The sequence below is a fragment of the Malaclemys terrapin genome, chromosome 5 (genome assembly GCF_027887155.1).
Source record: "Malaclemys terrapin pileata isolate rMalTer1 chromosome 5, rMalTer1.hap1, whole genome shotgun sequence".
NCBI lineage: Eukaryota > Metazoa > Chordata > Testudines > Emydidae > Malaclemys > Malaclemys terrapin.
In genome coordinates, this window is record NC_071509.1 from 130,201,160 (window position 1) to 130,256,360 (window position 55,201).

Genomic DNA, 55,201 nt, shown 5'->3' on the forward strand with positions numbered 1-55,201 from the left:
CCACAACATCATCTTATCCTTTCCTTTGTCCAACCTCTTTCCCTTCCCCTCCCCGTGTTCACTCCTGCTCCTTACTTACATTTGGGTAGGGAATCTGACTCTGTGCCTACCTGCCTTTGGACTTAATGTTTCTTTTGGCCTTTTCTACAGAGTGGCTTCCCCTCAATGTCACGCTGCCGTTGTTCCAGGGCTGCCACGGGATAGAGGGATCCACCTGTTAAGGTCGCTGCAGCTGTGCTTAAAAATAGGAAATTGACAGGTGAGTGAAAAGTCATCCCAGAACCAAGATCGGCTTTGTCAACTCCTGTTTCCTCTTGTCACACAAATGAGCTAGAACCCCGCCAGTCAGCATGCTAAAGGGAGAGATTAAGGTGACCTTAAACACTCCCTTGTTGCACTTCCCTGATCCAGGATGCTCCTCCACACAAGCTAAAGCAAATTCAAGGCTGTTTTAACTTGTGGCAATAGTCCCAAGGGGTTGATATGCCCATAGGGGATCTCTCCCTTTTCCCCCAGGCCAAGTACCCTGCGCCAGCTGCAAGGAGGACGAGGGTGACATTGGGCACTGCTGTGCCACAACAGGATCCCCCTATGCTGGCGTGAGGGCTGCTTTGCGCTGGTGGCACGGCACACAGAGTCTGCATCACAAAACCTGGGACGTTGTGACTAAGCCAGGTAGGCTGTGAGAAATCGGCACGCTGGTGCTCCTGTCACTGCCTTTGGGATTGAGTGGGCCCATGTGCAATAAGGAGCCAGGCACAGCGCTGCTCTCTGCTTGGAGTCTATTCTGTATTCAGCACAGGAAACTGGAGAACCCTGGAGGAAATTACACAGCGCGCAATGCTAACTGCACAGGTGGGGTTGAGTCTGGGTCAACTCATCGTCGTGGAATGATTTGGTTTGGAGAAAAGCAGTGAGGATGTTTCAGGGTACAATAGGGTTGACCGATGCCCAGAGACAGTGTGGCATGGGAGGGGGTTCGTTAGAGGAGCCTGGACTGAAGGATAAGATGATGTAGGGTTTGGTGAAAAATGATCAGTCTGTCCTTTGAACGTGTTCCACAATATTAGAACTGGGGCAGACTGTATGAAATTAATGGCAGGCACACTTGGGACAGGGTGAAAGCCAGGCTTGCTGCAGCACATGGCTGGTTGGTGGAGTTCAGGAGGCAGATCTATCGTAGAGAGAGATGGGAAATAAAGGTGTGTGGTGGGCTCTCCCCCCCACCCACACACGCCTGTCTTCCTGCAGCCTCCTCAGTGAGCAAGTATAGAGGTACCTGCAAGGCAAAGCCCCACCTCACTCAGACTCCATCTATCTGACTTGAGGTAGAAGCCCTGCTAGCTCATGGCGTTTGGGCCAACGGTGACATGGATAATTCTACATGAGAACATAAGAATGGCCCTATCGTGTCAGACCAGTGGTCCATCTAGCCCAGTTCCCTGTCTTCTGACAGTGGCCGATGCCAGATACTTCAAAGGGAATAAACAGAACAGGGCCATTATCAAGTGATACATCCCCTGTTGTCCAGTCCTGGCATCTGGCAGTCAGAGGCATTGGGATACCCAGAGCACGGAGTTGTGTCCCTGATCATCTTGGCCATTGATGGGCCTATCCTCCATGAACTTTGAACCTAGCTATACTTCAGGCCTTCACAACATCCCCTGTCAATGAGTTCCACAGGTTCACTGTGTGTTGTGTGACGTACTTTCTTATGTTTGTTTTAAACCTGCTGCCTACTAATTTCATTGGGTGATCCCTGGTTCTTGTGTTCTGTGAAAGGGTAAATAACACTTCCTTTTTCACTTTCTCCACATCATTCATGATTTTATAGATCTCTATCATATCTCTCCCCCCCCACCCATCAACTCTTTTCCAAGCTAAACAGTCCCAGTCTGTTTAATCTTTCCTCATGCAGAAGTTGTTCCATATGTTTATCATTTTGGTTGCCCTTCTCTGTTCCTTTTCTATTTCTAATATATCTTTTTTCAGATGGGGCGACCAGAACTGCATGCAGTATTCAAGGTGTGGGTGTACCATGGATTATTGTATGGTGGCATTCTGCTATTTACTGTCTTATTATTTGCCCCTTTCCTAATGGTTCCTAACATTCTGTTAGAGTTTTTGACTGCTGCTGTACACTGAGCAGATATTTTCAGAGAACAATCCATGATGACTCCAAGATGTTTGGGTGATAACAGCTAATTTAGACCCCATCCTTTTCTGTGTGTAGTTGGGATTATGTTTTCCAATATGCATCACTTCGCATTTATCAGCATTGATTTTCATCTGCCATTTTGTTTCCCAGTCAGCCAGTTTAGTGAGCCTTGTAACTTAGTTAAGACCAAAGCTGACTGCAATCTTGAGTAATTTTGTTTCATCTGCAAACTTTGCCAGCTCACTGTTTACCCCTTTTTCCAGATCATTCATGAATATATTGAACAGAACTGGTCCCTTGAACTACAGATCCTTGAGGATGCTCTGGTTTGTCTCTCCATTCTGAAAACTGACCATTTATTCCTACCTTTTGTTTCCTGTCATTTAATCAGTTACTGATCCATGAGAGGACTTCCCTCTTATCCCATGACTTCTTAGTTTACTTAAGAGCATTGGTGAAGGCCCTTGTCAAAGGCTTTCTGAAAGTCCAAGTACACTAGATCCCCGGATCATCCTTCTCCAAATGCTTTTTGAGCTCCCCTCAGAGAATTATAATAGATTGGTGAGGCATGATTTCCCTTTACAAAAGCTGTGTTGACTCTTCCCTAACATACCATGTTCATCTATGTGTTTGATAATTCTGTTCTTTACTATAGTTTCAACCAATTTGCCTGCTACTGAAGTTATGCTTACCGGCCTGTATTTGCGAGGATCACCTCTGGAACACTTGTTAAAAACTGGAGTCACATTAGGTATCCTCCAGTCATCTGATAGAGGCTGATTTAAGTGATAGGTTACATACCACAGTTAGTAGTTCTGCAATTTCACATTTGAGTTCCTTCAGAACTCTTGGGTGAATACCATCTGTTTCTGGTGACTTATTACTGTTTAATTTATCAATCTGTTCCAAAACCACCTCTAGAAACACCTCAATCCGGGACAGTTCCTTAGATTTGTCACCTAAAAAGAATGGCTCAGGTGTGAATGTCCCTTGCAGTGAAGACCAATGAAAAGAATTCATCACAACAGCCTTGTCTTCCTTGAGTGCTCCTTTAGCACCTCAGTTGTCCCACTGGTTGTTTTTCAGACTTCCTGCTTCTGATGTACTTAATTCTTTTTTTTTTTCTTTTTTTTTGGGGGGGGGGGGGGCTGTTGGTTTTTGAGTCTTTTGTTAGTTGCTCTTCAAGGGTTTTGTTTTTTTTTTTTTGGCCTGCCTAATTGTACTTTCCTGGCAGCAGGGCTACTGGGTGAGCTCTTATAAAAAGCAGGGATCAGAGGGGAGTAACTAGAAAGTGAAGACTGTGGCATTTCCTGCCACCTTAGACCAAAGGATGGGAAAGTCTAAGATACCAGCTACAAGGGACAACAGCTTGAACAGCCAAAGGCTTGGGATAGCGGCAAGTCCAGCTCTTGGTCAAGGTTTTCAAAAGTGATGGGTGATTTTAGGTGCTCAAGTTGAGACATATTAAAAGGGTCTGATTTTCTTCACAGAGCGCAGCACTTGTTGAAAATCAGACCCCTTTAAAGAGTCTCAGGTTACATACCCAAAATATTTTCTTTTAAATCTTGGCCAAGTTCTGTACCTATTTCCTTTAAAACCACAGAATAACCTGTGGTGTTGTCCTCTTTTTAAGGGGAGAAAAGAGAAATAATTAACATAGAAGCCTAATGGTTGTTCTCAGTGAAGACTGAGTGTTTAAAACATACATTAAAGTTTTTGTGGTAGGTCACTTTTGAGCTATGAATGGAAAAAACATTTGAAAAGAGGACTTAATTAAATGTAGAGCTGCTTGATTAGACCTCAGAAAACTGTAGGACTAGGTTTATTTACTGCATACAGCTGTGCAGGGTAATGGATAAAGGATTTAATACAAACTTTCTCTGAATGGAAGGGAGGAATATGCAGTTTGCAGGAACATGTACACAGCTGTTTTCATAAAATAGGGAGCTTTTATTTAGAACTACATCTTATGGAGTAATAATTGCATTGGAATGAGGTGGCTGCCTTAGACAATTTTACCTAATGAAACTTCACCGGCATGTTTGAAGAAAACAAAGTTTTCATTTGAAATCCGAGTGGAACCAATTCTCAAATCTGAAACCACCAACTGCATAAATGATTTTATTGCATGATGTACAGTACAATTAAAGTGCAGTCAGAACAGAAATGGCAACCCCGAGAAAAGAGAAGCCAGTCTAGTTTTGTATCTGGTAACAGCAGAGCTGGAATCGCATAGCAGTCTATACCACCACAAATGAATTTTGTGAGGCGAAATGCACTGATCCAGATCAGAGTCCTAAATATGTTTCCGCTTACCCAGATAGGTGGCTCAGATCGCATGGAATGGAACATAAATATTCACAGGAGCGAGAACGTGGATTGGCTGCAGGGACTGGGAGTCAGGACACCCGGTTCTGTTCTCTATGCTGCCACTGACCAGCAGTGTGACTTCCCCTCTCTGTGCCTCTGTCTGGTAAACTGCTTGGGGCACACAGGGACTGTGTCTCACTATGTGTTTTGTACCACACTTAGCACAATGGGGATCTAGGTTGGAACCTGCTGTAAATCAGAGAACTAATAATGAGAGATCAAACTTGCAATGGGGCAAAGCAGAGAGTTACTCCATGAAGAGTGTTACCTTTTAATAAAGCCTCTTGCTGCCATCTGGCATGTATGAGCAAGCGAGGGAGTAACACTCGACCAGATATTTATTCCTTAAGAACAGGGCCTCACAGACGTGATTCATGGAGTCCTCCTTGGCTGGGCACCAAAGGACCTTCTCAGAACCAACTTGTGGGGGAAAAGGGGCCATTGGTCAACATGAGGTGGTCCACAAAATGAAAAGTGGGAGAATCCTTGGCCTAGGGTAGTAGTCCTGCCCCACTAAACCCACAGGTGAAACTAAAGTTCCTGGTCCACAGACAAGGATCAACGATCAATCAGAGGAGGTGCCTCCTAGGTTTCTCTTCTACCCTGCTGTGTCCTGTACTTAGGTAACTAATTTACATGTAAGCCAGAAAAGACCAGAAACATACGTGAGGGATGTGGAAGAGGGGTTTGCTACACAAAGAAGTTTTACACAGTCAAATTATGTTGTCTGGAAAAATGGGCTCTGTTGTGGAAATTTACTAACACGCAAGTGGGTCAGGGTGACAGCTTTAATAAGACTCTCAATACTCCATTGTTTGTGGTAGTGGCTTCAATACATTAGGCTCTTTCTAGACCTACAAGAAGGCATAGCCCCTGTCCTTTTCGTTTTGTGGACTGAAAAGCAGAGAGGCTAGGGCCCGTTACCTGCACAAAATTCTCTGTTACTCACACACTCTAGGGCACCCACCCTTACCCCGTTCCTAGGGCTCAGGCATAACCCTGTCATTTTAAGTACCCACCCAATTCCTTGGGCTCAGGGTGTAATTTTCTGTGGGTTTGCAGGACCTTTTACCAGTGAAAAAGCCTTACATGGTAATATCCTTATCCTCTATTTATGAACAAGCACCAAAACCAGACTGCACACACTACACGTACAGTGCTCACCACTCCCAATCAGGCAGATGAACTTGATGGCCAGTCAGGATCAGGTCCATCTGGGGGAACTCCAGTTTCTGCACGGTGTCATTGGCAGATTGTTGAAGTTTGGCAGCTCTGTTCTTGGCGCTGTGTCCTGGAGTTTGTTCCCAAAGAACTTTCTTTTGGACCCAGTTTATATAGTGAAACTTGAGCCCTGCTGAGCTAGACCTTAACCAATTATTTAACTAAAATTTAACTACCCAATCCTACCGAAATTCTCTAACCAATCCTACCCCACCACCTTAATTAATTTACACCTAGCAAAATTAATGATGTAACAGACAAACAATTAAAGAACCGGACAGAGATCAGACAGACAGACAATAGGGAAGCGGGGACCATAATGACAAAACAATAAAGAAATGAGGATTTCACAACCACCGCTATTGATAAGGCTGTCGAACTAAGTTTTCTTTAACCATCTTAAGATCGGTTTCTTTATCTGGTGATAGTGGGGGCCATTAGGATGGGGTCTCCTTCTTAACAGCCGATATTACATTGTTTTAATGTAATTTAGATGGACTGTAAGGATGTGACTTCCTGCTTCTCCACTAATGGCTGCTGTTCTTTTAACCTGACTGCAGATGAAGGCCTTGGGCCTTGCAATATGGCTACAAAGGCCTTATCCTTACAGCCTTGCAGATGGACGCTCAGAGGTCATACCATGCCTAGGGGGCCATGTTCAAGACATTGACAAATGGGTGGAAGCACTGGTGGAGTTGAGGGTCTATAATTAGAGGCGGTCGGGGGGACAGTTATAGAGCGCTTGAAAGGAGGTGTCAAGTACCAGGGTGAGAGCTAGCAGGAGGGAAGCGATGCACTTTTACTGACAGCTGAAGAAGATGAGTTTTACCCTGTGATATAGGGTACAGTGGTACACTTACTAATTATTTCATAGTTAACTTCTGCAGGAATAGGGAGGGTCCACTTGAATCCTCTCCACAACATATTTGGAGCTAAGCTCTTCACCGTATTTGTCTCAGTAGAAATATTAAGCATTCACAAGACAGAGTTCATGCTTACTGTTCCAATCAAAATAGGCACAAATCCATACTCTTTCCCCTGAGGTTGATGAGGGCAACCACAAGTAACTATAGATTTTTCAAACTGCAGCCCTTAAACATGCTTAGTAGAGTAAAAAATAGTATAACAAAGTAGTAATAGTAGTTGGGAAATCGGTGAATCGTTGCTTTCCAGGAAAGGAATTTCAGTCCATTAGTAAGCCTGCATCTCGTCGGTTTCCTTTGCTGGGAAAAATCAGTCAAAGAATTGCACTGCACTGACGCTGTTACTGTATTGAGAGAGAAAAAAGTTGTTTTTTTAAAGAAGGTAGCAAATATTTTTAGTTACTTAAAATGATCCAAACCAGAAGTCAATTACTGCAAACTACAAATGGCAATTTATAGTGTGTGTGAACTGAGGGCTGTTCATGCTCTGTTCCTATCACTGTGGTGCTTGTGATATTTGAACGCTAGTTGTGAGATGGGGAATTTAAATTAATTATCCAGGTGACTGTTTCTGATGCATAGACGTTAGGGAAAGAAACGTCTTGCACCATCATTTCCAAGCTTTTCTGAAATAAATCTTTTCTGTTGGTCAATGCCTAGTATTTGCATAATGATATTTCTCATCCCCCCCTCCCGCAAAGTGCTTTACACACAGTAAATCCCTCACTGAAATACTGCTCACTCAAGTGTAGAATGTAGCAGCTGTTTAATGGTTCACAATAGCATTAGGGGCCGGTCTCTGTAGGGGGAAGGAATTTGAAGTTGCGGAATATAACACATTGCTAGATTCTTCTGACTGTCGAGTGGCAGCAAAAAAGACTTGCTTATGATTAGACTCCTCTTTCTCTTTTTTAGAGCCCTGGCTGTTTTTCAGTTTGAACTGGTGAGCCAGAAAAAAAACTATTTTGCTGTGTATACTTGCATCTCTTTCTCAAGGTGCCCCAGAGGTGAAAGTAAGCTGGTACGGTACGGTACGGGGTACCGGCAAGAGCTGGTACACCGTGCCGACTGGACCAACTTCTCCGGCAGTGATTTAAAGGGCCCAGGGCTCCAGCCCCTGCGGGGAGCCCCGGGTCCTTTAAAGCGCTGCCAGGGCTCCCCGCAGTGGCAGGAGCACCAGGCCCTTTAAATCTCCTCCGGAGCCCTGCCGCCCCGGTGGAGCGGCGGCAGGGCTCTCGCGGTGATTTAAAAGGCCCGGAGCGCCACGGTGGCTGGAGCCCTGGGCCCTTTAATTTGCCCCTGAGTCCCGGGGCTCCCAGCCGCCTCTGCAGCTGGTAGCTCCAGGATGATTTAAAGGCCCCGGGGCTCCCAGCCACAGCCAGAGCCCCAGGGCCTTTAAATCTTGAAAGGCCCCGCCTCTTCCGGTTGAGGCCACGCCCCGCTCAGGACTCCGGCGTACTGGTAAGTCCTTTAAGTTACTTTCACCCCTGAGGTGCCCACCCACAGGTGGCGATTAGCTAACACATATACAGTACCTCTGCGTCAGCTTATGAAGCAATATCTGGATCCACGGTGCATTGGGATGCACGCAGGCTCTCTGTTTACTCTTCAGGGTAAGTCTGTGAAATATAATGGGGTCATTTTAGCTTCTCATAATATCAACCCTTGGGAAATCTTCCAGGAGGTCACCTAGCGAGAAGAGCCGAGGCAGATTACAGTTCTGTGGGGCCGTGGCCAGATCAAGTGGGGGCCCCTCCCCACCCTTTTAGCCTGCAGCCACCTCATCCCCCACCCCGCCTGGCACTCCTGCTGGGGAGTGGGGTCAGAGCATGGGGGCTTCCCCCACTCCCCAGCACAGGAACGCGAGCGGAGCAGGTCAGGGTGCAGGGGCACGCATTTTTCCAGGACCACCCAGTTGGCTGGGGCCCCTGAGCACGGGTCCCATTGGCCCAGTGGCTAATCCGCCACTGCAGAAGAGTAATTCTGCAGTGTTCAAGTGGGAGCTGGGTTTGGCTGTGTGGAACTGGCAATTTCAGCATTCAGTATAGTGCACCGGTGCTGACCCCAAGGGCATGTCTTCACTCAGAGCTAACTTGGGTTCTGACATGGGTGCTGCCCCAACCCTCCTGCTGTCCACACGCAAAGCTCTGACCCTGGTTTGATAGTGGTGCTCTAAACCCAGGCTAGCTGGCACGGCTGTGGGTGTGGGTTAAATCTCAGGTGTTGCTTTCACTCAGGCCAGTAACACACCCACTTTGCAGTCAAGGTGCAGGCTAAACCACTCAAGTGTTGATAGTCCTAAATGCCTTCGCTCAATTATCCCTGGGTGCTCAGAAGGACAGACAAGTTCTCCCACAATTCATTGGGAAAGATTCCTAGAGCAGCTCAAACAACGTTGTTCTTACTGTAACACAAAACCCATGGTGAGGATATAGTACCTTTTGGTGTGACTTTGCACTGTGGTTGCTTACATCCCAGCTCACTCTGCAGTGAAGATATAGCCTAAGGGCATGGCTACACTTGCAGATGTAGAGCGCTTTGAGTTAAACCAGCCTTCGTAGAGCACAGTAGGGAAAGCGCTTCAGTCTGTCCACACTGACAGCTGGAAGCGCACTGGCGTGGCCACATTAGCAGCTCTTGCAATGGCCACAGAGAGCAGTGCACTGTGGTAGCTATCCCAGCATGCAAGTGGCTGCAACGTGCTTTTCAAATGGGGGTGGGATGGAGTGTGACAGGGAGTGTGTTGTGTGTATGTAGGGAGAGAGAGAGTGGGTTTTTGGGGGGCTGAGAGCATGTCAACAGCAGCAGACCCTCCCCCCATCTCTCTCTCTCCCTCACACAGCATTCCACAGTAATGGTTGCTTTGTCTTGGAGCAGATCAGTAGCCGGTTTTCAGAAACGGAGCTTTCAAAGGGCATATCGGCATTCCTGCAGCGATTCCAAAACAATGACAAGAGTGGCCACTTGACTTAAGGGGATTATGGGACGTTTCCGGGGGCTGATCAGAGCACAGTAATGCAACATCTTGTTCACACTGACGCCCGGGCGTTTCAGCCAAGGCGCACCAAGTGTTACTGCTCTCGCCGAGATGGAGTACCTGGAGTGCTCTAGCTGTGGAGTGAGAGCGCTCTACGTGCTTTGCCAGTGTGGACGGGTAGTGAGCTAGGGCACCCGGGGCTGCTTTAATGCGCTCTAAACTCACAAGTGTAGCCAAGCCCTGAATGTAGACCAAACACGTGCAATGGGCTTTCAGCTAAGCAGGGTTTACCTTATTTTAAGCAAGGTTAAATCCTGACTAGCAAAATTGGTGCAAATCTCTGAATATCTTTGTTTACACTTAGGATAGGTATAGAGAGGAGTTTATGGCTGTGTTGTAACTCAAGTAACAATTGGCAATGAACCAATTGAGCCAACTCCTCTGTAAATGCCAGTTTAGATACTCTTTGCAAATGTTTGTTCCAGGACACACGCAGTTGTGATGTACCCCAGGCAGAGCCCTACAGTAAACCTCAAAAATCTGTGCACTTGTAATGCTGACAGACCCCGCTGTTGTCAGTGGTCAGGATCGAACCGGGGACCTCTGGAGATTAGTGCATGAGCCTCTACAGCATGAGCTAAAAGTTACTGGCTGGTAGCTGAGGTGTAGAGCAGACTCATTTTATCTCTCCATTTAAGTGGTCTCGGACCACTAAATGGGACAGAACACCACACCCAGGTGGTGTGGGGGTGACAGTGTCTAAATTAGCATTTACAAAGGTGCGAGCTAACTTGAATTAACTGGCAACTAATTAAGTTGAGTTCCAATGGGGCCACAAACGCTTAGGGGTGAGCACAGGTGCAGGTATCCTGCATGCTCAGACAGGGCTATTCCTGAGTGCAGATACGGCCTAAATTAAACTGACAAGAGCCATGTTTACATCAAGTGAACAGAGTGTCCACAGAGCGATTTGCGCCAGGGCTTGTCTACACTGGACATGTATACCACTCTAAGCTAAAATGTGAATTTAAAACATTAAATGTTTTACTGGTATAACTCCCCACATGGACACTCTAATTGGAATAGGAGCGGCTTTTTTTGGTTTACTTTATGTCACTTTGGAAGGAGTTCAAACTAAATTGGAGAAAGCTACTCTTATTCTGGATTAAAAGTGTCTGTGCAGGGAGTTATACCAGTATGGCTATAGAGGTTTAACTACTCAGATATAACTGGAAACATTTCTTGTGTAGGCAAGCCCTGAGACACCGACCTTTTCTAGACTAGGAAAAAGCACCTGTGGATTCCTTGTGTGGCAGCTAACACGTTTTAATTAAGTGCTCTTAATAATAAAAAAAAAAGTTAGCGGGTTATCTTCAACTCTGGGCTCTCCTCTCTTCTTAAAGGTCTGCTCTCACTGCTAAAATGTTTTGAAATAGCACTTCCTTAAAGCTTGGTAGCTAAAGCCTGCCCTTACACACTGAGGCCTTGTCTACGAAATTGTGCAGCTTTACTTGTGTAGTCAGAGTTAAAGTACAACCTGCCCAGGTGGGTTATACTGGTGTAGAGGTGCTTAATACTGGTATAGCTATTCCTGTACAAGGAAGGGGAATAGCCCATACTGGTCTGAGGCACCTTTATACTGGTATGGCTGACGCACACTAGGGCTTGTACTGGTAAAACTATTTCAGTTTAAAAAAAACAAAATCACACCCCTTAACTGAAATCGCTATATCTGTTACAATTTTCAAGGGTGTACCAGGCCCACACTGTCCCAGTTTAACTAAATATGCGATTTAGGGTTACCTCACCCCCTGAGCTACGGAGCTGGGCCCTAAGTCCCCTGAGCACAGGGCAGAGGTTGGTTTTTTAACCCGCCTGGCTGTTTTTTAAATGGATTTGACAGTTGCCAGAAAAATAAATTAATCTGCTGGGTTTTTTGTTTGTTTTTTTTAATATGGGTCTAAAGATCTGCATCATCATCACAATGCACTGGGCTATCGAATGAGAAAAGTTTCTGTGGCCAGCTAAAAATGCTGCAGTGTCCCCACTTCCGCACTTTGAGATAACAGATCAAACCTGCTGAAATAAAACAGCTGTTTGCCCACCAACGCGCAAGTGCACGGAGCATGTGTGTGAGAGAGGATTTGAGTCACAAGAGTGAGTATAGGTAGGGGGGGAGGGGGAGTGGTTGTGGAGTTGCCTTGTGGTTTGGGGTTGGGGTTGCGGTGGGCTTGCCTTTTGGGGGTGGATAGGTGCTGGGGGTTTTGCATTTCAAAGGTGACTTTAAACTGATGCAAACCCCTCTGTGGATAAGGTGTGAACTTGATGTAAACATGGCTCTTGTCAGTTTAACTTACCTCAGTCAATTGACAGGTAAGTCATACTGATATAACCAGTTTTAAATCGCTTATAAGTGTGTCTTGTAAATGTACACATGGACTTGCACAGGATTCAGCTAAATCAGTTGAATCAATCACTATCTTAGTGAAACCAGTGCAATTTGTGCGTGTAGATGTAACCCAGTGCTCAGTGCGAGTTCATTATGGCCCCTAGCTACATAATCTGGCATTTTAACTCATGCTGTAGAGACTCATGTGTTTAGTTCTGGAGCTTCCCAGTTCAGTATCTGGTATGTTGGCCAAGATGGCAGCTGTCACAGAAACAAAACCCAACACGTTTTAAAATGCACCTTTCCTTAGTTTAGACTAGGCCAGTGAGGATTCAGAGGTCACACCCCATTAAAGTGAATAGAGGCATTTCACATCCTGGCTAGGGGCAATTCTTGCCTCTTTTTGCATGGAGGTCTTGGATTCAGTGGAATCTGTTACAATTAATCTACAAAAGGTCTGGCAGGATCTCAAGAGTTGAGGCAGGACATGTATAAACAACCCCTGGATAGAAAACTGATCACACAAACTACTCAGTGAATGAATGCCAAAAGAAATTGCATAAATTGAGGGTCATTGGCGTTCCAACTTACATAATCTCCTTCCTTCTACACTGAATCCCCTGAGGAATCACCTCAATAAATCTAATCTTCCAAGCACTGATGACATCTGAGGTTTGCTTGCGGCATCTGCATCTCTGGTTGGTTAGAAGGCTTTCCAGAGGTAGGCCTGCAACAGGAAGTGATGAACAAAATCATCTTTTTGTCTCTGTTAGCCAAAAATTGCCAAGGCCCAAACCCATTCTAAGCTACTACGGAGAGCACATCAAAAATAACCTAGCCTCAAAACGAATAAACACTAATGAAAATAACCGTTGAATTTACAGCACTGTCTTTTTGACTATGAGCCATAGCCATGTGAGGGAAAGCGGGATGGGAGTTAAGGGTATTTTGTTGTCCTCCTTCAAACTCTCTCCCTCTCTTTCGTGATACCCGCAGAACACTTGACAACGTTTAGGCAACTCGTATGCTATGAGCGCCGTTTATCATGCTCAATAGTATCATTTCCTTATGCCGCCGGTTGGTTGGTTTGTATTTATCTGTTGTCTACAGTCTTAAACTTAGTCCCTGCCCTGAAGAGTTCATAATCTAGATCTTTGCTTGTACAGTGCCTAGCACTTTGGTGCCCTGACTTCTAGACTCTACCATAGGACAAGTAATTAATAATACATTTATTTTGTGCCCATGGAATAATACATTTATTCTATGCCCATTACAGGGCTTTGTGGAGGGATGCTGGGTCGCATGGCACTCCATGGACATCAGTGGGGTTCCACAGAGGAACATTAGCTGACCCACGTGCAATCAGTTTCAGGATCAGACCTGTTAAGCTCAGATGTAAATTAACAAATGCCCTCATCCTGTGAGTTACTCCATGTGGGTACAGGAGTCCACCTGCAGGGAGTAACTTACAGGACTGGGGACAAAGACCTTAAAAGGTGGAGGAAGCAGTGAAGGTTTTCTGCAAGCCTGTATATTACACTGTACTGTAATTACAGAAGTGAGATATCTTTGGAGTTAACTAGTTTGGAAGAAGGTTGAAATTGGAGATAGACGCTTAAATGTGGAGCCTAAAGGCATGTCTACACTGCAGCTGCAGTGCACCATTATGTGGTGTCGTGCTGTAGCGTAGATGCTTCCTCCGTTGACAGAAGGGGTTTTCTGTCAATGTCATCTCTGTGAACGGCAGTAGAAAGGTCAACAGAAACATTTCCATTGTCCTAGCACCATCTCATTGGGCGTTAGATTGCCATAATCATGGCATTCAGGAGTGTGAGCTTTTCACACCCCGTGTGATGTAGCTAGGTTGATCTAAATTTTAAGTATAGACCAGACCTATTTAAGTGGAAACTAGTTTTCTAAGTGCTTAAGCCGCTTCTGAAAGTTTTACCCATTATCCTGCTCTCCCCAAAATAAACAAACTCCAACTTTTTCCTTCTGTTCTAGTGAGTTGGATTTTTTTTATAATGAAAATGTTTGCCTTTTGGTTCAGCCAAAAAAATCATTGGTTTTGCTATAATAGTCTTTTCCATGTTTGAGTTAAATTGTGTTAAGTTTAACCAAGACATAATAACCGTCCATGTAATATTACTTTAAATATTTATTTTAGTTTCAGTAATAAGGGTTTTTATTTTAGAAGCTAAGGCCCATTTTTAACGAAGCAGGCAATTAGGAGATGAAACTCAGTGGGATCTAGTCTCTCAAGTACTTAAGTCACTTTTGAATATAGGCACTTCGGAAAATTTACCCAATGTTTTACACAGCCCATTAGTTCTACCATTATGTACAAAACAAGTGATTGGTACTTTAAAAAGTATAATAAAAGAATAATTGTGACAGTAATAATTCCTTTTGCAATGTTATTGCAGTGAAGTGACCGAATGTAAAAGACAACTGCAAGAAAGGAGAAGGGAGGTGCGGGGGAGTCAGCATTTGGGGATTTAAAGTATTAACGGTGCCAGTCCCGCAAAGGTACATACACATGCTTAACTTAAAATATTGTTAGCAGTGTCATTGACTTCAATGAAGTCTACTACTTGCAGTGCATAAAGATAGGCATGTGTAAGTTTTTGCAGGATCAGGGTCAATATTACTGATGCCTTGATATTTTCTTTGACTAATTAGGTACCCCTGCTTAGCATGCAGTAGGTTAATTTTTTCAATATCATTACAGGCCCAATCCTGCTCACATAGGACTCAATGGCAAAACTCCAATTGGCTTCAGTAGTAGCAGGTATCAAGTCCTAACTCTAAGTTTAGAGTTCCAGGTAAGAAAACCAAACATCGAAGGCCACAGTTTCTGTGGTGATGCTATACTGTAGATATTAAAACTGAATGCTTTGACGTCTGTTTCACCAGTAAAATGATTGGAGTTTGCAGCTGACTCCCAGACTGCTGCATGTAATTAATAAATTGTCATATTAAGTTTCTTATTCAAAGTCACTAACAAAAAATGGTTAAGACGAATTCGATCAGAAATAGAATTGTGGAATTTTACAGGGACTGGGTGGAACATACTTAATCTCATTTTACCCAGTTAAGAGGGTAAAAAAGGTGTGGCAGTACTCGTGAACCAAAATGAACCAATAATCTCTCCCTGCCTAGAGTGGTGTAGAGGGAGAATTACTGTAAGAGGCATGAGAGAGAAATATTAATTTACTCCCCATATGAGAAATCACAAGCCTTTTTCCCAGTTACATCATTTATGTCAAAATATAGTTTCATTGTAACTAACATTTAAAATGGGTTAATTAAAAAATACAGCCTGTTCTGTCTCATTTGCAGTGTTGCATTAATATTTTCAAGTATGTCTTATTTTGGATGTTATAAGGAGAAAAGCAAAATAGGGAGTACTGTACATGGGTTTGGACTATAAAGTACTATAAATAGTATGTGTGTGTAGATAGTCCTATTTACTGGTTTGTGTATTCCATTATAACACAATGTAATGTAAAAAGCAATACAAGTATAGGCTCCAGTCTTGCATACCCCCAGGCACTGAAATGGAGCTGTCCGTGGTGGGGCAAGGTGGCACTCTCTGGATCTGTGCATGGGTATGAGAATCTGCCTGCACAGTTCAACTTTCAGAATCAGGGCCTTACTAATCGAGGGGTAGGAAAGGCGCCTAAGCCAAAAGGAGAGGCATAGCTTATAGGGCCTATTGACCGGTTCATGGTGAAAATTACATCCTTTTAAAAGCCAATTATACAAGAGCGTGAAGGTCTAGTAGGAAAAGTTACTCACCAGTCAGGGTAGTGAGGTCAGTTACAATCAGGGCTATTGCCAGGACTACAGCCAGGTTCTTCATCTTGGCTTCTGTTAGACTGAACGCAGCTTGAATGACTCTTCTTTTTATTTCCCTCCAAAAAGGGGAACTTGCAGATTAGCCTTCACAATGGAATTTTCTATTCAGAGTCCTGTAATATACGGAAACAATTTCTTCTCATGGTTTGTTTTTTTTTTAAAGTGTCTTGCCTGGACTTCTCTCATTCCTTCCTCTTAAGAGCCAAATGTGGTGGGTTTTAGGGGTTAGAGTACCACAAGAGCATATGCAAATTTGCAATTGGGAATGTGGCGTGGCACCCCTTCTGCCTTGCTGGACCTAGCGCTCCCTCTTCTGGCAGGGACATGGCCTGGGGTAAATCAGCCCCACTCCGGAGCGTGTCTGTCTTTCCGCTTCGGGGTTTGTTTCTCAGAGCCTGCCCGGTAGGCCTCGGGGCAGGCCTGAGGAGTGCTTCTCTGCCAAACAAAGGGAAACAAGTCTATTACCTTTCCCTGGCCCCCCTCACTGGGGCAGATGTTGTCCTGTCACTGGCCCCAGGGTGTCAGTCCTTCCCCTAAACAGGCACTGGGTTTAGGTGTCTCCCCTATGGGGAGGAGCGCAGTCTCTCACACTGGAGAAACCTATCTCCCTGCTACCTCCAGCTTGCGGCAGTTTGTCCCCACCCCTCACCGAGAGGTTTTAATAGGTGTCAGGCAGCCCTTAATTGGACTCAGGTGTCCCTAATTGACCTGAAGTAACCCCTTCCCAGCTCGTCGGAAGAAGGGCTTTTAGCATTCTAGGGCCAACATACCTGTTTTCCCAGACCCTCCTGCAGCTGCCCGGCCTGACTTTGTCACAGGAATTAGGTGTAATTTTTACTGTGAGGGAGCTAGCATGGTGCAGTGAACCAGATAAGACGGAAGAGAATTAAGCTTCAATCCTGGGACTGTTCACATGCGGAAAGGTGCTAAAAGTGCTTAAAGGTAGTTGAACCACAGAAGTTCTGTGTCGAGTGTCTGGGCACGTGGTGGCTGCGCAGATATGATATGATAGAAGGGAACTCTGTGCATTCCAGCTGCACTCTAATTCCCTTCCTCTTTGCCATCTGCTGGCCTCCTACAGATGCAGAAAAGTCCTGTACTGGGGAAGTTCCGTCTCGGTGCTTCCACCATTGTACTCCATGGAAGCGGAACAAGAGGGGTCAGCGCTGGAGCCCGCTGACAAGCTGTGGAGGAAGAAGGCGTGAGAAGAACTCACTAGTGGGTTACAAGGGAGACTGAGAAGGGACGGCCTGCAGCTTGCAAAATGGCTACAGATGCAAGAGCATAAGGATAGGCTGCGAATAGCCAGCCACAGAGATTGGATCTGGAAAAAGAGGCTTTGCTGCTTAAAATTCTGACGGACAGATTCAGAAATAACCAGTAACAGGGACTATCCTTCGAGCAGGCAGCCCAAGTTGTAAAATGGGAATACGACTACTCAGCAGTGGTTACCAGGGCCTTGGCAATTGTTATGTATGATGTCTGTACGTCTGTTATTGTACTTACTCACTTAGCATGTGTTTGTATGTCCTGGATTTCATCAGAGCTTCATTCTGAATAAATCTCAGAAAGCTGTGGCTTCCTTTGACCCATCCAGGGCCGGCTCCAGGCACCAGGCACCCAAGCACATGCTTGGGGCGGCACCTGGTAAGGGGCGGCGGGGGGAGCGCGGCACGGCATTCTGTGGGGGTGGGCGCTCCGGCGGCACCGCGCGGTGCTCGGCGGGGGTTCCGGCGGCGCTCGCCGGGGGGCGGGCTCCGGCGGAGGGGGGCAGCGCGGGGCTCGGCACTGGGGGGGGTCCGGCGGCGGCGCTTGGCAGTGGGGTGGCACTCTGGGGGGGGGGTTCCGACGGCGCGGCACTCGGTTGGGAGGGCTCGGGGGGCGGCGCTTTTTTTTTTGCTGCTTGGGGCAGCAAAAAAGCTAGAGCCGGCCCTGGACCCATCCCTTCCTTTTTTTGGAAAATAGACTCCATTTTAATCAGCAAACATTTTAATTTTAATCAGCAAACCCCGAACAAGTGCAGATGATCTTCTGCTGATCACTAGCAAGCCAGGCCGTGGCTCAGCAGGAAGCCCGACTTATTTCGTAAACTCAAATTCAATACTTTATTTTATACTCCATATTTCTCTATCATTAGTTGCTTGTGTGGTTTCTCAGTGGAAACTATTACTTCTGAGGCAAGTGGTTTTTCTACTGACTCTTGGCCGGATTTGGGCAGAAACGTCTAGTTAATGTGCTCATCTCAAACTGCCTCCAACAACTTCTCCGGTTGTAAAAGTCCCAGTTGTGTCCTACACGGCTGTTACATCTCCAGCTTTCCTCCATGAACATTTTTATGGTGCAGTTCTGTGCTGTCAGTGCAAAATTTATTGGCATATTGAAAATGAAGAGGCAGCGAAAAAGGGAGAGCGGTTCATTGCATTAAATATAAACCATACCACCAGTGCAGTAGCCTCTATTTTACTGATTTTTATTATTTAATCTTATGTGAAGCTGCTTCAGATTTTCCAGGCAGTGCTGTTTGTATTAATTTTGATGGAACGAATGGGCTAGAGTCAGGTGCTCTGTGAGCTACCCACACGTGATCCTGGCTGCAGCACTGTCCAACTCCGCTCCCTTTTGAGTTCAGTGGCAAAGCTTGTATTAAATTCAATGGGAATAGAATTGGGGTCCTTGGTTGTCATGAGACTCTCCATGGTTAGATGATGTAGACAAATCCATAAGGACGAGAGTGTGTGCAGCAAACTCATCTTCATTTTTGACCAAAGGCAGGATTTGAATCCAGGACCCCAGAGGTGAATGACCAATGTATTGACTACTCATTGAATCTCCTTAGCCCTAGGAGGAGAGAAAAAATGTTGTCTAACAGTTAACACACAGGCCTATGGGAGTTAGAACCTAGATTTCCTAATCCCTAGTCACTTATACTGTAAAATAGGGACAATTTTTACTTACAGCTGGGCTGTGAAGCTCAACTAGTCGATATTTTTAAGGTACTTCATGCACTTTGAGTGGGAGAGGCAGTGTTATGACTCTATGTAAAGAATATGTTGGGGTTTGTTAGAACTGATCCTTTTCTTTTTCGGCAACAAGCTGCCCCTTTCATTCCAGGCTAAATACTGTACTACAGAAAGTGACCTGTTTGTATTGCAACACAAGGGGAGTTCCACCTTCTGGATGCTAAACACACCTTGCTTGCTTAATGATACACAGGAGAAGTAATGGGAATTTTTTAAATTCTATAATACAATAACCTATTTACAAATCACTTTTACTTTCCCATCTTTTTAAAGGTTGCACTAAAGAGCAGATGAAGGGGGAAAGTAGCACAATTATGCAAATGAGCAATGTCTATTTTAAGTATATATAATAAAATCAGTGGGGAAAGAGGAATTTAAACACGAAGAGAAAACAAGAACATAAGAATGGCCAAACTGGGTCAGACCAAAGGTCCATCTAGCCCAGTATCCTGTCTTCCAACAGTGACCAATGCCAGGTGCCCAAGAGGGAATGAACAGAACAGGCAAGCATCAAGTGATCCATCCCCTGTTGCCCATTTCCAGCGTCTGGCAAATAGAGGCTAGAGACACCATCCCTGCTCATCCTGGCTAATAGCCATTGATGGACCTATCCTCCATGAATTTATCTAGTTCTTTTTTGAACCAGGTCTACTTACGTTTTAGCACCAGATTTTCAAAGTGAAGCTGACCCAACAGTTGCAAATACATTGTTAAGCATGAGTGCCAATCTTGATCAAGGTATTTACACAGCTAGTTGTATACTCAGTTTGGCCAAATACACATGAAATACTTATAAGTACTGCATTCCTAATTGATGCATACAATTACATGCGCTTTGCTTTGAAAGTCTGTCCCTTAAGGAGTTAAATGGCTCCACTCTATCTCATTGATGTTACTATCATTATTTACGTTCCCAGCTGCTCTTTATAATCAGAATCCAAAGGTCTTTGGCTTATTACTAGTTATAATCTTGTGCCATTGGGAAATAGAGATTTTAAAATCATATGAAAAGACCTAGTGAGTACAATTTGAGGGGGGCTAGTTTACCTTCTCATTTAAGGCGAGGCTGAAGGAATTGGAACAACTACAAGTATTGTAAATGGTTTCAGAGTGGTAGCCGTGCTAGTCTGTATCAGCAAAAAGAACGAGGAGTCCTTGTGGCACCTCAGCGACTAACAAATTTATTTGAGCATAAGCTTTCGTGGGCTAGAACCCACTTCCTCGGATGCATGTAGTGGAAAATACAGTGGGAAGATATATATACACAGAGGACATGAAAAAATGGGTGTTGCCATACTAATTCTAACGAGACTAATCAATTAAGGTGGGCTATAATCAGCAGGAGAAAAAAAAACTTTTATAGTGATAATCAGGATGGCCCATTTCCAACAGTTGACAAGAAGGTGTGAGTAACGGGGGGGGGGGGAGGGGGGGAGGAGAGAATTAGCATGGGGAAATAGGTTTTACTTTGTGTAATGACCCATCCACTCCCAGTCTAATCACATCAGCCACACTATCAGAGGCTCGTTCACCTGCACATCTACCAATGTGATATATGCCATCATGTGCCATCAATGTCCCTCTGCCATGTACATTGGCCAAACCGGACAGTCTCTACGCAAAAGACTAAATGGACACACATCAGACGTCAAGAATTATAACATTCAAAAACCAGTCGGAGAACACTTCAACCTCTCTGGTCACTCGATTACAGAGCTCAAAGTCACAATACTCCAACAAATAACTTCAGAAACAGACTCCAACGAGAAACTGCAGAACTGGAATTAATTTGCAAACTGGACATCATTAAATTAGGCTTGAATAAAGACTGGGAGTGGATGGGTCATTACACAAAGTAAAACCTATTTCCCCATGCTAATTTCCCCCCCCCCCCCCCCGTTACTCACAGCTTCTTGTCAACTGTTGGAAATGGGCCATCCTGATTATCACTACAAAAATTTTTTTTTCCTCCTGCTGATTATAGCCCACCTTAACTGATCACTCTCCTTATAGTGTGTATGGTAACACCCATTGTTTCACGTTCTGTGTGTGTGTGTGTGTGTGTATATATATATATATATATATATATATATATATATATATATATATATATATATATATATATAATATATCTTCCTACTGTATTCATCCAATGAAGTGGGTTTTAGCCCATGAAAGCTTATGCTCAAATACATTTGTTAGTCTCTAAGGTGCCACAAGTACTCCTCGTTCTTTAAGTATTATAAATGTAATTCCTGATCCCTGTATCGTGTTTAGTTATACCACACCCTGAAACACCACTTGGAAAGATAGCATGGAACTGCTGTGGGTACAGATCAATAACTAAAGAAGCTAATGGGAGCTCAGGGCTGTTTTACTTAAGTTTATTTCAGTGGGGGCTCAAGGCACATGTCTTTGTTTACTACTTAGTGTCCCCTAATAGCTGTCACGTGTTAGCATTGCTGAGAAAGATGCCTGGTGGAAGGATAACCATGACCTATGACAGGTTGTGTGAGTCCACACTTGCCTGTTGCAGCAGTACCAGTGTGAGCAACGTTGTAAGCCGCTAGAGGTGTGCCAGCTGTCAATCATCTCTACTCCCTTCCTTTAAGGTTTCCTTGTGATCAGAAAAGCCAGAGGGGAATGTGTGGCTCTCCACCCTACGTGAATCTCACCGTTGTTGCCAGCTCCTCTTCCAGGCAAGACAGTTGGGCTGGCAACTCCCTCGAGTTCACACAGAAGTTGAACTGCCGAGCCCTGCTAGCTGCTTCCCGGTGCTGCAGCCTTCTGAACTTCACATGACTGGGCAAAGGGGTGCCACTGTCCATGGACTGGCTCTGTGCGGCTGTCCTACGTGTTTGACGCAAACAGCAATCAGAATCCGGAGGCTCTCGTGGCTCTACCTTGGAGCACATCTGCCTTTGACAGGGGAATAGGTTGAGAGTCGGGGTGAGCAGAAGGGAGCAAGTTGCTGGGTGCTGAAATCAGAAAGAGTATTTTTTGAAAGGCACCATTGCTTTAAAAATAAGTTTTCAAAAGGGGGGTTAGTTGGGAAGGGGGGGGAGCAAAATGTTTGGAAGAAACCCTAAAGGTTATGATCATTTTTCTGTTACGAGGAAAAGCGCTAATTTTTAAAAAATTAAGTACTTCCATTCATCCTATGCTAATGCTGGGAAAAGTTCCCTCAGTTTTCCCAAAATAGCCTAAGGCAAGAGAACCTCTGTCTGCACTGGTGCTAATCACCCAGGCAAAAACATGACCTGGTCATATGTCCCATTACCCTTGGACTATGCAAAGCTGTTCTGTGAGTGCTGCCTTTACGTAGCCTGAGAACTGCCTTAATGCTATTAGCATTAAGGCAGCTCTCAGGCTACGTAAAGGCAGCTTTCCCAAGTCTTCAAAACTCTTTGGAGAGTGGAATATCTGCAGCATATCTTCCCTGCTCCTTTCTTGGACATTCACCCCATCCTTTCTTCTGCGAGATGCATTTGCAGGTGCTAATGCGGCAACAACAGATCTCAACGTTTTTGAAGACGGTCATATGAGGCCTCTAATTTGTACCCACCAAATTATACCTACCAGTCCTAGAGAAGTGAGAGGTGTGCGAGGTTCTGTCTTGATGTTGCCTCAAGCAGTCAATTCACATGCAATTCTTTCTCTTGAGTTGGAATATTCCTCCATTTAGCTACAGAACAAGGACTTTGCACAGCTCAGGATTCTGTGGGCTACAGTAAACAGCCAGGAAGGGATACGTATGACACCAATGTTTGCTGGACTTTTGCCTTTGAATTTTATAGGCTGAAGGCCTCAAGTGTCCCTTTAAAAAAAAAAAAAAAAAAAAAAAAAAAAAAGTTGGGTTTGTGATGTTTTGGGGTTCCCCGTATGTGGCTGCCCCAACCATCTAATTAGCAATTTCCATCTCCCTCTTTACAAATGTCATGATCAGGGCTGGTTCTGGCAGGAGTCGGGTGTCTTCATTCAGGGATGTCATTTTCCCCACTTCCCTTGCCTCTTCCTTCCCATACCTGTAACAACTGTACTGTGGCACCTGACTTGGCAATCTTGATAGTTGCTGGCAGCTTGCTAGCCACAGCCAGTGAGTCTCAAGAGCTTTGGAGTCCAGGTTGGGATTAACATCTACAAATCTGGAGGCTTATTCCCGTCATTCGGCCAGGGATCAAGATTTCTTTCTGAGATTTCCAGCAATGTCTGATTGCTGCTGACACATACACACCCCCACACTTCCACCCAGAACAGATTGTGTCAGGGTATTTTGTTACTTCTGCTTCTGAATTCAGCTGAAGCCAGGAAACACAGAGACATACAAAAAAGTGAAGCGCAGCAAGCCCCCGAAGGTGGGAAATGTCTGTCTAGCTCTCTTCGGGGAAAAGCGTTTCGGTCAGCATGCCATACTCATTGCAAGCAAAGTGCAGAGAAGATACAGTTGCCCCTTCCTTTGACACCAGTGTCGTCCCTCTGCCAAGAAGTGGCAGGTGTCCTGGGCCTTGCAGGTTGGCTTCCCAGTCCAGAGGAATTGGGACGTGGAGGCTGGCTGCTTTCTAGGCATAGCTTGCTTTATTTACACATGTACATCAGTCCTGAAATGAGAGGGTCCAACAGCAGCCAGGTCTATCCCTTCCCCTAGGAAACGCAACCCAATACCAATGCCTGGTTGTCGAAAACCCACCCTGCCTCAAGAGAGGCCTAAATGGAGCCTAAGGCAGAGTGGAAGCTCTCCACCCAGCTCTGCATAGAACCTTGCATCTCCCAAACCTATCAACACACAGCGGGTCTTCCCAAGAGTCTGAGCTTTCTCCTACATTAAGAAAAGGAGCCTGAAGATGACCTGCAACAACGTCACCTGCCGTAACTATTTATCTTAGGTACCTGTACACGAACGCAAGAAGCCTGGGAAACAAGCAGGAAGAACTGGAAGTCCTGGCACAGTCAAGGAACTATGATGTGATTGGAATAACAGAAACTTGGTGGGGCAGTTCACATGACAGGAGCACTGTCATGGATGGGTATAAATTGTTCAGGAAGGACAGGTACGGGAGGAAAGGTGGAGGAGTTGCACTGTATGTAAGAGAGCAGTATGATTGCTCAGAGTTCCAGAATGAAACTGGAGAAAAGCCTGTTGAGAGTCTTTGGGTTAAGTTTAGAGGCGAGAGCAACAAAAGTGATGTCCTGGTGGGCGTGTGCTATAGACCACCGGACCAGGAGGATGAGGTAGACGAGGCTTTCTTTGGACAACTAACTGAAGTTTCCAGATCACAGCCCCTGGTTCTAATGGGGGCCTTCAATCACCCTGACATCTGCTGGGAGAGCAATACAGCAGTGCACAGACAATCCAGGAAGTTTTTGGAGAGTGTTGGGGACAACTTCCTGGTACAAGTGCTGGAGGAACCAACTAGGGGTCATACTCCTCTTGACCTGCTGCTCACAAACGGAAGAATTGGTAGGGGAAGTAGAAGTGGGTGGCAACCTCGACAGCAGTGACCATGAGATGATTGAGTTCAGGATCCTGACAAAAGGAAGAATGGAGAGAAGCAAAATATGGACCCTGGACTTCAGAAAAGCAGACTGACTCCCTTAGGGAACTGATGGACAGGATCCCCTGGGAGGCTAATATGGGAGGGATAGCTCAGTGGTTTGAGCATTAGCCTGCTAAACCCAGTGTTGTGAGTTCAATCCTTGAGGGGGCCACTTGGGGATCTGGGGCAAAATCAGTACTTGGTCCTACTAGTGAAGGCAGGGGGCTGGACTTGATGACCTTTCAAGGTCCCTTCCAGTTCTAGGAGATGGGATATCTCCATTAATTAAATTAAAAAATTTTTTAGACCTGGCTGTATTTTAAAGAAACCTTATTGAGAGCACAGGAACAAACCATCCGGATGTGCAGAAAGAATAGCAAATATGGCAGGCAACCAGTTTGGCTTAACAGTGAAATCTTCAGTGAGCTTAAACTCAGAAAGGAAGCTTACAAGAAGTGGAAATTTGGACAGATGACTAGAGAGGAGTATAAAAATATTGCTAGAGTATGCAGGGGTGTAATCAGGAAGGCCAAGGCACGATTGGAATTGCAGCTAACAAGGAATGTGAAGGGTAACAAGAAGGGTTTCTACAGGTATGGTAGCAACAAGAAGGTGGTCAGGGAAAGTGTGGGACCCTTACTGAATGGGGGAGGCAACATAGTGCCAGATGATGTGGAAAAAGCTGACTTACTCAATGCTTTTTTTGCCTCGGTCTTCACAGACAAGGTCAGCTCCCAGACTGCTGCACTGGGCAACACAGTATGGGGAGGAGGCGAGCAGCCCTCAGTGGTGAAAGAACAGGTTAAGGACTATTTAGAAAAGTTGGACATGCACAAGTCCATGGGTCTAGATCTAATGCAACCAAGGGTGCTGAGGGAGTTGGCTGATGTGATTGCAGAGCCATTGGCCATTATCTTTGAAAATTCGTGGTGATCAGGGGAGGTCCCGGACGATTGGAAAAAGGTAAATATAGTGCCCATTTTTAAAAAAGGGAAGAAAGAGAACCGGGGGAACTACAGACTGGTCAGCCTCACCTCAGTCCCCAGCAAAATCATGGAGCAGGTCCTCAAGAAATCCATTCTGAAGCACTTGGAGGAGAGGAAGGTGATCAGGAACAGTCAACGTGGATTCACCAAGGGCAAGTCATGCCTGACCAACCTGATTGCCTTCTATGATGAGAACTGGCTCTGTGGATATGGGGAAAGCAGTGGATATGAAATATCTTGACTTTAGCAAAGCTTTTGATACGGTCTCCCACAGTATTCTTGCCAGCAACTTAAAGAAGTATGGATTGGATGAATGGATTATAAGGTGGTTAGAAAGCTGGCTAGATTGTCGGGCTCAACAGCTACTGATCTACGGCTCGATGTCTAGTTAGCAGCTGGTATCAAGAGGAGTGCTCCAGGGGTCAGTCCTGGGGCCAGTTTTGTTCAACATCTTTATTAATCATCTGGATGAGGGGATGGATTGCACCCTCAGCAAGTTTGCAGATGACACTAAACTGTGTGTGTGGGGGGGGGAGAGGTCAATACGCTAGAGGGTAGGGATAGGGTCCAGAGAGACCTAGACAAATTAGAGGATTGGGCCAAAAGAAATCTGATGAGGTTCAACAAGGACAAGTGCAGAGTCCTGCACTTAGGAAGGAAGAATCCCATGCACCGTTACAGGCTCGGGACCCGACTGGTTAAGTAGCAGTTCTGACCAGATGTCCCGATTTTATAGGGACAGTCCCGATTTTTGGGTCTTTTTCTTATATAGGCTCTTATTACCCCCCATCCCTGTCCCGATTTTTCAAACTTGCTGTCTGGTCACCCTAGCAGAAAAGGACCTGGGGATTACAGTGGACGAGAAGCTGGATCTGAGTCAGCAGTGCGCCCTTGTTACCAAGAAGACGAACGGCACATTGGGCTGTATTAGTAGGAGCATTGCCAGCAGATCGAGGGAAGTGATTAGTCCCCTCTATTTGGCACTGGTTAGGCCTCACCTGGAGTATTGTGTCCAGTTTTGGTCCCCCCACTACAGAAAGGATGTGGACAAATTGAGAGAATCCAGTGGAGGGCAACGAAATGATTAGGGAGATGGGGCACGTGATTTATGAGGAGAGGCTGAGAGAACTGGGGTTATTTAGTCTGCAGAAGAGAAGAGTGAGGGGGGATTTGATAGCAGCCTTCAACTACCTGAAAGGGGGTTCCAAAGAGGATGGAGCTCGGCTGTTCTCAGAGGTAGCAGATATGACAGAACAAGGAGTAATGGTCTCAAGTTGCAGTGGGGGAGGTTTAGGTTGGATATTAGGAAACACTATTTTACTAGGAGGGTGCTGAAGCACTGGAATGGGTTACCTAGGGAGGTGGTGGAATCTCCTTCCTTAGAGGTTTTTAAGATCTGGCTTGCCAACGCCCTGGCTGGGATGATTTAGTTGGTGTTGGTCCTGCTTTGAGCAGGGGGTTGGACTAGATGACCTCCTGAGGTCTCTTCCAACCCTAATTTTCTATTATTCTATTCTATGATAACATACTTCACCCCTCTCCAGCACTCTTGTGGCAGAGTTAAATGTGCCATCTCCTCCACACGGGAGGTATGAGAATGAGCTCTCCAGACCTCCCATCTCCATCAAACTGCGTGAAACCCACATGGGGCTTCAAGGAAGTAGTTTTCGCTGCAGCATATTACATGGCCTTATGGTGACATTCTTTCACTCTTTTGTTTCCTGCTTCTTAAATCAGTGACCAGAAGGGTTTTTTTCCCCCCATCCTCTCTCAGCTTAACAATAGCAGCCCTATCACCATCATGTGACTGAGGGAAATTTCCCATGTTATACCATACAATGGGTCTCTCTATAGTACAAATCTTCAGGTCATTAAACCCAGCTTGACGAGAATGCTTCATAGAGTGTTGGAAAGATAAAGAGTGAACAGATCCCTTTTGGCAACTCCCAGAAATTGACTCAAAGGTGTAGCTAATTGTTTGAATGTTCCCAGTTCATTCTTAACAACGTTCAAGAGACCAAATAACTGAACTCAGCCAAAGTGATTGTCTAAAGACAAAGCAGTACGATATGAAAAGGACACATACACACCCTCCCTTTGGGAAGCAAATTCGTGCAGTGTGTTCACCTTACACAGAAGGTGTGATTCAAAGCGACCCATTTCAACTAGCAATACATATAGTATGATTTTACACGTTTGGAAACTTTTTATACGTCACTAAAATCCAACCCACCAGTTTATACCAGTTCCTTAACTTGTTGCTCTGTACCTTCCTTATCTTAGTTTGGGATACTAGCATTCCCGGTTCTGGGCGGTGATGGTACTTCCCAATACTTTCCCATATCTTGTTTTGAATACTACATTCCAAGTGTTGATGAGCCATAAAAATACTCCCCGGACTATACTTGGTGCAAAGTATTCATACAGCCTTGCTTTGACATAGTTTCCTATTTTCTAATGCCAGAGTTGACTTCAGCTTTGCAAAGTGTTGTGGGATACCTGACATGGATGAACAGAATAGTGGGAAGAGTCGAATACATTCAGTTAACAAATTCCCAACACCCATAGAATATCAATATTCTATTAATACCATGCACATAACTATTCATGTGTTGTGTACTATGCCTGACATTGTATTGGCTAAGTCTGGTTTGGCGTTTGATGCCCATGTGCCAAAGCCCATGCTGGAATGCTGATTTACTTTGTCATCCAACGTACGCCATCTGGTCTCAGATCAGGGCCATCCTTGTGAAGTCAGTTCTATGACCTGCTGTTGCAGCAAAAGCAGCCTGGCCTTTTCAGGCATTATGACTCGCTGGGACTTTGTTCTCTCCCCTGTGCCTGGGAGCTGGACAAACCCCTTTGGCGAAGCAGTGGAATGTACCTTGGTTTTTCTCAAAACTGAAATCTCTGTGCTGTGGGGGAGGGGAGAAGCCAAAACAGCTGTGCTTCGTGATGCCCCACATAAAACTTCTCTTTAGAATGGAAACAGGAGGAAGCACAACCGCTTGCCAGCCAAAGTCTGAACAAAGGAAGCAATTGTATCTGTAACTTCTAGGGAGTTCATTGCAGTTGGTGGTAATGGCAGATGATCCAGCTAGCAAATAGGCTTGTGCTGGGAAGGCAGGAGAAGTGCACGGTGATGCGTGTTACAGACAAAGGTCAGTGGAGTACTAAGGGCAAAATGTAGGCCTGGCAACTATGGGAAAGCAGTGACCTCATTTGGCAGGGATAACACAGGGAGGGGGTGGCTATGAGATAAATACCTCTGCTGGACCACACGGAGATAGAAACCTTCAGGAAACTGCAATGGTTAACGGCAGCGAGCCAGGCAATGCAGGGCCCTGAGGACAGGAAGGGCATTTGGAGAGGGAAGCCTGTGGGAAATGGGGGGCCCTGTTGGCAGTGGAAGTATAGTTATGTCAGGGCACTGCTTGCTAGGCTCTTTCACTGTGTGTAGAGGGGTGGCTGAAGCTGTAAGGCTGCAGGACAGCCTGAGGGTGAGGGGATCAATTGAAAGGGAATTGAAGGGCTGGGTTAAATTTTCTGACATCCCAGACTAACCTGTCAGGCGCCTAAATCCCTTTGTGGCTCTGGCTCAACCTGCCACATTTGGTGTCCAAACCCTAAATGTAGCTCATCAAGTTTCCTGCTCAGCTGCCACCACCCCACCTCGGTACCTACATTTCCCCTGGTAAAATTCCCTAGGTGCCTACGTTTCTTCCAATGGGCATGTGCAAAGCCGCTTAAATCCTGACCCCTAGGGCCAAATTTCTAAATGTATTTCAGCACCAAACTCCCTCGTATTCCCCCACCTGTGAGGCCCACCAGCTTGGGCATTACCCAAAGCAGCCAGTGGGGGTGCCACTGCCCACGTCTAACCTTTAACCCAGGGTGTGGGTTCAAATCTTCCTTGCTGCCTAACGTGGCTCCAAATCTCCCACCTCCTGAGATGACTGAATTGAGCTATGGGGTATTCTCAATCTCCTCTCTTGGAGTGTTCCACTTTGTGTAGTCGTTGGAATCGGGGCTCGAACCCAAGTCTCTCACGTCCTGAGGTAGTGTTCCCATACGTTTCTTCTAGCATGACCCCTCACACATCAAAAAAGGGAAATATAATGAGTGAATAGTTTGATTTCTGTGAACTGTTTCTTTCAGCATACAGCTAACTTCATGCTGAGTAAGCTCGTTTTCTTGACAAAAACAACAGATGGCAACAAGCTCGCATGTGCTGGCAGTAGGGGAAAGTGCTGAAGTCTTTAGTCATTACTATATTTTAATCAACAAGAAAATAGCCCTATGAGATTTTAATGGCATATCACTTCTGGAGAATAGAACAACTAGTCAATCTGATGGGTATTTCCCCAAATTTCTGCTGGCTACTGTTGCTTCTTTTAAGAACATAAGAAAGGCCGTACCGGGTCAGACCAAAGGTCCATCTAGCCCAGTATCCTGTCTACCGACAGTGGCCAATGCCAGGTGCCCCAGAGGGAGTGAACCTAACAGGCAATGATCAAGTGATCTCTCTCCTGCCATCCATCTCCACCCTCTGACAAACAGAGGCTAGGGACACCATTCCTTACCTGTCCTGGCTAATAGCCATTAATGGACTTAACCACCATGAATTTGTCCAGTTCTCTTTTAAACTCTGTTATAGTCCTAGCCTTCACAACCTCCTCAGGTAAGGAGTTCCACAAGTTGACTGTGCGCTGCGTGAAGAAGAACTTCCTTTTATTTGTTTTAAACCTACTGCCTATTAATTTCATTTGATGACCCCTAGTTCTTGTATTATGGGAATAAGTAAATAACTTTTCCTTATCCACTTTCTCCACATCACTCATGATTTTATATACCTCTATCATATCCCCCCTTAGTCTCCTCTTTTCCAAGCTGAAGAGTCCTAGCCTCTTTAATCTCTCCTCATATGGGACTCGTTCCAAACCCTTAATCATTTTAGTTGCCCTTTTCTGAACCTTTTCTAGTGCCAGTATATCTTTTTTGAGATGACGAGACCACATCTGTACGCAGTATTCGAGATGAGGGCATACCATCGATTTATATAAGGGCAATAATATATTCTGAGTCTTATTCTCTATCCCCTTTTTAATGATTCCTAACATCCTGTTTGCTTTTTTGACCGCCTCTGCACACTGCGTGGACATTTTCAGAGAACTATCCACGATGATTCCAAGATCTTTTTCCTGACTTGTTGTAGCTAAATTAGCCCCCATCATATTGTATGTATAGTTGGGGTTATTTTTTCCAATGTGCATTACTTTACATTTATCCACATTAAATTTCATTTGGCATTTTGTTGCCCAATCACTTAGTTTTGTGAGATCTTTTTGAAGTTCTTTACAGTCTGCTTTGGACTTAACTATCGTTAGCAGTTTAGTGTCATCTGCAAACTTTGCCACCTCACTGTTTACCCCTTTCTCCAGATCATTTATGAATAAGTTGAATAGGATCGGTCTGAGGACTGACCCTTGGGGAACACCACTAGTTACCCCTCTCCATTCTGAGAATTTACCATTAATTCCTACCCTTTGTTCCCGGTCTTTTAATCAGTTCTCAATCCATTAAAGGACCTTCCCTTTTATCCCATGGCAGCTTAATTTACATAAGAGCCTTTGGTAAGGGACCTTGTCAAAGGCTTTCTGGAAATCTAAGTACACTATGTCCACTGGATCCCCCTTGTCCACATGTTTGTTGACCCCTTCAAAGAATTCTAATAGATTAGTAAGACATGATTTCCCTTTACAGAAACCATGTTGACTATTGCTCAACAGTTTGTTTTTCTATGTGTCGGACAATTTTATTCTTAACTATTGTTTCGACTAATTTGCCCAGTACAGACGTTAGACTTATCGGTCTGTAATTGCCGGGATCACCTCTAGAGCCCTTTTTAAATATTGGCGTTACATTAGCTAACTTCCAGTCATTGGGTACAGAAGCCGATTTAAAGGACAGGTTACAAACCTTAGTTAACAGTTCCGCAACTTCACATTTGAGTTCTTTCAGAACTCTTGGGTGAATGCCATCTGGTCCCGGTGACTTGTTAATGTTAAGTTTATCAATTAATTCCAAAACCTCCTCTCGTGACACTTCAATCCGTGACAGTTCCTCAGATCTGTCACCTACAAAAGCCAGCTCAGGTTTGGGAATCTCCCTAACATCCTCAGCCGTGAAGACTGAAGCAAAGAATCCATTTAGTTTCTCCGCAATGACTTTATCATCTTTAAGCGCTCCTTTTGTATCTTGATCATCGAGGGGCCCCACTGGTTGTTTAGCAGGCTTCCTGCTTCTGATGTACTTAAAAAACATTTTGTTATTACCTTTGGAGTTTTTGGCTAGCCATTCTTCAAACTCCTCTTTGGCTTTTCTTATTACATTCTTGCACTTAATTTGGCAGCGTTTATGCTCCTTTCTATTTGCCTCACTAGGATTTGACTTCCACTTTTTAAAGGAAGTCTTTTTATCTCTCACTGCTTCTTTTACATGGTTGTTAAGCCTTGGTGGCTCTTTTTTAGTTCTTTTACTGTGTTTCTTAATTTGGGGTATACATTGAAGTTGGGCCTCTATTATGGTGTCTTTAAAAAGCGCCCATGCAGCTTTCAGGGATTTCACTTTAGTCATTGTACCTTTTAACTTCTGTTTAACTAACCCCCTCATTTTTGCATAGTTCCCCCTTTTGAAATTAAATGCCACAGTGTTGGGCTGTTGAGATGGTCTTCTCACCACAGGGATGTTGAATGCTATTGTATTATGGTCACTATTTCCAAGCGGTCCTGCTATAGTTACCTCTTGGACCAGCTCCTGCGCTTCACTCAGGACTAAATCTAGAGTTGCCTCTCCCCTTGTGGGTTCCCGTACCAGCTGCTCCATGAAGCAGTCATTTAAAGTATAGAGAAATTTTATCTCTGCATTTCGTCCTGAAGTGAAATGTTCCCAGTCAATATGGGGATAACTGAAATCCCCCACTATTATTGAGTTCTTAATTTTGATAGCCTCTCTAATTTCCGGTTTCAGAGTAGCAGCCGTGTTAGTCTGTATCCGCAAAAAGAACAGGAGTACTTGTGGCACCTTAGAGACTAACAAATTTATTAGAGCATAAGCTTTCGTGGGCTACTGCATCCGAAGAAGTGGGCAGTAGCCCACAAAAGCTTATGCTCTAATAAATTTGTTAGTCTCTAAGGTGCCCCAAGTACTCCTCTTCTTTTTTCTCTAATTTCCCTTAGCATTTCATCATCACTATCGCCGTCCTGGTCAGGTAGAAATGCTCAGATGCTACTAAGGGCGCTTGCATAACACTTTTGCCAAGCCACTAATGACCAAGAATGTTGTCTGGAATTCCAGTTTCTGGTAGGGGCCTAATTTGTTGTAACAGCATTAGTCACTTAGGCTACGTCCTCACTACAGGGAGGGGGAGGGGGTGTCGATTTAAGATACGCAAATTCAGCTACGCGAATAGCTGGATTCGACGTATCGGAGCCGACTTACTCCACTGTGAGGACGGCGGCAAATCGACCTCCGCGGCTCCCCTGTCGATGGCGCTTACTCCTACCTCTGCCGGTGAAGTACAAGTGTCGATTCGGGGATCGAATGTCGTATCCCGACGAGACGTGATAATTCGATCCCCGAGAGATCGATTTCTACCTGCCGATTCAGGCGGGTAGTGTAGACGTAGCCTTAGGCTGATGCAAGAATTCCCCAAGCCTTAAAATTGGCATTGCTCCCACATCAGTTCCATTCAAAGGGTGTCTAGACAAGATATCGGCAACTACAAAGGCCTTGTCAGATATGTGGACTGTCTTCAGGTAAAATGTCATTAGTCATGTGCCTGTGAGATGGTAAAGGTGTCCTTCAGTGCACTAAGGCCTTGCTATTTTTTAATGGTCAGAGAAAGGTTTACAAGATTCTAATCCATACACAACTTCACAATTTTTTCACACACCCCAGCACTGCGGCGAGGTCTCCTTCTCAGTGTGAGCGTAAAGTTCCCAGCCAGACAATGGTCTGGAGCAGCGGGCAACTGCCTTCAGCTGACTTTGCTATGATGCTGCTTAACACAGTATTTCACTATCTAGGCAGATATATACCCAACTGATCCAAATCATATTTAGAAGTGGCTTCAGTTCTCTACTCTGGATTGAGGCACTGCATTATTTAACAGCGTTTACATTCTCTGGAGGTAGTCCAAAGTGCTCACACTCCCATCGCTTTCCCTAAAGACGAGGCCGCACCGAAGTGCTGCTAACAGTTGAATGGGTGTGGGACTGGAATGCTCGTACTTCCATACAAATGTTTGCTACTAAGTGCACAGACTCAGAATTGGGCAAATTATTTGCCGTGAACTTTTTATTCACTTGACGTAGCCCTTGTTTTCTGTTTGTGTATTGCCTGCGAACAAATCCCCTAGTGCTTGTTGCTGAAGATATTTGGCTGAGGAGCTGAGACTAGTTTGCCAAGGACATTAGTTATTTCACTGTGAGCACAGCTTCAGCTGTTGATCAAAACAGCTCAGATTTCATGAGTGATTATCAGACAGATGAGGCACAGGTTGCGTTTCTGTTCCCTGATTTGATTAATATAATTCTGGGGTTCAGCTATTCCCATGGGAAAACTTGCAATTATGAAAGTGCGAAAACAATGGATTTTGAGTGAATACTCCAGAATAGACACTGCAAAATGGATACATTGTGCCCTGGAGTATACAGGGAAGGCAAACTCAGTGTCTTGGTCTGTTCTAGAGCAATTAGTTGTATCTAGACTTCCCACCCTGCTTCTCTTCTGCATAGGTTGGAGGAGAAATGATCTTCCTCAATAGCTTAGGAGTTTTCAAACTAGTTGTAAGAAACATTTGGGGGGAGGGATAGCTCAGTGGTTTGCACATTGGCCTGCTAAACCCAGGGTTGTGAGTTCAATCCTTGAGGGGGCCACTTAGGGATCTGGGGCAAAATCAGTACTTGGTCCTGCTAGTGAAGGCAGGGGGCTGGACTTGATGACTTTTCAAGGTCCCTTCCAGCTCTAGGAGATAGGATATCTCCATTTATTAAAAAAACCCCATTCTTTAGTGTCTCCAATTGACTCTGAAGATGAGGGAACCCATCCTGTGTCTTTTAAAAATGCCTTTGGATGCTTATCCTTCCTCTGTTCTTCTTGACACATATACTAATATCTTTGGGGGTTTTCTATTAATGTTAGATTATTATTATTATTAATCAATTATTTGTATTACCATAGTGACAAGGACTTCATTGTGCCAGGCACTGTACAAACACAGAACAAAAAGCCAGTTCCTGCCCCAAAGAGTTGACTATAGAAGTATAAACAAGACACCATAAGTGGATAAAGACCGATGAGGTAGAACAGGGAAACCATGAGACAATATTGGCCAGCATTACCGACTGTGTGGTCTCAGCACCCCAGTGGCTTTTTGTAGGCACCCCATCAAAGGAGAGTTTTAAGGGAGGGGATTTGATGGAGGGTAATGAGGTAGCTTTGCAGAAATTTACAGGGAGCTTCTTCCAACCGTGAGGGGCAGCACAAGAGAAAGCACAATGGTGCTTGTTGTATAATTGAATAGGTGGGTGATGGAAGCTGATATAATAGACCAGAGGTGGGAGTTGACCTTTTGATGATGCAGGAGAGATGATAATGGGGTGGGGCATGTAACAGTTATAATGGGGGAACAATCAATGTTTATTAAAAAATCCCATTTCACCAACTGTCTGGGCTACGCTGGAGGCTTTGGGAGCAGGCTGTTTGCCGTATCACGCCGCTTTGTGGGCCCTGCAGCTACCCAACAGGAAGCAGGCTAGAAAGATACAAGGGGACAGATGCATGTGAGCGATGCTGATGCAGAAGGGAAGGGAAGATCTCTCTGAGGATGATGCGTTTGTTACTGTTAAGGGCCCAATCAGAGTGGCTGAGGTGGCCATGGGGTAGGGCTTGCTGGCTGAGAGGAGGGCCTGCGAGTGGCCAAGAAGAGGCGGTATAACAGGCTGATTACTGGCCCTGTAACACCTCTGCAAGGCAGGGTTTCAGATGGGACGCAAGACGTTCAGAACGTCTGTCTGAGCACTGTCGTTAGGATGCGGATGCTGCTGCTGTTGGCAACAGAGAAAGGGCTATAGTGGTTCAGGCTACTTGTCCACATCCTTGGGTGATGCCTAGGGGGAGTATGAAAAGAGAGCGGACTTATGGCAACTGCTAGCAGGGCCGGGCACCGAGCTCAGTGCAGCCTGGGGCAAGCCAGTGACTATCTGGGTGAGAGTGGGGACATGGGTCAGCTTTGGTAGCAACAGCCAAACGGCATGCAGGGCACAGGCGGCTTTGAGAAATCATCCGCTCCTGTCATCCTCTGGAGCAGCTCCTCTCCCCGCCCCGGGGTAGTGGTGTCAGCTAACGAGAACGTATACAACCACCCAATTTAACAGGCTCTGTAGAACCCTGTTGATTTCTTCCCAATTAAAGCCTATGGGCCTTTTCCAGAAGTATCAGTACGTTGGGCTTTGGAGTTTTAGTTTTAGCTGATAAAACACCTCCAATTAAAAAAAATTGGATCAGTGTTTGTTCAATAAACTCCAGAAATGGTGACTTGTAGCTAAGGGCTTGTCTCCACAGAGCAGTAATGTGGACTACGGGGAGTGTCTGTGGTGTGTAACATGCACTAATATAATTAATTGGTATAGAGCCTGCTGGTGCGCACTAGAGATTCCCTAGGGTGGTTTAACATAGTGCTGTTTGAAACAGTGCTGTCATAGTTCAATAGGGAACACTACGGAGATTACTCATGACAGTGCTATCTACTGTAACGTACGTAATAGAGCTTACTCAGTACAGTATATACAAAGAGAAAAATCCTGATTTTTGGACAGCTACATAAAACTCACAAGTTGCTTAAACGATACCCTGAAAAACAGAAGCCCTGTCAATGTAATAATGGCACCAATTAAACATGTCACTGCACTTCCCGTTAGCACTCTGTGTGCTCCATGGTATGAAACTGATTTGTGTGTCATCGACCTTATCCCTCTGCTGCACCATTAGGAGTGATGTGCAGAGAAAAACCCCTGTTGTATTCTCACGAAAGTCTTCTGTGTGCATATGGCATTTTTACTGATGCACTTCAGTAACCATTCATTTCCCTGCTCTTTATGGCAGGAACATGCATCTCATGCATACCCGTCAGAGCCACTGACTGCTTCTGTTTGCCACTGCCCTTCCGTAACTATCTTTCTGCCTCCCCGAAGGGACCGATGAAGTGCCCACTGGTGCTTGTCTGAGGGGGATTTTAGTCATAGTTTGACTTCTATATTTGGGTGGGGCTGCCCCAGTCAGGCCTATGGGACCGTGCATGGCTGGGGGAGACAATTCTGTGCCTGCCCACAGGGGTACCATTTCACATGGGGGCGGGCATGACTTTCACCGTGATTCCAGGGGGTACTTAGGCAACTGAAAACTCTAGTGTTTTTGCAGATAACTTAGAAATATCTGATGGGAGGATTGTATCTAATTCCAATCTCAAGAAAAGAAAATTAAATAAATATTAGACCCACTCAGGTCTAATACTAACATGTTCTGACATCTTGTGGCAAGTCACTTATGGGACACTGGTTAGGTTTAAAATTGTAATGTCTATTCTTACTCAGATACGCTTACTGAAGTCAGAAGGGACCATCACGATCATCTAGTCTGACTGCCTGCACCTTGCAGGCCACAGAACCTCATCCACCCACTCCTGTAATAGACCCCAACCTCTGGCTGAGTTACTGAAGTCCTCAAATCATAGTTTAAAGACTTCAGGTTACAGAGAATTCACCATTTACATTAGTTTAAAACCCCCATAGTCTCTGCCAATCTGACCCAGGTTGAAATTCCTTCCTGACCCAAAATATGATGATCAGTTAGACCCATCAGGTAGATACCTGGGAAAAGCAACAGAGGGTCCTGTGGCACCTTTAAGACTAACAGAAGACTAACAGCTTCTGTTAGTCTTAAAGGTGCCACAGGACCCTCTGTTGCTTTTTACAGATTCAGACTAACACGGCTACCCCTCTGATACTTGATACCTGGGAAAGAATTCCCTTTAGTAACTCAGGGCCCATTCCTTCTAGCATCCCATCTCCAGCCATTCAAGATTTTTGCTACAGGCAGTCACCAATGCGCCACACACCATTGTAGGCAGTCCTGTCATACTGCACCCTCCATAAATATATCAAGCTCAGTCTTGAAGCCAGTTAGGTTTTTTGCCCCCACTACTTCCCTTGGGAGGCTATTCCAGAACTTCATTCCTCTGATGGTTAGAAATCTTTACCTAATTTCAAGCCTAAACTTGTTGATGGCCAGTTTATATATATTCCTTCTGGGACCCACACTGATGCTTAACTTAAGTAACTCCTCTCCCTCCCTGGTATTTATGCCTCTGGTGTATTTATAGACAGCAATCGTATCTCCCTTCAGCCATCTACTGAGTAGACTAAACAAGCCACGATCTTTGAGTCTCTTCTCAGAAAATAGGTTTTCCATTCCTCAGATCATCCTAGTAGCCTGTCTCTGCACCTGTTCCAGTTTGAATTCATCTTTCTTAAACATGGGAGACCGGAATTGCACACAATACATCCAGGTCGATGAGAGCTACTGCATTTCCTTTGTCTAAAAAAAATCAGTGATCTTCTCAAAGGGAGATATTAGTAACTATTATTTTGGGCTACTTACTTTTTGCAGCTCACCAAGCTTGGAACAGATCATTTAACTTTTAGGAACATCCTAAAGCCCTTTCTTCTCTTAATCGCTACTAATCACTCTGTTTATAAACAAAATTCTGTCTCCCTGCCTCAGGGGCGCAAACTGGGAGCAGTGTCCATTCTCCTCTGCCTGAGGTTTGCAGTTGGGGTGGGGGGAGGGCAATGCCCTCCTCTTCCCGCCCCCGCAAACTCCACCTATGATTTCAGTCTGCAGTTCCTGTGTTTTGCTGAGCTGGCAGTTCCCACAAGCCCTGGGAGTCACCTGCTGGCACTTTTCCTTATTCTGGTTCCCTGCTAAGGTGAAAACTGACCAGTGGGTGGCAGTGTCTGACTGAGATAGAAAAGCCATACAGCGATTCCGTTTTAATCCATCAGCTCTCAAACGGAAAGGATGCCCCTATTTTTATAATGCACACATCGGCTAACGTGCTTCATGCTATCAATTCACTAACGAAGAGACAGTGGAAAGTGGAGTGGGAGTTAAGCGATGGATCAGATTAGGATCATGGGTGGAAATAGTATATGGCTCTGTCCCTCCCCCAATGCTAATCAATGTCCCAGGGTAGGTGACTATTAAGTCTTAAGCTATTGCCGGTTTCGGCCAAAATATCAGCACTGAAATACCGGCATTTGACATTTCCATTGTTAGGCTTGGCGCCTACATAAATTAGATGAACAAGGCTTTTTATACTGTACGCTCAGGCCTTTAACAGAGCAATGCTGCCCAGAAAAGTCATGTCAAGAAAGAAAAACCTCATAGAATTGGATTAGTGTAATACAGGTTTGTACATCAGTTTCAGCAAATTAGCTTTTTCAGGCTCTTGTGTCTTATCCAAAATATAGCAAAAAGCTTAGAACAGGGGTGGGCAAACTTTTTGGGCTGAGGGCCACGAATGTAGAGCTGGGGCAGGGGTTTGGGGTGCGGGAGGGAGCTCAGGGCAGGGGGTTGGGAGGGGCTGCAGAGAGCTCAGGGCAGGGGGTTGGGGTGCAGCAGGGGGCTCTTTGCTTACCTGGAGTGGCTCTGGGGTGGCAGTGGTACGCGGCGAAGCTAAGACAGGCTCCCTGCCTGCCCTGGCCCCGCACCGCTCCCCTCCCGGAAGCGGCCGCTTCCACGCCCCTGTGGCCCTTGGGGGAGGGGGGGCGCAGAGAGCTCCACGCGCTGCCCTTGCCTCCGGGTACCTCCCCCGAAGCTCCCATTGGCCACGGTTCCCCGTTCCCAGCCAATGGGAGTGTGGGGCAAGGGTTGCGCGCGGAGCCCTCTGCCCCACCAGGGGCCACAGGGACATGGTGCCGGCCACTTCCAGGAGCGGCGCGAGACTGGCAATCCCGCGGTCCGGATCCGCCCCCTCCCCACCCAGTGCCGTATCCCCGCTCCTCCCCCACTACATAACAGCTGTTTGGCGGCGCTTAGGACTTTCCGGGAGGGGGAGGAGGCAGAGAAGAGGCAGGTCAGGGGCAGGGACTGGTTATTTATTATTTGTACTGGAATAGCACCCCCAGTCATGGACCAGGACATCATTGTGCTAGGCGCTGTACGAATTGCAGATGGCTTTTGCCAAAACTCCAGAGAGTCATCAGCACTAGATTAAAAGGAGGACGCAATTATTGTAAACTGTGAGCTTTAATTGAATTGCACTTGCTTCATAGCACACACATGAAGAGTACATTATAAAAAGTTAAAAGATTACAGTCTGTTCAAAGAATACTTTGCACTGAAAGTGCTTCACATTTATTCCAACAAGCGTGGAAAGGGCCCTTTAAGACATACTGTGATTTAAAATTTACTGGCAAAGAACAAGGTAGGGATTAATATTTGGGAAGTTTTGAATATGCATCACGGAAAAAGGACACTGAGGAATCAAATGCAGGATCATTACGTAATAGCTCACTCTACAAATTCTTCTTATAGCAGATGCCATAATACTTGGTAAACATTAGTCCATTTATTCCAAGAAACCAAAGTTGTATTGTTCTAGTTGGTTTGATTTGATATTACTCTTCCATGACTCATGATGCATGAGGTAGCACATTGAAACACTGAACAAGAAATCTGACTAATGTAAAAATAGGTCGAGCTTTTCTGAAAGATGTGAGAGGGAGCTGTAGCTAACAAAAGTTGCTGCTTGTTTAGAAAGATTAATTCTGTGGGCTGAGCAAGACAAAGATAAGCAGCAGCAAAAGCAAAATTAGGAAACAATCAGATTTGTGCCCTCCATCCTTTTTCCTTCTCAAGTTGTTTAGGCTTCTATTCATTTTGTGAGGAAGACGTTTGTTCCTTTCTGTAAGGGGAAAATAAGAAAAGTAAATGCAGAGAAAGTGGGTATGCTGTGACAGCTGTACTTCTTGACCTTGTGAAAAAAAATCACTAAATCTCTCTGCCTTGTTTTCCCATCTGTAAGATGGGGGATAAAGATGGTCTCAAACTTTATTTAGGACCCGTCTTAATTATATGAAAAAACAAACCAAGCAATTGTGATAATTATCCTGCACACAGAGCTTTTCATTCATAGCCATCCATTGATTTTATCTAAGCAAGAAATGGGACAGGCCTGATGTTTGAGCTAGATGATTGTACAGAGGGTTAAGAAAAAAGAGTAACATCTCTCATTTGAAAATAGACACGCAGCATGTAAAACTTTCCTGACTGGACTTTGTTCAGCTTTATCACTAACGATCAACTTTGTCCTAAAATGGCCTAATTGATTAGATAACATTGTCTCAGCGGACTTAGCTGTCAATTTTCGCCATTAAATGAGAGTTTACGTTATTGGTGTAATGCTTTGTATTTTATTACTCAAGAGTCCGGAATTGAGAATTATTCTCACAATATCCTTTATCTTAACCATGTTGTACATCTTCTAGATTTTATATTGAACAAAAATTTTAAAGTTCCAAAAGTAAATGTTCAAAAATCAGGAAGGGAAATATCCCTGTTAAATGTTAGATCACGAAGGGTTGGGTTTTCAAAAGCCTTCAGCATTGGCTTAAATCTGCTCCCACTGGAAAAAAGTTCATAAATCAGTTTTTTAAAAGGAAAATTTTACAGCGCTTAGCTTTGAGCTTAAAACCTAACTGGTTGCAAAGCCAATCAAGTATTAGTACGTAGTTTACAAGCGGTTGTTCTGACTTCCCCAAAGTTACCATTTAATTTCTTTTTCTAATAATAAAAGAATGAGTCTAGTCCTTAGCACAGAGATGGTCTTGTGGTTAGAGCACTCACTTGGGACTTGAGATCCTGGTTCTACAGTATACTTGCTTATGCAATTTGACAAAGGTCACACAATGAGATAAAAGGCTTTCATGAGTCAGTGTTCTAACCTGTTTACAATTGTGAAACTAGTACTTCCTTACTTTACACGGATGTAGTAAAGTTAAAGTAATTTGGTGTTTCTGAGCACTCAGATATCACACTGTTAAGGACATGGAAATATCCAGAGAGAATAGCCAACCAGAAAGCTTGATTTGTGGAGTTGATCAAATAAGTTTCTTGAAGTTTAAGTGGGGATATTATTTTTGCTTTTCTATTAATTAAAAATGACCAGATGAATCTTGCTCAACCTTCCCAGGATAATTTCTTTCCTGGCAGAGACCAAGCAGTGGACTGCAGGCTGGAAGGGGCATTTTTTAGAGAAGTGCGAACTTGATAAAACAGAGGGTTAGAATAAAAATTCAAATATAACCGTAACTACAACTTGTGCACTCAGACTGCTGTATAACAAAGCATTAACTTGAAGCCTAACTGTATGAAGCTGCCTCATTTAAGATTAGGTCTCTTTAGTCTGAACTGTTACAACTCAGGGGGCAGTTCTGCAAACTTTCATTGCATGAGTAATTCTTACTCATGCACACAGTACCATTGATGTCAGACTACTCATGAAGAATGGTTGCAAGACTGGATCCAATTACAGGCAAATAATTTAAATGAGACTTACTGGTTACGGATCTTAGTCAGCAATTTCTGCATCCAGGGGGCCTTGGGATTCACACACAATTTCTGCCCTGTTTTTAGTTTGAGTCTGAAAAACAAGCGGAGTTTAAGTTTTCATTAAATACCGTTCTTCCTTCAAATAATTTATTAGCAGCAATAGCCATCCTTCAAACAGGCAACTTATGGAGCAGTACTGAGAATGTAGAGGAATGGGCAAATAGAAGTAATTTCTGCATGACATGAGGACGAGTACAAGTTTTCAATTATTCAAAGCACAACAAAATTTCAGATTTAATTCGTACCACATGTGATCAGTAGACACGTCTTCTAAAGCCCCCACTCTGCAAAGTCAACGAGACAACTTGCAGTTACACATAACTGGGCAATCAAGATCATGTGTGTGATTGAAGGAGGGAGATCGCTGGACTGATGCAAGTTCTAGCACATGTATTTCTACAAATCAAATAAATCCCACTCCTTTGAAATAACTAGGGAGGAGCATATTTTAAACGTGTTAAATGCTTTGGTCACACACTAGCAGCACACAGAAGCTTATGCTCCAATACATCTGTTAGTCTATAAGGTGCCACAGGACTGTCACTTTTTACAGATCCAGACTAACACGGCTACCCCTCTGAAAACTGTAGGTGTTTCTCTAGAAAACAGAAGAGACCAAACTGAAATACTTTCTCTAGTTCTCAGTCTCAAACTTTGTCTCAGATAAAATGGGACCTGGGTCCCTGTTATTAGTCTGACAAAACCAACACCTGATCGAGAAGTTTTTTCCAAACCAAATCCTACTCACTCATTTCATCTCCACTCTAAAGTGTATCCCTAATTCTATGGTCTCAGAACTGGGCTAGAAATCCAGTGACCTCAAGCTGTTTGGGAAGATTTCCAGTACTTCCTGGATCCATACAGGCTGAGAATAGCACAAGAGTAATTCCTTGTGGTATTTTGGTTCTTCCACTTCCGGTCTGGTCCAAAGAACAGGAAGTGCAGAAGCACATGAAGTTAAAAACAAAATTAAAAAGTTTCTGCATTTAACACGTGTTTGATTTGAATCTGTTCTTACTACCCCGGAATCAGTTCGCACAGCTGGAAAAAAAAAAAAAGACGGTTCAAGGCTGTAGTTAAGCCAACAAGATTTTATACTTGATTTTCCTCTGAGTGCTAAGTCAATCCTGTGACTTTGGGCATTAAAACCTACTCTTTGTACTTTATTTCTATAAATACAAAAAGTGACCCAGTATCTAGCTATGTTGTTATATGGAAGCTGAAATGTAAAGGTATACACTGCGTCAGTGTGTCTACTTTAGTTAGGAAGAGGGCACCAATTACACTTACAATTAGAGGCTTGGTGCAGCAAGGCTAGTTAAAAGCAATTTATGCCACTTACATAATTTCTGTGGTTCGGCAGGCGCCCCCAAAAGGAATGATCTCAATACTTTCATATCTCCTTGGCGATATAAAGTCTGAAGTCTGCTTTGTGCATCTGCAGCTCTTATAGGAACCGTTGGTTTCTAGGATAGCTGTGGAGCAAAAATTCATCAAATTTGGTATAATTCAGGGATAGCAATAGAGTAAGTATCTTACACTTACCTAATGAGACAGAGAAATCCTTGCTTTCTAGTACTTTATTAATGGAGTTTTAGCCACAACTAACGGAAATAATTATTATACCTTGTATTTCTAAAGCCCCTTCCATCGGAGGATCTCAATGCACTGTACTGACTAATGCATTAGTCCTTGCAGTACTCCTGTAAGGTAGGTGGTATCATCCCTATTGTACCCATGGGGAATTGAGACAGAGGATCAGCGTCTGTTGCGTTTACTCCACAAGTAGCCTTATTAAAACAAATGAGGTAATTGGAGGAGTAAGATACTATGAAGCATGAGTAAGGGCCAGATTTTTAAAGGTATTTAACGATAATATTGATTTCAATGGGAGTTTGGTGCTTTTGAAAAATCCACAAGGTGCCTCTTTCTGCATCTTTAGGTGCATCTTTTAATTAGCGGTACAGTAGTGCCTGAAGGCCTCAACAGAGAGCAGGTTCCCATTGCGCTAGGCGCTGTACCTACACATAAGAGAGTCTCTTCCCCCTCTCTTGTCATTAATGTGGATTGTAAGTTTTTTGAGGCAGAGAAGCACAGGCAGGTGAAGTGACTTGCCCAAAGTCACACAATAGGTATCAGAGCTGGGAACAGGACCCAGGTCTCCAGACTCCTAGAGCAGTGCCTGGTCCGCTGGACCACACATTGCAAATCTGATGAGAGAAAACCATTTTTAATGATTACCTTACTCTCTCAAGAAGAGTGAGCATAACCCCTCCTGCCCCATCAAGAAATGAAAGTACTTACCTGCGTAAACAGAGTGACAGATCACCAGCAGAGAGACCAGCAGAATAGCAGGGTGGGATCTCATTCTGGCTAGAGTTGTGAGTTGACCTCTCAACAGCAAGTTCAATCTCAATGTTTGTCTGAGGCTCTTGGTGGAGAAAAGGTTCCTATTTATTTGGGAGGTTCACACTGTGGCAAGATCAGCAGGATTCTATTTTTAGAAAGCAAAGTCGAGAAATGGCATCATCGCTCTTCACGGGCTGCTACCCAGACATTCCCCTGAGACAAATTGCTGAATTTGCAATAGTGTTGATACAAATCAGCAGAAGGAATTCATATGTATTTTGCTGATTTTAGAATCAGCTAAACAGTAGAGGAAAACATTGCATAATGGAAGAAAACCCAAATTACTTCCCTTACATAAGATATTGAGATAGTCTTTGTAATGTTTCACCCCTGTGTTTACACCAAATAATTGTATTGGTTTTATGTAATGGTGCCTCCACATGCGTAAATATTTTATAATCCTACAATAAATATCTTGTCTACTTTTCTGTATTTTACAGTACCAAGCAAAATGCTGACAGACATCTCCTGTCCTGAAGAGCTTATAGTCAGACTCAGACATTACAATTTGCACTATGTAGAATCAGTGAAACACACATTCAATGAATTAATAAATGGCTAACTGGCCTATCTCACAGGTTGTGGGGAATCATCGTTGACTGCTTGTGTTTCTAGCAGGATTCTGCTAGATACTGCTGATAAAACTTGGGGATGGCAGACTGGTGGCATAATATATAACAATGAGGGTGATCATATAAAGTGATCTGGCTTGCGTAGTGACTTGGGCCCATTCAAACAAAGTGCATATAAATATAGCTAAATGTAAAAGTTATGCATCTAGGAACAATGAGGGCAGGGCATACCTACAGAACAGGAGACTGTACATTAGAACATGGTGACTCCAAAAAGGTCCTAGGGGTCAACGTGGACAAGCAACTCAACGTGAGCTCCCCGTGTAATGCTGTAGCAGAAAGCTGATGTGATCCATGGATGTCGAATCAGGGGACTGGTGAGCGGGAAGGTGATTTCACCTCTGTACACGGCACTGGTGACAGACATTGGAATGACGCAGCCAGTTCGGGTGCCATGTTTTAGAAAGAGGTTGAAAAAAAAAAAATCAGAGGGTGCAGAAACGAGCCACAAAAATAATTGGAGGGTGGAGAAAACACCTTGCAAAGAGATTTAAAGAGCTTCCTCTGTTTATCTGGTACACTGTATGAATTGAGAGGTGACTTGGTAGGTCCCTTCATGAGGAGAGAATACTGGGTAATAAAGAGCTTGAGAATCTCGTGGAGAAATGTAACCACCACCAATGGCTGGGAGCTGAAGCCAAACACATTCAAATGAGAAATAAGGCAAAAAAAGTAGCAGTGAGGATGATGAACCATTGGAACATACTGCCAAGGGAAGTGGTGGATTCTCCACCTCCTGATGTCTTCAAGTTCAGACTGGATGCCTTCCTGGAAGGAATGCTTTAGCCACATAAGTTATTGACTCTGTACGGGGATAAATGGGTGAAACTTAATGGCCTGTGGGGTTCAGAAGGTCAGACTAGATCTAATGGTCTCTTCTAGTCCTAAAATCTGTTAAGTAACCTCTGGAATGTGACTAACATTAATATTCAGTTGTATGAGTCTCCTATTTGGTATCCTTCTCAAAGCCCCCCCTCCTGGAGTCATGTGGTGATGGGCAGGACTCAGCAGCCAAGGTGTCCCTCCTAGTTCACCTTATGTTCCTAAAATCTCATCCTTCAGGGCTTCAGACAGTCATCTATAAGGGTCAGGAAGGACACTCCTTCTCCTCTGCCCTCAATCCAATGTATTCATGGGTTTGTCCTCTGATGCTTCAAAGATAGCTACAGTTGGAGGTGGGACTATGTATAGGGTGAGCTAGTACTGTGAGGTGGTAACTGATAATTTGTTCTGCTGGCTTGGTAGGCCTTGCTCACATGCTCAGGCTCTAACTGATCACAGCATTTGGGATCAGGAAGGAATCTTTCTCCAGCTCAGATTTGCAGGGACCTTGGGGATTTTTTTGCCTTCCACTGCTGCGTGGGGCATGGGTCACTTGTTAGCATCGTCTGGGTATCCAACTAAATCAGTTTCCTGCTACTGCCAGAGCCTGAGGCATTGATGCATGTTAGTCCTTCCTGTTCTCTGCCTGTCACACAGTCCCCTGAGGGCTGTAATACTTGGGTCTAATTCTGGTGGTTGGGTTTGGTGGTATTTAGTGACCTGTGACATAGGGGGTCAGACTAAGTGATCTGACGGTTCCTTCTGGCCTCAGATTAGATTCATAAATTACTTGTTTGAGCCCCTTGCTGTAGTATCCGAGTGCCTCTGTCTTTAATGAATTTGTCCTCAATACCCTGTGACAGAGGGGCATGCTATTGTCCCCATTGCAGTGATACAGAAGGGAGACCGAGAGAGACTGCGTGGCATGTCCAATGTCCCTCAGGCACAGCAGGGATTAGAACTTCTGTCTCCCTGGTAGTAGGCTCCTCCCCCAACCACTGGACCATCTTTTCTTAACTTACCTTTGTTTAAAAAGTTTCTAGCCCCTCATGATTTCGTGTGGAGAAAAGTTTGAAAAAGTGAACCCTAAACTCTCACACCAGATGGCCAATAAAAAACCCCCACAAATACGTTGTAGAATGTTAATTTTAAGCCAGGTTCATGATCTGGTTGGGGAGGGGGGGGCAACTCATGCTACTTCAATGTTCAGGACCGGAAGCACTGCAACAGCCTGACCAAAGGACCCTAAGCCAGCAGGGTGCCAGGAAAAATGGCGGACTTGGCAGGACGGGGTCAAGCACTCGAACTCCAGACTCATCATAGCAGCCAATTTGTGCCAACTGATGGGGGGCTCAATCTAGTTCCCTCTCTAGAGGTGTGCAAACCACAAGCTATCAACTCATTTCAAAGTCTGCTGGGGCTTACGTACTCCAGGAATCTAACTTCCCTGGAACTTCTTACAGGAGGCAGACCCAGATGCTAATGACTTTTGGATACTAATGAAATAAGCTGGTTTTTGAACAGAAGTCTGTGGATTAAGGGTAAAATGATGAGAAAGGAAAACATTCATTGGAAAATGTATTACAACGTATGCCGATTTTACATACAGGGAAATATTATATGCGGACCTACACAACTTGTACCCCTCCTAATTCCAAGGATGCATCATTGTGTGTTTTAGTGGTGCCACAGTGTTCATTTCACACCCTACTTTGTGAGTACGGACCTGCTAATATAACAACATGACCATCAACTAGAAAAATATCAAGGTTTCCAGGAAAGGAGCACAACTCTGCAATTTTCTGAGGACACTGATTAGAATACTTCTTACCACTCTAACTGCATCTTTTGCTGGCCAAGTGAAGCCTTTAAAATGGTGTGTTGAGAAAACACAAATGCCTTGCCAGCTGCGTCCAATTTTGAGTGTGTCCTGCTGAATCCCTCAGTGTTTCCCTTGAACCTTTTAAATTTGCAATAAGACTAAATAAGGGATGATCTCTCTACTGCAGGACCATACACAATTAACTTCTCTGCCACGTGGGGGTGGGGGGGTTCTAGTGTTTGCCCATCTTTAACAGCAATCAGATGTAGACACTTAACCCACTATTGGAAGAACCTGAAATAGTCGGTTTTATTTTACCTCCATCTTGCTTGTCTACTATCCCAGAAAATCAGCTTTAACTGTGCAAATGTTGAGACCTGTCTTTCATGCCCTACAATTTGGTGTGAAGGGTGGAAGTTTTAATACTGATTTCAACTTGTATATCATGCAGTCACTACTACATTCATAGAATCATAGAATATCAGGGTTGGAAGGGACCTCAGGAGATCATCTAGTCCAACCCCCTGCTCAAAGCAGGACCAATCCCCAATTTTTGCCCCAGATCCCTAAATGGCCCCCTCAAGGATTGAGCTCACAACCCTGGGTTTAATAGGCCAATGCTCAAACCACTGGGCTATCGCTACATGGCCTATCGGGAGCTAATGGCCAAGTGGTCTCAATGAACAGCAAAGCAGAATTGTGTGAGTGATAGAAAGCAAAATTGGATTTTAATGAATCCTTACAACACTGTTGATCAACTCTACCACAGAGCTCTCGGTTGGCCAAGTTTGGAAACTAACATAGACCCTTGTTGTCCTTACACAGATGGACTTCCCTCTACTACCATTTGGGGGTCTGTCTACACGAGAACTACAGGATTGGACTACATTTAGCATATTTCACAGCTGGGTAACCCCCAAACAGTATTCTGAATTGTAATAATTTCCCTCATCAGACTGAGGACACCCACACTGGAATCAGTGGCTCATGTGTTTTGGAGCAAAGAAGAGTCGCAGGTCTGGAAGTGACACAACACTACATGGTGCACAGTAGATGTATAGATTCCCAAATGCATAAGTAAGTGTTCAGTTTCTTGGTTGTGATGAAAGTGAATAAGCAAAGAAATATTCACAAGATGGAGCAGATTAGTCTGACTCATGAGAAGACTAGGTCAGCATTTATCAGATAATGACTATGCTGTATTAGTAGCCTTAAAATGAACCCAAACTTTAGATAATTAAGAATATATGTTATTGTCTAAAATAAATAGGAAAATTGGTTTCCCAAAAATATTTAGTTAAATATTGAACGACAAAATTTGTTTGCATTTTGATAGGTCTTTTAAAAATGTGATCTAGCTCAGAAGACTTAAATTAAAACCCACAGTAGAGAAGGTTGTCACTGCTCACCCCTTTCACTCAGTATCAGAGAATTATTTAAGTGTCCACCATTTAACTGAGATCTACACGGAGATAAGTCTGAGAAGATGAATGCAGACTCAAGGCAGCCCCAGCTAAATGGCCAACTACGGATGGACTCGAATGGAGACAAAAATCAAACCAAAACACAAACAATTGCTCAGAGAATTTTCAAACTAATAGTCTTATTAAAATGTTTGATGACTGTTAATGGCTGATGTGGTTGGACCACCCGAGGAGGCCTCTGATTCCTGCAAGTTATCACATCACTTAACTGGTTAATTTCTATGTGCTTCACTATATTCTGCTGAATAGATTCAGAGCAGCGCACTTGTGTCCTAGACCCCATCATGCTAACAGGTTTGCCCGCAGCTCGAGATTTGAAGCAGAAGGATCTGGGTTCAGTCTACACGCCAGCCTTGCTGTTCTGAACGGCGCTTGTGCAGAATCATCATGGTACTGCCCAAAGTCCGCAGATGAAGCATGGGGCCTCATTGGACTGTCACTGCCCTGAACAATTTAAATGTAAAGACAAGATGCAATAAGTGAGTAGACGGGGGGCAGGAAGGAAAAGGGGGTTACACGATAAGATGATTGTAGAATGATGTGCAGAACACAATGGTTTCAAGTCATGTAATTTTTTTTAATTAATTCACCATTTAAATAAACCACAAAGCACTGTCATCTCCCACAATTCCCACCCCTCTCACCGGAGAAAGTGAGTGTTCATCCCTTGTTCGAGGCCCCAACATTTAGCATGCAGAGCCAATCTTCAACAGTTTTACCCCACTGTACATGACGGCACAAAATAGAATTTGATGAGGATTTAGCTGAGCAATTTCCCAATTCCTTCAGAATTTAATAGTGAACGAGAGCCTCACGGTCTGTGCTTATGTAGCACCCTATAGAATTTAACAATTATACCGCTGCCGCAGGCTGGGGCAAAAGAACCTATCACAAGGCTCTCATTCACTATGAAATTCCATAGGGGCTCAGAGTAATTTGCATACAACCACATAGGACTCATTCTTAAATTGTCCACCTTTTTTTTTTTTTTATAAAGGAACTGCGATGTAGGGTTGAAGTAGAGGACATGGGTGTGCATGTGAAGCTGCCCCCAATTTGGGAGGGAATTGAATTTTGTCTCCCCCCGCCCCCCCGCGTTGGTTCCCCCAAAGCCTGTGTGCAGCGAGGGGTAGGAGATAGCATTTTCATCCTTTGAGTGGAGAGCGGTCTCGGTATTTGGATTTACTCAGGGTTCAGAGCCTGATGATTCTTCTCTTCAGTGAGGGCTTAACTCTGCCCGCCTTTAATGAGCATAGATAGTCAATTAACATTGACTTGTCACTGGGGGTTAAACATTCGGCAGTGGCCTGCGCTGAGGCTACAATTGGAAAAGCCCCCACCAGCAGTCAGCTTCCTCGGTTTAAAAATAGAGAGTAAGTGTGGTAAACTGAAACAGCACTTTCTCATTTCTCCCCCATTCTTATTTATATAAGCACAGTAGGTTGGCTTAAGAAAATCTCGACAAAGCCATCTGTTTCCTTTGTGTTGTGATAAGATTTTCCTTGGAATGTCCCTCCTGGCTGAAAACTGCTATCTCGAAAGACTGACACTTGTGTGTGCAACAAAATTTCTCTTCCTCGATTTGCACTGCAAGCAGAAAAAGTCAGACATCAGCAGAACAGAGAGCCGAATCCTCACCATGACTCAAGGCTCTTAACATCTTCTTAGAGTCGGAACTTAAAAGGAGTATTTAATATTGTAAGTACTAGAACAATAGCAGGTAAATTAAAGCTATTTGGTCACCGTAATTAGAACTGGTGGCCTTTTCATAGCAGATAGCTAACAGTTTAGCTGCAGGAGATAGTGGTATTTTCAATTATGAGCCTGTTGTATGTGATCAGGAGGAGATAGTTAACATGTAAAGTGTTCCAAGCACTGTCCAGAGTTTAACTAAGCCTCACAACACTTCTGTGAAGTATTACACCCATTTTACAGAGAGGTAAACAGATTGAAGTGGCTTGCCCAATGCCATACAGCAAGTCAGTGACAAAGACGGGGTTAGCTCTCAGGTGTGTGAGACAGAAGGTCCAATGCTTTTTCCTCGAGTCCCCACAGTCCTTTTTACGTAGAGAGGTAGTACACCTCTGTAGTAAGATCAAAATTAGAAATAGGTATGTCCTTTCCTTGGAAGGGTTTAAAGTTAGTGAATAATCCAACTCTTAAAAATTGATTCCCTGGGAGAAGAATTTGGAACATTTTAAAACATGAGCAAGTAACTGTGCCTTCCACTGGAAGACACAATAAATAAGTTACTGTGAGCACTCAATGGGGCGCAAGATACCAAGCGTCATATTTGCTTGCTTTAGGATAGAGAGAAGAGATACCTAAAGGTCAAACAGCATATCACCACCTAAGAAAACACTGGACACAGGGTTTCCTTGTCTTTAAGCACATACACTGGAATTCAACACTTCTATCCTTTAGACCTTTGCTATGAATGACCTCGAATGACTGTTAAAGTGATTGCTAGATATTGGTCTTTATGCATCTTTTCACCCATGTGTCTGTTACTCTGGTGGGACCAAAATATTAGCTTTCCTCTCCAGTATCTTTCTTGGGCCAGCCATGCTTCTGTCTGGCCTCTTCCCACCTTTCCATCCTAACTTCACTGTACCTTTCATGGATAGTTTAACCTTTCACCCTGTAGTAGGGAACCACAGCAGGTAGTGCTCACTAATTTTAAGTCCCCTCTGTGACTGTGGTACCTAGGGCAGCCTTCACTGGAAATGCCAAGGTCAGGGCAGGCTGCAAAAGGGAGAGCAGATCCTCCCAAGACTGGTGGTAACACTGAAGTAAAACTCCCCAACCAATCACAAACTGTGCTTCTGATTCCCCAACCTCGTTATCAAGAAGCAAAAAAGAAATCACATAACCCCCTTTATTGCAGTCCAGTTCTCTGGCTCCCAATCAGTACCTAGGTCCAGTGCAGAGAGAAGTTATTTTAAACACTGCTCACATATACAAAGTGTTCGTCTGACCCCAAAGGGTCAGCCATGTTACCAGGACAGTATAGGTTTGGATCTTACCCAAAATACCATGCTGCCAGCCAATCCTTTAGTGTCTAAAATTAAAGGTTTATTATAAAGAAAAAAGAAAGAACAAGAGAATTGTTAAATGATAAAGCAATCAAATACATAAAGAGACCTCAAGGTCCATATATCAGGTTCTTAGCAGTATAGATGAGTTTGCTGGCTTGAAAGTCCCTCTGGAATACATCCACAGCTTGGATGGGTCATTCAGTCCTTTGTTCAGAGCTTCAGTTTGTAGCAAAGTTCCTCCAGAGGTAAGAAGCAGGATTGAAGACAAAATGGAGATGATGCACCTGCCTTTTATAGTCCTTCTGCCATGTGGCCTGTGCTTCCTTTGTTCCCAACACAAGCTTCACATGGCAATCTGGCCTGGAAAAGCCTAAGAGTTCTGTCCATAGGCGTGCCCCTCTATGTCTTACTGACTCACAAGATGTAGTCCCTGGTCTTTCAATGGGTTTATTGTACAGTTGATGTCCCTTGATGGGCCATGCAACAGACTAGGCAGTGCTGATGCCAATCTGTTGGGGGGCTGTGACCCAGAAACAGCACAAGTTTGGAAATACAGATATACCCTACATATCTAGAATTCATCATACAAAGGTGATACATATACACAAGATCATATTTAGTGAACTATAACTTTTCCACTGATACCTTACACTGTATATCTGGAAAGAGTGATTGTGCTTTTATAATATTGGGATCAACAATATCATAAAGTGTCTCCCATATTCCATCCTGCGTCACACCTTCCAACGAATTTCAGACCATGAGAGAGAGAGAGAGAGAGTGTATATATATATTATATAATTATAATTAGGGGAACATTTAAGGATCAGCATAACCAGAACATTTTGAGGTAAGGCTGAAATAAGCTTTAATCCTCTGTTCCCCCCCATTCTGTTCAAACAGACAGCCAGCAGTTTTGAGGTGCCCAGGGGAAGGCAGGGGAATCGATCATGGCTCCTATTTCAGCCCAGGGTGTGGAATACAGATGGTGGAGCTGTTTTGTGTTCTGCCAGTGGTTCAGCAGAAACTCCCAGGCCTTCCAATCACTGCATAGTTCCCCAGCCAGCCGCTTTAATGGTCTCTGCGGGGGCAGGGCGTTGAGCTGATGGTGCAGACTCAATTTCCTCGCTGACGCGAATGAAGTGGACAAGAACTTCGTACTGCAGTTTCAGTGGCAAGAGGACTGGAGTTTGATAATGACTGAAATAGGAATGACTGCTACAAGTCTCATCTTGGTTTCAGACAGTCGCCACCACACGCCCCATTACATAGAGTGGAACATGTCTACATGCATCATCATTTACCGAGGTACCATTTGCGCGTTAAACCACACTGAACCCTCTGCTCCACAGCCTGAAAAGTTTGCGTTCTCAGGCTTTTTTATTTGTTTGTGTTATGTTTGCACTAAAAACAAAAATCCAGCCTCCTGCTCGTAAATGTAAAGCAACATAGGTATGGCAGGATGGGATTTTCAAAAGTACCTAGTTCGGTGACCAACTTCCATGAGACTTGTGTTCCTCGTGCCTCAGATGCCTTTGAGCATCTTTCCCCAGGTGCTGGTGGATTTCACATGCATGCTGGTGATGTTAGTTTAGATTTTTATATGCATTTCTTGAAAGCTATCAGGTGCGAGGCTAGGGTGACCAGATAGCAGATGTGAAAAATTGGGACGGGGTAAGGGGTAATAGGCGCGTATATAAGAAAAAGGCCCTGAATATCGTGACTGTCCCTATAAAATCGGGACATCTGGTCACCCTATGTGAGGCCCTGCTAATTGAAACTGTTATCAAAGATCTCATCTGCTAGGGAAGGAAGAAGGTGGTAAACCCATAATTCCACTAAATGCTACATTTGCCACCCTCCCACCTACTGTATCGTGTTGCAGAAATAGAGGATATTTTGTCAAAATGAGGCAATGTTGCAGAAACGTAATATTGCAAACTCCTCACCACAGGTGGTTAATGGGTTTTGAATCAGGCACCTTCCTGAACTGAAACACAGACCTCTACCACTTGAAGGAGTAACTGTTAGCTGGGCAGCAGTAGTAGGATGTTATCTGAATGAAAGCCTGAATGGCACAGAGGGTAACACACACGGTTGTATTTTGAATCACAGGTGGGTTTCCTGTATACCAGCAAATACACACAGGAAAACTTGTTTTCACAGTTTGGCTACTTATCAGCTCTCCACTTCCTGCAGATGCTACAATACTGCCTCTCAAAACTGCCTCCCTCATTCCTAACTAACAGCTACCTGGCAGCCTCCCTTTGTCACCTTCAGGACTCAGGAGCAGATGCTAGATTCGCTCTCCCTCCAGCTGCCTCGTGGGATTATCTCGATTAACTCAAGTTGGCCAAACAACGTGTAACATTTGCTGTCAGAGAGAGGGATAAAGACTAAGGGATAGATTCACAGAGGCACTTCAGCCCCTAAATGAATCATTTAGGCACCTGCACAAAAGACAGCCAGGAAACAGGGTGAACATGAGTAGTACTGAGCAGGAGCAAGAGACAGACCCTGTCAGGGAGACAACAGACAGATTAGATAGAGAAGTGGTAGGTTGGCTGGTCAGAGATGGGGAGCGGGTTAGTGGAGTAGAGTGGAGGTCAGGGACAGCTGAGATAGCCAGCAAAGGTGGGGAAGGGGAACCACAAATAGTCAGGGCTGGGAGGTGGGGCTGGGCTTGGTCGCTGGGGAGGGAGAGGCCAGAGAGCAGGCTACAGTAAATATAAATCAATGTCTTTGTGGTACAGCAGCTCCTATTGCTTCAGGTGGAGAACCAACAGTGGAAGGCAGCAACACCCTAGCCCTAGGGGGAGCC

General features: G+C 44.5%; 2 protein-coding genes across 2 annotated transcripts; both read right to left on the reverse strand.

Moving 5' to 3' along the window:
- Positions 1 to 6,411: 6,411 nt before the first annotated feature.
- Positions 6,412 to 15,903, reverse strand: CXCL13 (C-X-C motif chemokine ligand 13). The gene is made up of 4 exons (XM_054030336.1): positions 15,840 to 15,903; positions 12,630 to 12,765; positions 8,208 to 8,291; positions 6,412 to 7,016 (listed from the first exon to the last, which is right to left on the reverse strand). Exons 1-4 carry the CDS (start codon positions 15,901 to 15,903, stop codon positions 6,983 to 6,985), a joined length of 318 nt encoding a protein of 105 aa, XP_053886311.1. The 3' UTR covers positions 6,412 to 6,982.
- A 23,910-nt stretch (positions 15,904 to 39,813) lies between these two features.
- On the reverse strand, positions 39,814 to 44,558 carry LOC128838496 (interleukin-8-like). Its single transcript, XM_054030731.1, has 4 exons — positions 44,478 to 44,558; positions 43,516 to 43,648; positions 42,121 to 42,204; positions 39,814 to 40,467 (listed from the first exon to the last, which is right to left on the reverse strand). Exons 1-4 carry the CDS (start codon positions 44,539 to 44,541, stop codon positions 40,434 to 40,436), a joined length of 315 nt encoding a protein of 104 aa, XP_053886706.1. The 5' UTR covers positions 44,542 to 44,558; the 3' UTR covers positions 39,814 to 40,433.
- Positions 44,559 to 55,201: the final 10,643 nt, after the last annotated feature.

Bases quoted from the DNA above. Each gene is read 5' to 3' on its own strand.
- CXCL13 (XM_054030336.1), bottom strand. From the start codon at position 15,903: ATGAAGAACCTGGCTGTAGTCCTGGCAATAGCCCTGATTGTAACTGAC. The intron at 12,766-15,839 runs GTGAGTAACTTT...TTCCTGTTGCAG, and splicing joins TGACCTCACTACCCTGACTG to GCCTACCTCTGGAAAGCCTT. The intron at 7,017-8,207 runs GTACTGTATATG...CTCTCAATACAG, and splicing joins CTTCATAAGCTGACGCAGAG to TAACAGCGTCAGTGCAGTGC.
- LOC128838496 (XM_054030731.1), bottom strand. From the start codon at position 44,541: ATGAGATCCCACCCTGCTATTCTGCTGGTCTCTCTGCTGGTGATCTGT. The intron at 43,649-44,477 runs GTAAGTACTTTC...TTTGCTCCACAG, and splicing joins CTGTCACTCTGTTTACGCAG to CTATCCTAGAAACCAACGGT. The intron at 42,205-43,515 runs GTAAGTGGCATA...CTTGTTTTTCAG, and splicing joins TGCCGAACCACAGAAATTAT to ACTCAAACTAAAAACAGGGC.